The 72,089-nt window shown below is 35.8% G+C and overlaps 2 protein-coding genes and 1 pseudogene across 2 annotated transcripts; all 3 read left to right on the forward strand.

Annotated features, from left to right (window-relative positions):
- Positions 1 to 3,732: 3,732 nt before the first annotated feature.
- Positions 3,733 to 43,337, forward strand: LOC131604473 (uncharacterized acetyltransferase At3g50280-like; annotated as a pseudogene).
- Positions 43,338 to 45,263: 1,926 nt separating this feature from the next.
- LOC131606477 (uncharacterized acetyltransferase At3g50280-like) lies at positions 45,264 to 47,004 on the forward strand. The gene has a single exon (XM_058878698.1). The coding sequence runs from the start codon at positions 45,423 to 45,425 to the stop codon at positions 46,773 to 46,775; it is 1,353 nt and encodes a 450-aa protein (XP_058734681.1). The 5' UTR covers positions 45,264 to 45,422; the 3' UTR covers positions 46,776 to 47,004.
- A 12,782-nt stretch (positions 47,005 to 59,786) lies between these two features.
- On the forward strand, positions 59,787 to 61,097 carry LOC131604475 (protein ENHANCED PSEUDOMONAS SUSCEPTIBILITY 1-like). The gene has a single exon (XM_058876910.1). The coding sequence runs from the start codon at positions 59,787 to 59,789 to the stop codon at positions 61,095 to 61,097; it is 1,311 nt and encodes a 436-aa protein (XP_058732893.1).
- Positions 61,098 to 72,089: the final 10,992 nt, after the last annotated feature.

Here is a 72,089-nt window from a genome sequence, read left to right on the forward strand (position 1 = left end):
ACTATGTTGACGATGTACAGGAATTGTTTCAATTCCCAAACAGTGGAGATATAAGGATGTTAATCCCTCGTCAACCCCTTTTGAGCCTAAGAAGTAGAAGTTTCTTTCTCATACAGATTAAACCCTTAATCACAACCTGGGGCAGGGTAGTTACTCAGTTAACTCAATTGTACTAGCTGTCGTTTATACAAATAATGATGGGTTCCCACAACCAGTAAGTCATGCAGTCAATATCCACCAAAAAGAAAAGTTGGTAAGTCAAAACCTATGAAGGAGACTTATCGAAAAGTCGAAACATCCCGCTGACTATAATCACAAAATAAGCAGTTCAGGCAAAAGTTAGGGATAACAAAAATCAAAGAAAAAAAGAGGTCACTACAAATCCTCGACCAAAGCAAAAAGAATTACAAAGATGGGTGACTGACTGTCCAAATAAACTTCTGGTGCTTCAACCACCATCAAATATCAATGTTAACACTTCAAGCTTTGCTAAAGCTGAAACGCAAAGTTAACTGAGCATAGGATCGAAGAAGATCACGAAGATGGGGATGGGTATAAATAAAATTTTGAGCCATTATCCTATGTTTCTTAAACCGTGAACCAAGCCACGTTACAACCCTTGAAAGTCCTAACTGAAGCGTGGTTAGTTCGAAAGCATACTGTCACCAAAAAGGTATCCTGACTCCTTAAAGGTTTACCAAAAATGCTGAGTTGATATTCCGTTTTTACAAATATCACGCTTTTACATCTCCTGTTTTAATGTTTTTCAAAAACTCACAACAGATGTATGCATTGCATCTCATGAATTCATTATTAAACATATTCTGCTACATAATTTCAAATGTTAGCATCAGAAAGAATTTGCATAGGGTATGACTAATGACTCAAAGTTATCCCGACCAACAAAGATTACTCCAAGAAGCAATGTCTCCTACGTATACAAGGGGCATGGCATGTTTTGCCCAATCAATTTGGGGCAATCAAGTCAAGATTCCAAGAATCTCTTAAAATGCCAAACAGTCAAAGGCATACATCCCAAGTGGGTTTCAAACTATTTCCCGATCAATCTGGGGCAATCAAGTCAAGATTCCGAGAATCTCTCAAGGATGTCGGAACAATCAGGGGCATGCATCCAAGTAGATGTGAAGCTACTTCTCAATCAACAGAGGACATTGTCCTGGGCCTATGATTACTAAGGGCATGTCGCCCATAGTGCACATCTCATAAAGTCCTCGCGAGGCGAATCTTTCCAAAGGCCCTACTAGCAGGGGCAAATCTATGCAAGTCCAGTTTGACATCTTGATCAATACTCAGTGGTGTGTCCTAATCAATATGAGTCCAGGAAAAGCAAGAGTTATAAATCACTAGGGGAAATATTCAAAGCATCCATGCCTTCCCACAAAGCCGGTTTCACAGGATCATATCCCCACAGAGTAATCATTAAAGAAGACATCTTCAAATGTTCTCGTCCCAACAAAGACTTAGTTCCCCAACAGAGCTTACAAATTCGACACCGTCGGTTCCCCGACGCTTTTCTATTCTCCAAACAGGGTTATTCATCTCTCTTATCCCCGGTCAGGGTACATCAAGATCAATCATTCAAATCACTTTCATCTCCAAGCAGAAATCATAAATCCCTAGCTGAGCATCTTCAAGACAAGATCAAACATCAAAATCACAATGATAGTGAGATCTATTTTCTCGATCAAGACAGCATAAATCATGTTCATACATCGTATATCATAAACATATTCCTACATTGCATACATTACCTCATAATAAATTCATACATAACATGCAAGTTTCTCATTTTAAACATGCATCATGACATTGCATAAAGACTAACTTTACTTTTTCAGGATACAAGAACAAGAAGATGAACAAAATCTCCAATTTTCAAAGATCTAATTCAGTTACTACGAACAGTACTGACACGGTCAACTCTCAAAGATCTAATTCCATCATCACGAACGGTGTAGACACGATCATCCTTCCAAGATCTAATTTAGTTACTACGAACGGTACTGACACGGTCGAAAATCCAAGATCTAATTCTATCATCACGAACGGTGTAGACACGATCATCTCTCCGAGATCTAATCCAATTACTACGAACGGTGCTGACGCGATCAAACTCCAAAAATAGATGGCATCTACAAGCCCATCTCCAACAAATACTTCTCAATACAAAGGATCCAATCTAGCGTACGACTCATCCTAGGATACGACCTGACGTACGGTATACTCTGACAACTATCAACACAGAGGACTTGGTCTAACGTACAACCCCTCCTTCAGCCTAACGAACGGCTTTCCAGACATTTATCAAATGCAAATTGGATCCGGTCTAACGCATGAACCATCCTCCAGCCTAACGCACGGCTTTTCCAGACATTCATCAATGCAAATTGGATCCGATCTAACGCACGACCCATACTTCAGCCTAACGCACGGCTTTCCAGACATTTATCAAATGCAAATTGGATATGGTCCAACACACGAACCATCCTTCTGCCTAACGCACGACTTTCCAGACATTTATCAAATGCAAATTGAATCCGGTCTAACGCACGAACCATCCTTCAGCCTAACGCACGGCTTTCCAGACATTTATCAAATGCAAATTGGATCCGGTCTAACGTAGGACCCATCCTTCAGCCTAACGCACGGTTTTCCAGACATTTATCAAATGCAAATTAGATCCGGTCTAACGTACGACTCGTCCTAAAAAGTATAGCCTAACGTACGACTTACTTTGACACTTATCAATACGGTTGATTCAGTCTAACGTACGACTCATCCTAAATATATCCTTCAGATACAGTCTAACGTACAACGTATTCTAATTCTCAAGTCTATCAAGCTGGATGGCATCTTTTAAGCCCATCTCAATCAATTCACTTATATGATCCTGACTCTCAGGACAATCGAGCCAATAATATTTCTGACAGCACAGATACAATCTAATGTACGACTCAGTCTGACACACGTCAATACATCAACTGATGGCATCTGTAAGCCCATCTCCGATAACTTTCTGTCAACATCCAGATGGCATCTTTAAGCCCATCTCTAACAACACTTTGCCTAGATGGCATCTTTAAGCTCATCTCCAGAAAAAGTCCCTACATCAGAAAGGGCAAATTTCTTGGTATTCTAGTGTTCAATCCTCTTCCACCTTCAGATTCTTATTGGCATACAAACCACTCTACATCTTCAGGTTTAAGAAGATTGAACAGGGGAAGCTGTCATACCCCAAAATTTGCCCTCATATATTTATGAATGCCACTTTATTACGAATAAAAGTGATGGTGCATTTGGTGAGAGTGTAAGGTTTGCGAGTGCGAGGTCCCGAGTTCGAAGCCCACTTACTAACATTTTTCCATTTTATTTGATTTCTAACTTTAGTATTAATTTTATTTTCATTAGAAAAAATCAAAACAAATATTTACATTGTTAATTTGGTCATTTAATTGTGATTTTGTTTTGATTAATTTCCTATTTAGTTTAACCTATTTTTCCTATATAAATAGTACCTAACCCTTCACGTACAGACAACAGCTTTTCTCAAATAAACCCTTATTTTTTTCTTTTCTGACAGTACACAAAGACTAACCAATTCCATTCACAAAAAAAAAAGCTCTCACGTTCATAATAATAGCTGCAACAGAAGAAGGCATTTGCAGAAGAAGAAGGTGTTCTTTATGGAGACAGCAGCACTCGATGCTACCAATGTCTAAAAAGGCTTTTGAGATTGTCAACCGTGAAATTGACAACAATATCAACCGCCTATCGCCGACGCATCCAGAACAACCGTCGGACCCCGCTACATACAGTTTTCTAATGTATTCTCTAAACCTTTATCATCCACCTTCAAAAATTCCAAAACATTCCACAACCAAATTCCTAACTACATAAGTACAAACCAAAGCTAAAATTATACCAATTCTGAACAGCAAACAAACTTGTCCTGTATTTTTTGTTTTATACTAACAACATGCAGGTAATAATTTGGTTCGATTCAAACAATCAGAACTCAAAGAAAAGAAGGATCTCGCCGCCACATAGCGAACTTACACGTAGCCCAACGGCTGTCCGCGAAGACGCTCAGCCACGACGTAACATGATCGGAGCAGTTGCGAGAAGCTTGTCTCCGTCTTCGACTGGTAACCGGCATACACGTCTCCAATGCACGCCGGATCTCTTCCAATCCCGACGAGAAAACAACCTGACGCCCTCACCGCAAACAGATACGAAGCCGACCTCCAGGCAAATATGCCGCTGCTGCCTCCACGTCGGCGAGGACTTCCTCCACCGTCAAGGCCCGCGGATCAAATTCCTCCGACGAGCAGCCCTCTCCTTCCGTATCCACCTCCGTTTCACACGAAAACGGACCATCACCACCATTCCAATCGGTAACTGAAGGATAGAAAAACACTTAGAAAGGGGGGGTTTGAATAAGTGTAGCTTTAAAAACTTGACAGATAAAAATAAATTGCACAGTTATTTTTATCCTGGTTCGTTGTTAACTAAACTACTCCAGTCCACCCCCGCAGAGATGATTTACCTCAACTGAGGATTTAATCCACTAATCGCACGGATTACAATGGTTCTCCACTTAGTCAGCAACTAAGTCTTCCAGAGTCTACTGATCACACACTGATCACTCCAGGAACAACTGCTTAGATACCCTCTAAGACTTTTCTAGAGTATACTGATCCACACGATCACTCTAGTTACAACCTGCTTAGTTCACTCCTAAGACTTCCTAGAGTATTCTGATCCACACGATCACTCTAGTTCCTTACAACTTAATGTAATCAATCTAAGAGTATTACAAATGCTTCTTAAAAGCGATAATCACAAACTGTGATATTTCTCTTAATCGTTTAAGCTTAATCTCACTAAAATATTACAACAGCAATGTAGTGAGCTTTTATGAAGATGAAGATTCTGAGTTTAGATTTGAACAGCGTTTCAGCAAGTTTGATATGAGTTGTTTTGGTGCAGAATCGTTAAAATCGTCAACCTTGCTTCTCATCAGAACTTCATATTTATAGGCGTTGGAGAAGATGACCGTTGAATGCATTTAATGCTTTGCGTGTTCCGTACAGCATCGCATTTAATGTTATACGCTTTTGTCAACTACCTCGAGCCTTGTTCACGCTGTGTCTACTGACGTAGCCTTTAGTAGCTTTTAACGTTCCTTTTGTCAGTCAGCGTAGCCTGCCACTTGTACTTCCTTCTGATCTGATGTTTGTGAATACAACGTTTGAATATCATCAGAGTCAAACAGCTTGGTGCATAGCATCTTCTGATCTTCTGACCTTGAAGTGCTTCTGAGCGTGATACCATCAGAACTTCAGTGCTTCTGTTCTCTTATTCTTCTGATGCTTCCATAGACCCATGTTCTGATTCTGCTTCGACCATCTTCTGATGTCTTGCCAGACCATGTTCTGATGTTGCATGCTGAACCATTTGAGACAAAGCTTCTGAGCGCTGAATTATGCGTACTTTTTATATATTTCCTGAAAGGGAAATTGCATTGGATTAGAGTACCATATTATCTTAAGTAAAATTCATATTATTGTTATCATCAAAACTAAGATAATTGATCAGAACAAATCTTGTTCTAACAATCTCCCCCTTTTTGATGATGACAAAAACATATATAAATGATATGAATTTGCGATCAGAAAGAACAGACGGCAAAAGACAAATTACACAGCTATAGCATAAGCATATGAATATGTCTCCCCCTGAGATTAACAATCTCCCCCTGAGATAAATAATCTCCCCCTGAAATAAATACTCGAAGAACTTTAATAAAAGACTTCCCTGATTATTTCGGTAGAGACGATCATATAAGCTTCTGTCTTTAGAGAATTCATAGCTTCTGACTTCTGCTTCCATAGGACAGCTTCAGAACTAGAATTTCCTTAGATCCCTAGAACACTCACAGCTTCTGATTCCTGCTTCCATCTAGGACAGCTTCAGAACTTGAATTTCTTTGATCTTCTGAACATTCACAGCTTCTGATTTCTGCTTCCATTCAGGACAGCTTCAGAACTTGAATTTCTTTGATCTTCTGAACATTCACAGCTTCTGATTTCTGCTTCCATTTAGGACAGCTTCAGAACTTGAGTTTTCTGGATCTTTAGATCATTCACAGCTTTGAATTTCTGCTTCCTTCTGATAGCTTCAGAGCTTGAATTTCTACCAACATCACTTCATGCTAGATTTGTATCAGAACATTGTTGAATGTACCAGAGCATCATCAGAGCATCTCTACATCCTGAAATGTTACAGAACAAAAACTAAACGACAAAAGTCAGCATGAACGAGTTAGAACATAGAATATATGTTTGAACACATTATATGTATCAGAGCCATAACATTATATGTATCAGAGCAAATAGAATTTTGTCAGAACAAATAGACAAATATGGATCAAATTCTATTATCAGTGCTTCTGATTCATTCTTCTTTCTTGCTTCTGATCTCTGAAGCTTGACAGCACTCAGCTTGCTTCAGATTCCATGGTTTTGCTTCTTGTGTTTGCTTTGAAGATTCTCTTCACTTCTTTATACCTGCAAAACACTTAAACCATATAGAACTTGCAGTTCTTGTTAGTGAATGTGTGGGAGCTTTACCCAGCAACTGATAGATTAATCAAATCATTTATCATTTATCTTTCTCCCCCTTTTTGTCAGATCATCAAAAAGCAAAAAAGATTCAGAGAAAAACAAAACGAAACACACGGAGGAAGAAGTTGATTTCATTGAAGTTCAAACAGCAAGTACAGAAGTACATGAAGATAAGAAAGATCAGATGCACAAAGACAGATGCAACGAAAAGAAAGAAACAACACAGACTCAATCTAAGATGGCCCTAGTCTTGATAAGATCTTGGTCAGCATCTCTTGAACCATATTGTTGTGTCCTTCTTGCCTCACCATGAAAGCACTATACTCAGCATTGAGTGAGCTTTGCTCATCCTGTCTCTTCTGAATTTCTTCTAGAGTCTTTGCAAGACGAGAAGATTCATCAGAAGAAGCTTCACCGCTTTCAACCACAGGACTGGCATGTTGATCTGCCGCCTCCATAGATAGATCATTTGCAGGGATTTCCTCAACAGGAACAGTTTTAGCAACATGATCTTCAGCATCTGCTTCTTGCATAGAAGCATCTCCATATTCTGCAGCAGGAATTTCCGAGTCTCCATTCTCAAGTGCCTGAAGAATGGCAGCTAGATTCCTTGGAGCAGAAGGGCCTTCAACTTCTGGTGGGTCAACAACTTCTGGAATGACCAAGCTTGGGTCTTTCACAGACGGGTTTTCCCTCAGATAGTCAAAGAGAGTCTTGAAATCTCCGAGCAGAACAGGATATTGAGGAATAAAGATAACAATATCCCTGCAAGGATTTGCTTCCATTTCAGCAGCCAATCTTAATTGTTCCATCTCATCCAAAAAGGGCTTCTCTTCCAACAGATGTCTTCCTTTGAGACTAGCAAACCAGAAGTCTTCATAATTCCTCAGAATTCCACGAGGCCGTGGGGCAGCAGCTACACAGGCTTCCTGAAGTTCTAAAAACAGAGCATCTGATTCTCTGCGAAAGATCCTCCAGAAGTTCCGCATAGCAACATCATTCAATCCAGAACTTTCAGCAATTCTGAGAGTATCAAAGGTACTTCTGAGATTCCTCTTTATGTTTTCAAAAACTACACCAATAGGATATACAGGGCGGAATTTTATTTGGGTTTTTGAAAAGGCAGGGTTGGAAGTGAAGTAAGGATGAGGTTCTCTATCCAACCTATAAGAAGATTCTGCTTCAGTATCAGAATCTAACACTACCACTTCAGCTTCTGGACGAGGCTTGGGAGTGTAGTTGCAATCACGGAGCAGCTGCTCATGTGATGCAGAGGTTGGAAAAGGAGAATCACAAGGATTGTTTTGAGAGGTGGAGGGAGTATGTTCAAGAGTGGCATTGAGAGGAGGTTGAGATGGAAAGAGAGTTTGAAGGGGTGGTATATCCAGAACAGGATTTATGGTAGGTGAAGAGGAAGGAATGGTTATAGGAGAAGATGGAGGTGTAAGAACATGGACAAAGACAGGTGACTCTGATGAGGCTTTTTCTGGTTCAGGTGTAGGGACAACCTCTATTGGTGCAGCTTCTGAACAAACAGCAGGAACAGAATTAGGTTCAGAAATGCATATACCTTTGGAACCTCTCAGAAAAGCTTTGGCCACATCCTCAGTCTTCTTCTGCTTCTTACTCTTCGGCTCTTCAAAGATCTTTGTTTTGCCGCTAGCGATTTCTTTCCTTCTGACATATGCCAGAACTTCTGGTTGATTCTCAGCCTCTTGAGAGATATTTTCTTCATCAGATTCTTGAAGAATCATCTTTCTTTTTCCGATTTTCTTCTTTTCAACAACTTCAACAATCTCAGCATTGTTATTAGACTTCTTCTTCTTTTTCTCAGCTTCCTTCTTTTTCTTCTCAAAATCAGCAGAGACAGCCTTAGCAACCTTTGCAATGACTTCTTCTGGGACCACTTCTTTATTGGTGGTAGCAGCAGGATGATCAAACTTTCTTTTGGTCCTTTCTTCCTTCTTACGATTCACTTTAATAGGAGCACCTTTGTCTTGATCTTTAAGACTCTTATCCTCTTTTTGTGACTTCAGATACTTAGTTCTGACTTCAGGTACCTCACTATTGAAGAAGGTTTCAAAGTCAGCTAGTACTGGTTTTCTTCTGATTCTTGTTCCAGCTAGAGGTTGAGGAACTTTGAGGATAGTGTCAATAATTTCCATCTTCTTCAAAGAAAAAGCATTCAGACAGGCTCCAGAGGTGACAGCAAGGTTTTTGATAATACCTTCAGACTCCAGACTCTCAACAATCTTGGAATGCACCAGAAGGTTTGTAATAATTCTACCAAAAGGAATGATTGTTCCACCATTTTCTTTTCTGAAAGCGTTTCTGGAATCCTTTACTGCTTTCCACATATGGTTGAAGATAATGTAAATCGCATCAACCTTTTTCTGAGTGGCAATGCAATAAAGAATATACCTTTGATCATTACTGATGAAATCCGAGGCATGTGTTGATTTCCTATGGTAGAAACACCCAAGAAGGATCTTTGTCCAGATTCTGTAGACATCTCTCAATTCCTTGACGTATTTTGTTTTCTTGACATTTGGATAAAGAGTGGATAGGACATCTCCCATATCTGCCCTTTGATCAAACTCATAAACCCCTTCAGGGTTTTTCAGGTCAAACATCATTCTTAGGATGTTTTCAGTAATAACGACAAACTTTCCATGAACGAAAGAAATTATAGATTTTGGAGCAACCACAGCATGTACCCAGAACTCCTTGACAAGATCCGGATAGACTGGACCAACAAACTCAGCGAACAACGAGGTCCATCCTTGAAAGATGATGTCTTCTTTAAGGTGAAATTGGTTTTCTTCAATGTTGTCAAAGTCAACCATGAGTTCACACAGAACTTCCAATTCATCTTTAGGAATGGAGCATGCAACAACAGGAGTGAGTTGCAAAGTTTCTTCTTGGAGATGATGAGGAACAGATGACTCAGCATTTTGGGATGAGAAGGCAGCCATGGATGCAGAATGAACAAAAACGAACAAGAAAAGCGAACTGGGTTTTCGATTAGGGTTTTTAGAAAACGGCTAAGAACTTTTCAAACGAGAGAATGCAAGGAGAGAGAGAGAGAGACAAGGGAGCGAAAAAGATGTAAGATATGATTTGAAAAGAATATATAGAGACGGATTTGAAAAGGAAAATAATAAGAAATATAAATTGAACAGTTCCAGAATCAAAGGAAATCAATTTTATTAAATGATGAGTGACGTGAGGAGAGAGAACGTGGTAAATGAAATGATTTAAAACAGTTACCTAGGTCGGCGTCTTTTCAACTGCACGCTTTGTACAAACCGTACAGACACGTGTTCACCATCAGATAATAGATGACAGTTGTAAATTTCAGAATAGACTTTACGCCTTCAGATTCTGATCACTGCTTCTGATCTGATCAAGTTTCTCTTCTGGAAACACTCCTTCTGAAGTGTGCTGATATAAATCTGAATGATCTTCTGATCCATTACTTCTGATATACACAGCTTCTGGAGGTTCACTTCTTTGTTCTGCAGCTTCTGATACGACAAAATTGTATCTGCAGAAATTCTTAAGCTGCTTCGTTTCATCAGAAACAAGTTTATCATCAAACCAGATATTTATTGATTCGTCCACAATCAATGTTTCAATATTGTATACTCTGTAGCCTTTTGAGCGTTCAGAATATCCAAGAAGGAAACATTATTGCTTGAGAAACAGACAAGACAAATGATTTCAAGACTGATAAACTATCTTTTCTGATCTCCTTCAGACAAAGTTTCTTCAACAGATTTAAGTACCAGAACTTGGAAGACAGTCTTTCTTCCCTTCAAGTGTTGAGATCAACTTGAGTCCAGGAGACATGTCATGTTGACTTTTATCTTCTTTGTCACCAAGAGAATCTGCAAAAGAAATAGTCTTTTTCTTTGGTACCCACATTTTCTTGGGTCCTTTCTTGTTAGTTCTCCTCAAGTTCCGATTGAACTTGGGTTTAACATTGTAAGCAATAGGAGGAACAGCATGATAATTTTTAATGTGAGTTTCATGATATTTCCTAGGTTGTGTCACATGCTTTTTGGTGTGTGTTATGTGAAAACTTTGAGCATGTGAAGTGTGCCTAATATCATGGGAGTGGCCATACTTGAACTGATCATACAATGGCTTGTATGTGAGTTTCATTTCATCAACAGGTTCAAGTTTGTATGGGGTTTCACCCTCAAAACCAATGCCAACTCTTTTGTTTCCAGACACAGCATATATCATAGAAGCTAGCTGACTTCTGCCAATACTTCTAGATAAGAACTTCCTGAAACTTAAATCATATTCTTTCAGAATATGGTTTAGACTAGGAGTGGATTTTTCTGAATCAGAAGGAGATCCAACATTATTGGATAATTTTAAAAGTTTTTCTTTTAATTCAGAATTCTCCAACTCAAGCTTCTTTGTTTCAAATTCAAATAGCTTTTTCAGCTTTTTGTATTTGAGACTAATCTGAGACTTGAGTTCCAGAAGTTCAGTTAGACCGGAAACTAACTCATCTCTAGTAAGTTCAGAAAATACCTCTTCAGAATCAGATTCTGATGTAGATTCTGATTCGTCATCTTCTGTCGCCATCAGCGCACAGTTAGCCTGCTCGTCTTCAGAGTCTGAATCACCTTCTGACTCATCCCAGGTTGCCATAAGACTTTTCTTCTTATGAAACTTCTTCTTGGGATTTTCCTTCTGAAGATTTGGACATTCATTCTTGAAGTGTCCAGGCTCATTGCATTCATAGCACATGACCTTCTTCTTGTCAAATCTTCTGTCATCAGAAGATTCTCCACGTTCAAATCTCTTTGAACTTCTGAAGCCTCTGAACTTCCTTTGCTTGGTCTTCCAGAGTTGATTTAGCCTTCTGGAGATTAAGGACAGTTCATCTTCTTCTTCAGATTCTGATTCTTCAGGATCTTCTTCTCTAGCCTGAAAAGCGTTAGTGCATTTCTTGATATTGGATTTTAATGCAATAGACTTACCTTTCTTTTGAGGCTCATTTGCGTCCAGCTCTATTTCATGACTTCTCAAGGCACTGATAAGCTCTTCCAGAGAAACTTCATTCAGATTCTTTGCAATCTTGAATGCATTCACCATAGGACCCCATCTTCTGGGTAAGCTTCTGATGATCTTCTTTACGTGATCAGCCTTGGTGTATCCCTTGTCAAGAACTCTCAATCCAGCAGTAAGAGTTTGAAATCTTGAAAACATCTTTTCAATGTCTTCATCATCCTCCATCTTGAAGGCTTCATACTTCTGGATTAAAGCTAGAGCTTTAGTCTCCTTGACTTGAGCATTTCCTTCATGAGTCATTTTCAAGGACTCATATATGTCATAGGCCGTTTCCCTGTTAGATATCTTCTCATACTCAGCATGAGAGATAGCATTCAGCAAAACAGTTCTGCATTTATGATGATTCCTGAAAAGCTTTTTCTGATCATCATCCATTTCTTGCCTTGTCAGCTTTACGCCTCTGGCATTTACTGGATGTTTGTAACCATCCATCAGAAGATCCCATAGATCACCATCTAGACCAAGAAAGTAACTTTCCAGTTTATCTTTCCAGTATTCAAAGTTTTCACCATCAAATACCGGCGGTCTAGTATAACCATTGTTACCGTTGCATTGCTCAGCAGAGCCAGATGTAGATGCAGGTGTAGACTTTTCACTTTCATCAACCATCTTTTACTGAAGCGTTTTTCTCTTCCTGAATCTTTTCTAAACACGGTTAAGTGCTTGCACCTTAGAACCGGCGCTCTGATGCCAATTGAAGGATAGAAAAACACTTAGAAAGGGGGGGTTTGAATAAGTGTAGCTTTAAAAAATTGACAGATAAAAATAAATTGCACAGTTATTTTTATCCTGGTTCGTTGTTAACTAAACTACTCCAGTCCACCCCCGCAGAGATGATTTACCTCAACTGAGGATTTAATCCACTAATCGCACGGATTACAGTGGTTCTCCACTTAGTCAGCAACTAAGTCTTCCAGAGTCTACTGATCACACACTGATCACTCCAGGAACAACTGCTTAGATACCCTCTAAGACTTTTCTAGAGTATACTGATCCACACGATCACTCTAGTTACAACCTGCTTAGTTCACTCCTAAGACTTCCTAGAGTATTCTGATCCACACGATCACTCTAGTTCCTTACAACTTAATGTAATCAATCTAAGAGTATTACAAATGCTTCTTAAAAGCGATAATCACAAACTGTGATATTTCTCTTAATCATTTAAGCTTAATCTCACTAAAATATTACAACAGCAATGTAGTGAGCTTTGATGAAGATGAAGATTCTGAGTTTAGATTTGAACAGCGTTTCAGCAAGTTTGATATGAGTTGTTTTGGTGCAGAATCGTTAAAATCGTCAACCTTGCTTCTCATCAGAACTTCATATTTATAGGCGTTGGAGAAGATGACCGTTGAATGCATTTAATGCTTTGCGTGTTCCGTACAGCATCGCATTTAATGTTATACGCTTTTGTCAACTACCTCGAGCCTTGTTCACGCTGTGTCTACTGACGTAGCCTTTAGTAGCTTTTAACGTTCCTTTTGTCAGTCAGCGTAGCCTGCCACTTGTACTTCCTTCTGATCTGATGTTTGTGAATACAACGTTTGAATATCATCAGAGTCAAACAGCTTGGTGCATAGCATCTTCTGATCTTCTGACCTTGAAGTGCTTCTGAGCGTGATACCATCAGAACTTCAGTGCTTCTGTTCTCTTGTTCTTCTGATGCTTCCATAGACCCATGTTCTGATTCTGCTTCGACCATCTTCTGATGTCTTGCCAGACCATGTTCTGATGTTGCATGCTGAACCATTTGAGACAAAGCTTCTGAGCGCTGAATTATGCGTACTTTTTATATATTTCCTGAAAGGGAAATTGCATTGGATTAGAGTACCATATTATCTTAAGCAAAATTCATATTATTGTTATCATCAAAACTAAGATAATTGATCAGAACAAATATTGTTCTAACAGTAACATCTCCCCTCTTTAGTACTCATAACTTCTAATTGATGTTTGTAGTGTTGTGACAGTGATGATAAAAAAAGGGGAAGTTTCATACTGTTAGAATTTTGACAGGAAGGAAGGTAAAGTTTCTTTTAGAACATTTTGATTTGGTTTGCGAAGAATAAATTATTTTCGTCTCAGTGCTATTTCCCTTCCACGTGAGAGAGAAGAAAGTTCTCTTATGCTGACTGAAAGATATCACGTGGTCCCTTTCTAATAAATAAATAAATAAAAATGGTCATAGAAGCATATAGGTACCGTCCAAGCTTGCTGCAGGTGTTGTTGTAAATTTAGCTTTGGCTTTTTTATTCTAGTATTAGGTCTTATTAATTTTGATATAAACTTGTTTAACATTTGTAAATAATTAAGATTTTTAACTACTTTTTTTTTACAAAACTTAATTAGAAAAATCATAAAATATTGGATTAAAGTTTAATTAAATAAATTAACTTTGTTTCAACTAAATTAATTAATCTAATTAGGAATAGGACTTTTCGTTAATTTAAGATTCATTGCAAATACAAAAAAAAACATTTAGTAATTAGTTATTTATTTTCTTACTAAAAAAATATATATTTGTTTTTTTTTCTTACTCTTTAAGTTTTAGATTTGTTTATCAATACTTGTTCATTATCTTTCACCATTCTCTCGTCCATTTTTTTTGCAGTATTATTAACGTTGTTTTTATTGCGAGGTACATTCGAGCGGTTTATCTATTCGTAAATTCATCCTCAATCTCCTCCACTAGATCTCGCTAATTTCAAACCTAAAGGACCAGAACGCGCTGCTCCACCACGTTGAATCAGGTTTTTTTCATTTTCGCGCTCATTTCTTCCTCTGACATGTAACTGTCCTAAAGCCTTGTAATAGCTGCTTGCAGGTGTTTATTGTAATAAGTTTAGGTTTTCTTTTTTTACCTTTATTTTTCCGCCCACAGGTGTTTATTGTAATAGCGTAGGACTTTATATTTTCTGCCTTTTAATTTCCGTATATTAACTGCATGGTTAGTAATCTTAGGGAGTGCAAGCCTTGAACTGAATTAGATCACTAATTATAAGATAAATATCTGAATTAACCACCTGATTGTGCCACACACACACCTTTAGGGTAATCCCTCTGGTTGCCTTGTTGTCTTATTACTGTTGCCTTATTAATTATGCCTTAAAATAGTCAAGTCCCTCGAATCCGAGGATACCTAAAGCAAATGTTGCCTTTAAAGTTATTGAAACTCCCTCGAGGTTGCCTTGGAAATAAGATGATTGTCCCATTGCTAAGGTATCCTCGCATGATGCCTAAAAAATTTTAATGACTATTTTATCCTTCCCTTAGACTACCTGCCCTCTTTATGGTAGGGACAGTCTTATGGCGAACGATACTTCTTCGATGACCCTTCAATATCCAAGTGAAAGACTTCCTGCCCTTTTATGGTATGGATAGACCCTTTCGCCTGAAAAGCTAAAAGAGTGAATTTTAAAACTTAGGGTAGTTGCTATTAATTGCTTGCTCTTTTTCAAATTCAAATTTAAAATCTTTTTCCCACTCTTTTCAAAATCAAATTCAAAAAGACTACGCTTATTTACAAGCTAAAGTTCTTCTTCGAAATCTTTTCTTATTCACACATGACAAACAATTCAAAAGTGAGCTAAGCAATTAAGAGCCCATGGATAACCATGGATGCAAAGGGTGCCTTACACCTTCCCTTTGTATAACTTACCCCCCGAACTCAAAATCTTTTTTAAAGGTCTTTCCTGTTCTTTTAGCCTTTCCTAATTGGATAAAATAAAAGTCGGTGGCAACTCTTGCTATCCGCACATTTCAATAAAAGTCAGTTCACCGTATTACAATGAGTTACTTGAAGTACTCGATCGACAAGTGACACAATCGTCACTTTCTCATCATATCCCTCCTGCTTCCTGGATCATCGATCAGCTCACGTCAGAGAACGCTCAGCTCAAGAAACAGAAGAAAATGTTAGAACGTGAAGTCGGCTCTTTGTCAAAGTTTTAGAGTCCTTTGTCTCTGTTTCTCTGTATTTCCCTTTTCAAAGTATGTAAAAAATGGCGTTTTCGCTTAATTAATAAAAAGTTTGATGTTTCATAAAGTAATTATGGTGTTTCCTTGAAAAATATTAACTTAATTACACATCATGCATCGCTTTAGTCGTACGCACTGACACGAGAATTGTCGCGGATCTAATCGTCACTTTCCTTTCTCCAGAAAGAGAGGAGGAGAAGGAGGTGAACAAAGGCATTCAAGCTGTCTCATTCATACAACAATCGTTCAAGTCGCAAGAAAAGAATGGAAGACTTAGAGAAATAGAATGGAGAACTCAGAGAAGAGGTTACTAATCTCAAAGATGTTGTTAAAAGGCTCAATAGTATGGTAGAAGCCCTGGTGGTTGCACAGAATCAACCAACGCCAGAAGAACCACAAAGGACTGTGGTTTCCGAGATTGTTTCTACTCCTATTCCTCAGTATACCATGCCGCCCAACCGACCTTGGGGCATGCCGTATAACTTTATTCTAGATGGGTACATACCCCTAGTTTATGAAGTTCCAAGAGTTACAATGGATATGCATCCACCGGAGGGTTACAGACCTCTGGAAATTGAAGTTCCAAGAGCAATGGCAATGGGTTTCACGCGACAGAACGCTGAGATTCCAAGATCTTCTGTCATGGCTTCTCCACGACCATTTGTGCATACTTTTCCTCCACCGGGTGGACAAGTATATCATCACGCTCCTAGCGAGGATGCTGGCGTGTATGAAAGATTGGACGATTTTAAAGAACAGTTTCTGCAAATGTAGAAGGAACTCAAGACTCTCCGATGACAAGATCTATTTGGAAAGAATGCTGCAGACCTCTGTCTGGTTCCAAATGTTAAGATTCCTCACAAATTCAAAGTACCAGATTTCGAGAAGTACAAAGGGAATTCATGCCCACAAAGTCACCTCGTGATGTACGCTCGAAGGATGTCAACTCAGATGATAATCAACAATTGCTCATTCATTATTTTCAAGACAGCCTGACTGGTGCTGCACTTAAATGGTACATGAACTTGGACAGTTCAGAGATTCGTACTTTTCGAGACCTCGAAGAGGCCTTTGTCAAACAGTATAAGTACAATTTGGATATGGCTCCCGACAGAGATCAACTCCGGGCCATGACTCAAAAGGATAAGGAAAGCTTCAAGGAATACGCTCAGAGATGGCGTGAAATTGCTGATCAAATTTGTCCTCCACTTGAAGAGAAAGAAATGACCAAAATCTATCTCAAGACTTTGAGTCCATTTTACTACGGACGAATGGTCGCCAGTGCTCTAAGTGACTTTACCGAGATGGTAAACATGGATGTACGTTTGGAAGAAGCAGTTCGAGAAGGGCGCTTGAACAAAGAACCAGAATCTTCTATTGGTCCAAGGAAGTATGGAAGTTCTTTCTAGAAGAAAAAGGATCAAGATGTCAGCAATGTCTTGCACAAAGCAAAAAAGAAGTTTTCACCTCAAGTTGCTACAATAACTCTGGTTGTTAACTCAGCACCAGCTTATCAACCTCAGGTTTCGCAACAACCATTTCAACCAAGGTCACAACAACCTCAGCAGCAGGTTCAACTTCCAAATTACAACAATCGGGCACAAAGTTATACTCCCTTTGATCCCATACCAATGCCGTATGCGGAACTATTTCCAACACTACTGGCGAAAGTACTCGTTCAGACAAGGAGTCCTCCAAATCCAGCGTATGAATCATCACCTTGGTTCAAGGCTGACCAATCTTGTCCCTATCATCAGGGGGCACCAGGTCATAGAATTGAGAACTGTTTCAGTTTCAAGGCCGACGTTCAAAGATTAGTGAAGAGCGGAATGCTATCCTTCAAAGATACTAATCCTAACGTTCAAGCAAATCCTTTGCCGCAGCATAAATAAGCTTCAGTGAATCTGATAGATCAGCACCCCAATGTCATTCAAATCTACGACATTCATCAGATAGGGGAAAACCTTGTCAAAATGAACGGAAGACAAGCTGGGTACGGCCATGTGCTATTGTGGGGTGTCGTTTTCTTTACCTCCCCGTTTCACTTGGGAGGACGGCACGCTAGACCCTTCACGCGAAATTTGGAAGGAGAATGCGCCCGTGGCGGGATGAATTTTGTTTCAGTTCTTCCTACCATATCACACGAACTTTTTAATTATCCTACGAGTAGGAGAGGGGAAAAAGATCTCAAATAAACCCTAGGAGTTTGCTAAGTGTGGGACTTCACCTAGACTAGAAATTCTGGAGTCCGGGAGGTCGGTTATACATAAGGAAGAGTTTAAGCACCCTACATATCCATAGTACTCTACGGGAACCTTCTCTGTGTCTATGTGTTTGTGTTTGTTGCTGATTATTGGGAAAGTTTCTCCTTTGTGTTAGAAGAGAGAATTGAATTGAATTAAAAGAAAGACAGACTAACTGACTATTTTTGTTTTTTATTAGCTCGCTGAGATTCCTTGTGAACCTCATGCCTACATATCCCTAATGGAAGTCAGAGCTTATTGTAGTTCGGAGAACTAATTAGGGAAATTAATTATTTTTTGTGCCTTTCTTGAAGCTCAAGGTTGAAGCTTGAATTAAATCTCTGTTTACAGTAAAGATACATGAAATTATCTTTACAGAGAGGTATTTCTACTATTCCACCACAAACATTAAAAGAGTGACAGAATAACTGAATTCATTTCATTCAAGAGGGGGACCTTACTTGTGTATGTGCAAGTATACCAGTCAACTGCGTCTTGAATGAAAGAAAGGTGCTCATCCAAATTAGGGAAAGTTACCACATGCCTGGGTTTTACTGCCAGAGCATGCCTTTCAAAATCCTAAATGGGAGACTTGATAAAAATGAAAATGTAATGTAATGTTTGTTTGTTTGAATGTGGTGAGATAGGAGAAAGATCTCTCTATAGAGATAAGCTATGTCCATCTACTGTATAAAAGATTTTATTTTTAGCTGGCTTGTATGAGGCCCAAGCTTGAGGCTTTTGATTGATTTATTATTTTATTGACTATGGGAGATAATTCTACTAGGGATTGACTTAAACTAAGAAGTATTTATGTTCTGTACAAAGCCCAGAATTGAGGCTGACTCTAGCTGGAGAGCATTTATTTGATGTATTTTATTTGGTGTTCTGTACAAAGCCCAGAATAGTGGCTAACTCTTAACTGGGGAAGTCATTATTTCATGCCTTGTATGAGGCCCAAGGTTGAGGCTGACACTGACCAAGGATAAACAAATATGGATCCTAGACTCTTCTAAGGAAGATTAATAAAGATAAGGGTGACAGAGACTATCCATGTCTCTCATTCCAAAAGGTGTACTCAATGTGAGATTGAGACAAATCTTAGCTTGTTTAAAGTCTGGTTTAAAGAATGGAAGAAACTCACCAGGATAGGCTAAAAGGTAACTAAAGACCTGTTCCTATGTTTATAAGAAACTTGATGGGTCCTTGTATACAAGCTCAAGAGGAAGCTGGAAATGCTTTTAAGAAGCCTGTGGGTCCTTGTACAAAGCCCAAGAGGAGGCTAATCGAGGGTCATCGAGGGTCCTTGTTATAGCACAAGAGAAAGCTATGTGGTTTTGAACTTATTTTGGCTCTAAGCAAATGGGTAAGAGGTTTCACCGGGAATAAATCCTCTTGGGTGGATGTATCTTATTTGGGTTCTAAGGCTTTTTCAAGATGTTTCACCGGGAATAATTCATCTTGAGGGTTTGAACTAAAGATCTCTAATTAGGAAAGAGCCTTCACCGGGAAGACATTCTCAATCCTAGGCCATAGTCCTATAATATATATATATATATATATATATATATATATATATAGTTTAATTGTCCTAAGGTTTAAACTCAGACGTAGTTCTAAACAATATATATAAACAGTTTATATTTGACAGTAATTTAAATAAAGACTGTAAATTGAAAGCTATAAAGCCTAACCTGGATGGAGTGGAGGCCTTTGAAGATGTATGTACAAAGCCTTACCAGCAATTTTATTGATAACAGTTGAATATTTATAATAAACAGTTAAAGGTTTTTGAAAATAGAAGAAGTGAAGATGGACAAATGTCACATAGGTATCTGAAGAGTTTCACCGGGAATAATGCCCTTCAAATACCAGAAGAATATTTTGAAAACAGAGAGAAGATTTTGTAAATACAGTTTTGAAAACAAACTAAGAAAAGAAAAAGGTGATGGGACTTACACTATATTAGAGGCCCATTGGAATATTTACTGTTTATGAGAAACAATTGGATAATGATTTGAAATGATTACTGTTTTGTTGTCTGAAAACCTTGATCGTCTGGCTAATCGGAGATTTGAAAACAATTTAAATTCTTGACAACAGTCAACTTAAATAGGGTAATGGCAAAGTCCATACCCTATTAAGACCTAAATGATTAGGGTTTTAACTTAAAAATATTTACAGGAGATTAGGTTTTGAAAATCAAGTGATGATTATATTTTTTAAAGTATTAAAACATACTTAAAATATGTGATTTTAAACCTAATTAAAACATGTTAAAATAAAATATTTTATATGATTTTTTGGTATATTCTCAAAATAGATATATTAAATGAGAAGTGTGTGAAAAATCAAGAGAAAATGATTTAAATTGATGGGTGATTTAATTATGTGAAGTTGTAAAATAAAATGAAAGAAAATAGTGTTAAAAAAAAGGGGTTTGTTCTTGCCAAGGGTTGAACCCACGCCCTATAGGTTACCAAACAAAACAAATACCAATTGGACCACGCGCGTGGCCTGTTTAGGAAAGGAGCCCATGTAATTATATGTAAAAGCAAAGCATTAAAATGAATTGGAAAATAAAATGAACAAAAGGTCTGAGGGGGGGATCAAACCCCAGACCTAAGGCAAGGCAAGGCTTTTGGACGCGCGCTGTAACCAATGGGACACTACGATGAATTCGTAGGTTAAACACAAACCATTCAAAATATAATAAACTAAAACCTGGGAAATTTGAAAAATGGCGCCACCATCTTCATCTTCAACCTCAAGCTCCAAACATTTGAAATTGCTATCTCCTTCGTTTCTCAACCAAACTCAAAGATGTAAACATGGATTTCGCTCGTTTTTGAACAAGGATTATGATGGTATCCTTTGATTTCATTTATTTTCAGTGTAATTCAAAATTCGCACGCATGAACACTAAGAGCCCTAAAACTGGAAATTAACATGAAATACTTTATATGCATGATATGATGCAATTGATTGAGGGTTAATGATCCTTAAAGGTGCAGAAACCAACTGGTAACTTCATTTTTAATTTATCATGCGTGAATTATGGAGTTTGAAGTTCATGAAACTTACCTCAGAAATGGAGGTTGAGATCTGATCAAAGTGTGCTACAGAGTTGTTGCAATGATCCAGATAGCTTCAGTGATCCCTTAGGAAGGTGTTGAGATGCTTGGCTTGGATTGAAACTGCCCAGAACTCCTTGCTCGACCCCAACTGATACAGCTCCAAGTGAGAGGTGAAGATGATGATTCTCCACGTACAGAAGTGTTCTAGAGGTTTGGATCACCTCTAAATACTTCCCTTGATGTGTTTGAATACTTACTTTCAAAGGAAGAGCTTTGGTTTGAAGAATCCGAGTCTTCTTGCCAAAGAACCTTTGAAAAACCTAAGTATGAGAAGAGAAGAGAGAAAGCAAGATTTCTGTTGCTTTGGTGTGTTTAATTACTGAGGTATGCTCTCTTATTTATAGGCAAAGAGTTTAGTGTGTTTGCAGAGAGTGAGCTTTGCTTAATGAGGTTAACTTGGTTTCTTGGCTATGAAGAAATGTGAGAAAGATCCATATGCAATGATGAGTTCTTTGATACCACTCCCTAGCCATCGGTTTTGCTTGATCTTAGTGGACAAATTTGATGCAGAAATGAGCTCTAATTGGTTGGGATAAGATTCCTTTGATGAATCACCACCTGGCCATAAATTCTCAAAATGCAATCATTACATAATCACATGTTTTGGTTTTGGAATATTCCCTTCAAATATTTGTGCAATGATGCAAACGATTCTCTCCTATCCTTGCAATGTTTCTGAAGTTTAGAGGCATCATTTAGTGTAAGCACTTGCATAAAATTGCAAATTTCACACTTAGGCATGACCTATAATTTCACTTCAAATGCCTAACTTTGATCAATCATATCTCTTAGCTCAAAATGAATTTGGAGAAGGTTGAGCACAATTTGGAAAGCCCTTAACATGTACTTTAATTCATTAGTTTGGAGTTTCTTCAAAATCAATTGGGAAATTTGTGAAAAATGAGCTTGAAGTTTGAAGAAAACTAGGGTTTTTTGCTTGTTTTCATGAAGGCAACAACTTTGGAGCTCCATATCTCTTCAATGGTTGATTTCTAGCCAAAAAATCATGTGTGACAAAGTTGTTCATTGGATCAAAATCTACAACTTTGATGTTGGAAGTTTTTTTCAGTTTGTACTTGAAATTTTGAGATATTCCCTTCCAAAGTTTTGAAAAAAAGACTCTTAAACACTTAGAAAAATTTCTAAGTATGAAAAGTCAATCTTTGACTTTTTGATTCTTGATTGATTTTCTTGATTTTCTTTGGTCAAATGAGTTCATTAATCATATATTGATGATATTGATCCTTAAAAGTCATGTTTTGACTCAAAACCCTAAAAGTCAAAGGTGACCCTGTATAGTTGACTTTTCCAGATGAAGTGAAATCTTGGACTTTTGTGATGAATCAAACTCTCATCCTCAAATGAATGATGTGAATCGATTATATTGAGGTAAAAGAAGGTCTTGAGTCATGTTTTGAGTTTTGGATCCATGTCCTGATTAAAAGTCAATTATCTTGGTGAATTAGGTCAAAAACCCTAATTGTCGACCAGATGAAATTGATGACTGTAGATCTTGAATTGAAGTGTAATGACTTATGGATATTGTCACATGGATTATTTGAATATGATTGAACCAATTGATAGGTGTCCTGGAGCTTTTTAGGGTTTCCCAAATGTGGTCCCTGATTTCAGTCCTTGAGGGGTTGAAAACCTTAGCTGAGCAAACCTGAGTTCTGATAACTGTTGTCTAATCAACATAGGTGAATAAATGAATCATTTGAATCCTATGATTGCATTAGAGGTTATTCTTATTTGATTGATTCTTTGCCTGAACTCTTCTGTCCTTGAGCACCCTCGACTGGGTATCAGACAAGCAAGTGACTGCTCTGAGTACCTGTTCTGAGTTTGATGAGGTACTTGGATGTATGACATCTCAGGGGGGTTCAAAATTAGGGTATGACAGCTACCTCACAACTACTTCACATGTGAAATTTGTCCAAAGAATAATCAAGGATGTGTTGTAGTTCAAGCTACATTACAAGAACAAATGGACTTAGGATGGATTCAACACATCCGAGTCAAAACTGAAGGCGACATCAACATGGTTCAAGGATGTCCAGGAGAGTACAAGATCTACAAAGTTGAAGATCTCGAAGGATCGGTAGTCAGGTTCCATAAGACTTTAAATGGACTTGCCTACTTTGGAACGGATTTCCATCCTTATAGTAGATGCAGAATCTGTCGAAGAAATTCACGAGGATGTTTGCGCGTCCGCAATGACATTCAGAAACTAATGGATGATAATACCATTACAGTTCTTGCCAACAGAGAAGATGATAAAGTCTTTACCGTATCTCCTCAGATTAATCAAGATGAACCAATGCAAGTCAAGTATGACAGCAGGAAGACAGCAATTGCTCTGTTAGTCATCTACTTACCAGGTCCTGTACCGTATGAGTCCAGCAAGGCTATACCATACAAGTACAACGCTACATTCATTGAGAATGGTAAGGAAATACCATTACTGTATGTTGTCAACATTGCTGATGTTAGTCGAGTCACTCGAAGTAGACGAGTCTTCAACAGAACAACAGAAAATATGGAGAAGCCTTCGAAAGAAGCACCACATAAGCAAGACAATCATCCGACCAATGCTGTTCAAGCGAAAGAAAATGATGAGATTTTGAAATTAATCCATAGGAGTGAATACAACATTGTAGATCAATTGCTACATACTCTGACTAGGATATCTGTCCTTTCCCTACTATTGAGTTCTGAAGCTCATAGGAAAGCTCTACAGAAAGTTTTGGAACAAGCTTTCGTAGAACCTGGCGTTACTGTAGGAAAATTCAACAACATCATTGCCAACATCTCCGCAGGAACTAACCTGAATTTCTGTGACGAAGATCTTCCTGAAGAAGGAATGGACCATAATCTGCCACTTCACGTCTCAGTTAGCTGCATGGGTGATGTTCTCACAGGAGTCCTGATAGATAATGGATCCTCTCTCAATGTCATGCCCAAATCAACATTGTCAAGATTATCCTTCAAAGATTACCTGCTAAGGGACAGTCACGTCATTGTAAAAGCATTCGATGGATCGAGGAAGTCAGTTTTTAGAGAGGTAGATCTTCCCATAACTATTGGATCTCATACCTTCAAAATCACTTTCCAAGTTATGGATATCCCGACACAATACAGTTGTTTGCTAGGTCGCCCATGGATCCATGAGGCTGGGGAAATCACCTCAACACTTCATCAGAAACTGAAGTTCATAAGAGATGACAAATTGGTAACCGTATGTGGAGAACGAGCTTTGATCGTCAGTAACCTGTCATTATTCTCTGACATAGAACCAAAAGAAGCCACTGGAACTAAGTTCCAAGCACTTTCCTTGGATAAGGAAAAAGGAAAGGAGAGAGCAGCATCTATTTCTTCCTACAAAGATGCAATCCAAGTTGTAAAGGATGGCACTTGTCATACCCCAAAATTTGCCCATACTATTTCTCCTATTCAAATTCAAATCAAGGTTTAAAGCTCAAAGACACTCTCTCCTAAACAAGGCTCAGAGAACTAGGGTTTTGTTATTCTAAAGGAAGATCAATAAATCAATGGCTCTAAGGCATCCCATATGGCCTATGACACTCCACACTATCCCCATAACAAAATTCAGGGCTCAATACAAAAGATTGGTCACTAAATTGCTCAGAAAGTCAACAGTCGACTAGTTTGACCTAAAAGTCAACTGTGGTCAAAGTACAGTCAAAACTCCTGAAATAGGAAAAAGCTTCCAAAGTGGATTGTAGAGGACATCTTGAGGTTTCCAAAAAGTCCTAGAACTCCTCCATATCTTAAAAATTGAGGGAGATATGCCTTGTTAAAGTTGGTCGATTTTAAGAGAGAAAATGTGAAGAAAAAGGCTTCAAAATGATTTTTGTTGCAAAGGAGCCCAATATCTTTTGATCCAATCTTATTCTACAAGTTACCAATGGGGTCCATATCCAATGCCACGAATTATTGATGATTATTTGATTTTATATGAATTTTTATTCATTAAAAAATCAATTTAATCAAATGTTTTGAAAGAAAATGCAATAGATTTGTTTTGGATTTATTTTGCAATCAATTTCAATCATTTAAATGACAAATATTTGAGCCAATTTCGTTGCAATACAGATTGGAAAGAGAGGGATTGAGATTTGGCCAAATTAGAAACTTTCACAACAAAATTTTCAATCAAATTTTTCTTAATGGCAATCAAAGATTCACAAAGATTTAATCCAGATTTGTTAAACCTAATTATTTCCCTTATAAAATCACAACATTCCCAGAGGCAAGGAGGAGAAAAAAATCTGCAGTCAAAAGTAACCATCGAGCTCTCAAAAACTCAACAAAATTTCAAATTCGGTTCTTGATTTAAGAGGGATTTCCAAGAGATTTAAGGATTCTAACAGGTTCTCAGAGCATCATTGGTTGATTCTCAATCATAAACGAAGTCTCAAACACCAAGAACGCGCGCTCAGAGGCCACGGTTTGTGCAAATTTTCTTGCTTTCGATTACGATTTTGCATGCATCATGGAGGTGTTTTGAACCTATATTTGTGATTTGTATAACGTTGTGAATGTTTCTGGAGATTTAATTGCATTTTTACGCTTTTTTTATCATTACACCATTATTAGGGTTTCGTAGCTCCGTTTAGGGTTTTCAGGTATAGACCGAATTGACTCAAATTAAGGCCATCAATGGACTGGGGAGGATGAAACGAATCCATTCGTGTTTTTAGAAACTATTTTTCGTGCGTGTATGCTATTTCGTATATATGCAGGTGTATAGCTACGAAGCTCAGTCCGTAGGTAAAAGTCCAGATAAAAAACGACGGCCTGTTGAAGAAGACGAAGTCGTGGCAAACGGGTATTGGCTAGTTTGAAACTAGCGCGCGCTTTTCCCATCAATTGAATTTGTTTCTATGTATTTGTTTGAATGCATCTATTTATCACAAACGCATCATTGGTTGGATGGCAAGGCGCTTAAGGGTAACCCAAAGGTCCACGGTTCGATCCCTGGCCTTTGTTATATTTTTTTCTCTTTCTTTCAACAAGTTGCAAATGCAGATCCTGTGCACCAGAGTTAGGGACATTATCATGGGTACTCGGAATCACCACCGTTGGGTGGCCACCATCAGGGATTTTCACGCACCAGATTGAAGGGTGTATACTATGTATTGCAGCCTCGCTACACTGGATAAGAGCTGAGTTTTCTAATGTTCTTATTATTTTTATTTATTCAACAATAATTATAGCTATTTTATCTTTTATATAAAACTTCTTTTTTCTTTCTAATTTTCTTTTTTTTTCTAAAAAAACATAATAAATAATAATAATATATTATTTGTTTTAATTGTTTTTTTAATTAATTTAAATTGGTTAGAATTATTTATTTGATTATTAATTTTTTATTCATTGATTAAAAATACGCACTAGGGTTAGAATATTTAATTGAAACCCTATTTTTCATCGATTTAATTAATTAGGTTGAAAACCAATAATTAATTAAATTGATTATTTATTCTGATATTTTATTCGTACCCAAATCAGGGATTACGGAGATCACACATACACTGAAAAAATATTTCTTTGTGCAATTTTTTTTCAGGGTTAGCGACAGGGTTTCTCCCGACTACGCGCCACGCCTTTTACCAAGCTAAGTCCCGACTTTTATTTTCCTTTATTTTCCTTTAAGTAATTATTTGCCTTATAAAATTATTATTAGGGTTAAAACCCTCGAAAGTCAATGAACTATTTTACACTCATGCATTTTACTTCTTTTGCCAATTTTTCAGGGTTAACCTCGAGGCTACCTTCGACTACAAACCATATCAGATTAAATCAAAAGCTAAGTTCAAGTTTATTTCTGTTTTGATTCTATTTTATTTTGCTTTCTTATCAAATTAGGGTTAACCCTAATTATCATTTGAATTGATAGTACACTCACCCATTCGTGTGTTTATTTTCCTTTTCCAATTTTTCAGGGTTTGCCAACCGTCAAAGCTCAATAGTCGGTAACCCTAAATTTAAACTTGTTTATTTATTCTGCCTTAATTATTACTTGAGTCAGATCCGCTGGTTTCTTTTTCCCTTCCCCATATTATTTGTAACTGTTCTGAGGATATATTGCGTGGTTAGTAATCTTAGGGAGTGTAAGCCTTGAACTGAATTAGCATCACTAATTATAAGATAATTGTTGAATTAATCACGTGAATGTTGCACCCACGCACCCTTTTTTGGTAACCTCTCCTGTTGCCTGTGGCCTTGTTGCCTTGTGTTTTTTTTGCAGAATAGCCATGTCCCTCGAATACGAGGATGCCTTAGTCATGTTGCCTCAAATAATGCAAAGATCATAAGTCCCTAATGATGCTGCCTTTGATACACTATACATGATCTCGTCCCTCGAAAGTTGCCTACGAAAGGCTGAGGTATCCTCTGGCTGCCTAAACGAAAGTCTAATCTGATCCTTCCCTTAGCCTACCTGCCTCTCTATGGCATGGGACAGTCTTATGGCGAACGAACTCTCGATGACCCTTTAATCTCCAAATCAAAGGACTTCCTTGCCCTCCTATGGCAGGGATAGCCCTGAAAGGCTAAAAGAATTCTTCTACAAAAATATTAAGGTAATTGCCCCTAAATGCCTTGCTCTGGCTAAAAACCTTTTTCTACCCTTTTCTCAAATACTTTCAAAAAGCTACGCTTATTTACAAGCTAAAGTCTTATTTCATTTCTAAACTATTTCTTCAAAAGAGCAAAGCAATTAAGAGCCCATGGAAAACCATGGATGCAAAGGGTGCCTTACACCTTCCCTTTGCATAATTACCCCCCGAACTCAAAATTTCTTTAAAAGGTTTTTTTCTGTTCTTTTAGCCTTTCTAATATTTGGATAAAATAAAAGTCGGTGGCGACTCATGCTTAACCGCGACATTTCGATAAAGTCAGTTCACCGTATTACAGCACTACCAGTGGTTGGGGGCACATTGAGATTCCTACCAACAACAAGAACAGAACAGGAGTTGGATTCTTTCCAACATCATCAAAGGCTATTTCAGGAATTGAGGTAGTTCTTCCAATTCAAGAAACTTTCCACAGTGGAGGTTTTCTTCAACCTGTTCAACAAACAGTCAATACCATCAGTACGGAAAACACCGATGAAGAGGAATGGCTATCCTATCTTCACAGAACAGGATACGTCTCCCTACCAGAGTCTGATTCACCTTGCTGTTATCCGACTAAAGGATCTGAAAGTAAGACTCAATCAAGCAGTGATGAAGTTACTAACAGCTTCACCACCAGAAGTCATGTTTCATCAGAAGAATTTCCTCTTATCCCCGAAGAAACCTGGGATTCATTAGGAGAACCAAGCGGAAAATTCGACTACATGGTGAAATACTCCGCTCCTGAAAGTTCAAAAATCTCTCTTGAAGACATTGTTCCAACTGGATGGAACATTGATTATGAGTACCTCACTCAGCCAGAAGAGATATATAACCCTTGCTATTCATCATCAGCATCTGGTGAAGTCATCATTGAGGATTATATCCCCAAGTCACCTTCCGAGACTACAGATTTAGAGTTTACATACCTAGTCAATGCCATCTTGGGAGAAGAGCAAGACTAAAATACAAAAGAGGATGATCTCGAAAGTGTCTCCGACAACGAGTCTCTCCATTCAGAAGATTGGAAGTTTCCTCTAAAGAAAGTCCGACATACTCCACTTGGAAATGGGTATGCTCACACCGCTCACTCTGCTGAAGTAGAAGAAGATCATCTGAGTGTTGCAAAGACAGTGGTTGGTAAATCAAGACCTACCACGGGCCAACTTAAGCCTAAGGTGCCAGATTACCTAGTGCACAATGGGATTCGCCACTATTGGACAGCTGTTGAAGTTTCGACTGTTGTTCGCACTCCTAAGTAGGAACTTTCACCGTTATTTTGTCCTCTCACCATAGCCCAGGGTGAAGAGATGTTTCATAGGGCTTTGCATTTTACTTTTTCTTAGGAAAATGTCCCTCTTTGCTTCGCCCAAAGCAATAGAGTTTTGTTTTATAGGGTCTTTGATTCAAGAAATGACTGTCGATAAATAAAAATGTCATTTTGTTCCTTCGTTTGTTTTTCCTTTTCTTTTTTCGGAAATTGGTAATCCTAAAAAACACACTTAAAAACATCAAAACATTCCATTAACTGCATACACCGAGTCTTCCCTCGTTGTCTAAATAAAACTCATCACACTTATGCAGATTAATCATAAAACACCCCATTGAAACGTACGATCGTATGACTTCTCCAAGCTTTGGGTTTCCTGTATTCGAGGCAGAGGAAGAAGAAGACGAAGAAATATCAAAGGAAATTTCACGGTTACTTCAACAAAGGGAAGAGGCCATTCAGCCATGCAATGAGCCTCTAGAGATCATTAACCTTGGTTCCGATGGAAACAAAAAATAGGTTAAGATTGGAGCTTCGCTCAGTTCAGAGATCAGAGAGAGTTTGATACAACTTCTCAGAGAATTCTCAGATGTCTTCGCTTGGTCCTATCAGGATATGCCAGGGTTGGATACCAGTATAGTGGAGCATCACTTGCCATTGAAACCAGAATGCCCTCCGGTCAAGCAAAAATTGAGAAGAACTCATTCGGAGATGGCCATGAAAATCAAAGAGGAAGTTCAAAAGCAAATCAACGCTGGTTTCCTCGTCACTTCAGAATACCCTCAGTGGTTAGCTAACATTGTTCTCGTTCCTAAGAAAGACGGAAAAGTCCGCATGTGCATCGACTACAGAGATTTGAACAAAGCTAGCCCTAAGAATGATTTTCCTTTACCACATATTGACATGTTGGTTGACAGTACAGCAAAATCCAAAGTTTTCTCATTCATGGACGGATTTTCAGGATACAACCAAATCAAGATGGCACCTGAAGACATGGAGAAAACAGCTTTCATCATCCCCTGGGGCACGTTCTGCTACCGTGTTATGCCTTTTGGACTAAAGAACGCAGGGGCAACTTATCAAAGAGCCATGACTATACTTTTCCACGACATGATGCATAAGGAAGTGGAAGTCTATGTGGATGACATGATTGCCAGATCAGAAAATGGGGAAGATCACATACAGAATTTGACAAAGTTATTTCAACGCTTACGGAAGTTTCAGCTTCGCCTGAATCCCAATAAGTGTACCTTTGGTGTCTACTCAAGAAAACTCCTTGGTTTCATCATCGGCAAACGAGGAATTGAAGTGGATCCAGACAAAGTCAAGGCAATTCAAGAAATGCCTTCGCCCAGAACCGAGAAACAAGTTAGAGGATTTCTTGGACGTCTGAATTACATCTCGAGATTCATATATCTCATGACTGCAACTTGTGCTCCAATTTTCAAACTTCTACAGAAAAATCAGAGTTGCGTCTGGACAGACGATTGTCAGAAAGCGTTCGACAGCATTAAGGAATATCTGCTCGAACCACCCATTTTGTCTCCTCCAGTGGAAGGAAGACCTTTGATAATGTACTTAACCGTCTTAGAAGATTCCATGGGTTGTGTCCTTGGACAGCAAGACGAGACAAAAAGAAAAGAGCATGCCATCTACTACCTAAGCAAGAAATTCACTGATTGTGAATCCCGCTACTCTATGCTCGAGAAGACCTGTTGTGCTTTGGCCTGGGCTGCCAAGCGTCTCCGCCAGTACATGATCCGACATACCACTTGGTTGATCTCCCATATGGATCCAATCAAGTACATCTTTGAGAAGCCTGCCTTAACTGGGAGAATTGCCCGTTGGCAGATGTTGTTATCAGAATATGACATTGAGTATCACGCACAGAAAGCTGTGAAAGGAAGCATCCTAGCTAAGCACTTGGTTCACCATCCACTCAATGGTCATGAATCAACCAGTTTTGACTTTCCGAACGAGGACATCATGTACCTCAAGATGAAAGATTACGACGAGCCACTACCAGACGAAGGACCTGAGATAGGATCCCAATGGGGCTTGATCTTTGATGGAGCTGTCAATACTTATGGACGAGGAATTGGGGCAATCATTGTTACCCCTCGAGGTACCCATATTCCATTTACCGCCAGATTAACTTTCAAATGCACAAACAATGAGGCCGAATATGAAGCTTGCATCATGGGTCTCGAAGAAGCCGTGGATCTAAGAATCAAACACTTGGATGTATACGGAGATTCTACTTTGGTCATCAATCAAATTAAAGGAGAATGGGAAACACGCCAACCAGGGCTAATCCCTTACAAAGACTACACGAGAAGATTATTACCATTCTTCGACAGGGTAGATTTCCATCACATTCCTCGTGAAGAAAATAACTTGGCTGATGCATTAGCCACACTCTCTTCCATGATTAGGATAAATCATTGGAATGACATTCCTCGGATCGATGTCATGCGCCTGGATAGGCCCGCTCATGTTTTCACAGTAGAACCAATCATCGACGACAAACCGTGGTATCACGACATCAAAAACTTTCTTCAAAGGCAAGAGTACCCTCTTGGGGCATCAAAGAAAGATATAAAGACTTTGATAAAATTAGCTGGCAGATTCTTCCTGAATGAAGATGTTCTGTACAAGAGAAATTTCGACATGGTTCTGCTCAGATGCGTTGACAAGAAAAAAGCAGAAACACTCATGAGAGAAATACATGAAGGTTCCTTTGGTACTCACACCAATGGACACACCATGAGAAGGAAAATACTGAGAGCAGGATATTATTGGCTGACAATGGAGTCAGATTGCTACCAGTATGCAAAGAGGTGTCACAAGGGCCAAATCTACGCCGATAGAATTCACGTGCCACCATCTCTTCTCAACATACTTTCTTCCCCTTGGCCTTTCTCCATGTGGGGAATCGACATGATTGGAATGATCGAGCCAAAAGCGTCAAACGGACATCGCTTCATATTGGTAGCCATAGACTATTTCACCAAATGGGTCGAAGCAGCTTCGTATGCAAACGTCACAAGACAAGTTGTCGTCAAGTTTATCAAGAATCACATCATCTGTCGCTACGACATTCCTAGCAGGATAATCACTGGCAATGGTTAAAATTTGAATAACAAAATGATGAAGGAGCTTTGTGAAGAATTCAAGATTGAACATCACAACTCATCTCCTTACAGACCAAAGATGAATGGGGCTGTAGAAGCAGCTAACAAAAACATCAAGAAAATTATTCAGAAAATGGTCATCACTCACAAAGATTGGCATGAAATGCTCCCGTTTGCTCTTCATGGTTACCGTACATCCGTACGTACTTCGACTGGAGCAACTCCTTTCTCCCTTGTATATGGCATGGAGGCAGTCCTACCCATAGAGGTTGAGATCCCATCAATAAGAGTCTTGATGGAGGCAAAATTAATAGAAGCCGAGTGGTGTCAAAGCAGATTCGATGAGTTGAACTTAATCGAAGAAAAGCGCATGACAGCTTTATGCCACAGACAGCTATATCAACAAAGAATGAAGAAAGCTTTCGACAAAAAGGTTCGACCTCGCACATCAAAGAAGGCGACCTTGTACTAAAAAAGATTCAATCATTTCTCACAGATTCTAGGGGAAAATAGACTCCCAATTATGACGGCCCATACGTGGTCAAGAGAGCTTTCTCAGGAGGAGCCTTAATACTCACGACTATGGATGGAGAAGAATTCACCCGTCCTGTGAACGTCGACGCAGTCAAGAAATACTTCGCCTAAATAAACAAAAGAACAGCTCGCTAAGTTGAAAACTCGCAAAGAGCGACTTAGGCAAAAAAGAGCGTCTCGGTGAATCGAAAACCCGAAAGGGCGATTCAGGAAAAAGTTAGAGACATAAAAAATATATATATAATCAATCACGGTAGACTTAAAACCCGAAAGGGGTAGTTTACGCAAAAGTTAGGGATATATGGCAAGTAACTGTGTTCAGTACAAACTTGATCATTCGAAGTCCATAGCGGAGTATTCATCATCAGTAGGTCATCTTCTACGAAGCACGAATACAGCGCAACTCAGAGTGGAAGGGAAAGACAACGGTCGTCACATTTCAACGTAGTCCTTTTCCCAAAAATTACCAGTTTCCAACTTTGTAAATACTCCATGGAATCAAGCATTTGGCTGATTACCATTCCATAAATAATAATTTGAGCCTTGTGCCTTTTCTTTGAAATCGAGTCTTATTCAGTCTCTTAAAATGCATTTTTTAGGTCTGATAGTCATTTTCTTGAAACAGACGTTTTCAAAAAAAATAAAATGAATTTACTTGCAAAATAAAGGTGAAATTTCTTTCTAAGGTCTACAAACAATAGGAAGAATGCAAACAGTTGCTCCGAAAACGGTTGAGACTCCGGGAACAAAATTCCCCCATGAGGTCGCTTTGCGAACATCTCCCGATGACGGATCTTCAATTTAAAATCATTTCACTCACTTCAAATAGCGGACGACTGATAACCTGATATCCCCAATGGAGTGCAAATCTGCAAGAAGAAGACACCTTCTGATCAACAAAATTCAAGTCGTATCACAGGATTTCACATTCGTGACAATTCTATTCGCATTCACTTTATAATCATCATAACACTCATGCATGCTTCACGCATCATATCATATGTCTGCATAAACAATATTGTCTAGTTAGGCATTGATCATGCTATTACCCAAGTCACGTGGACTTCAACTCGAGTTTCCCCTGCAAATCATGAAAGGAGAGCCTTTTCCTTAAAGACAACTCATACGCCAGGATCTCCCCAAACAGGTTAACAAATAGTAGTCTTCCTCAGGAAGATAGTTTGTTTACTTTTGGTAATCTCCAGCAAACCGACAGATGGCAATCTTCCTCCAGAAGATAGTTTGTTCACTTTTGGGATTTCCAACTATGATTCTCCAGCAGTCGACAAATGGTATTCTTCCTCCGGAAGATAGTTTGTCTACTTTTGGGTCTCCTCAGCAAGTCGACACTCGGCAATCTTCTACAAGGATACAGTTTATCCAATTTCGAATGTCCCTACGGAGTCGGCAAATGGAAATCTTCCTCCAGAAGATAGTTTGTTCACCTCCAAGGAATTCTTCAGGAAGAGTCAATAGATACCACTTTTCCTCAAAAGACGGGTTGTATGTGGTTTAATCCCCTAAAAAGTCAGCAAATGGCAGTCTCTTTCAGCAGAAGACAGTTTGCTCACTTTCTCCCAAGCGGAGATAACGGATGGCAGTCTTCTTCACGAAGATAGTTCGTTTAAGGATTCCTTATTTAAAGTTAGCGAATGGCAGTCTCTTTCAGCAGAAGACAGTTTGCTCACTTTCTCCCAAGCGGAGATAACGGATGGCAGTCTTCTTCACGAAGACAGTTTGTTTAAGGATCCTTATCAAAAGTCAGCAAATGGCAGTCTCTTTCAGCAGAAGACAGTTTGCTCACTTTCCCCCAAGCGGAGATAACGGATGGCAGTCTTCTTCACGAAGACAGTTCGTTTAAGGATTCCTTATTTAAAGTCAGCAAATGGCAGTCTCTTTCAGCAGAAGACAGTTTGCTCACTTTCTCCCAAGCGGAGATAACAGATGGCAGTCTTCTTCACGAAGACAGTTCATTTAAGGATTCCTTATTTAAAGTCAGCAAATGGCAGTCTCTTTCAGCAGAAGACACTTTGCTCACTTTCTCCCAAGCGGAGATAACGGATGGCAGTCTTCTTCACGAAGACAGTTCGTTCAAGGATCCTTATCCAAAGTCAGCAAATGGCAGTCTCTTTCAGCAGAAGACAGTTTGCTCACTTTCTCCCAAGCGGAGATAACGGATGGCAGTCTTCTTCACGAAGACAGTTTGTTTAAGGATTCCTTATTTAAAGTCAGCAAATGGAAGTCTCTTTCAGCAAAAGACAGTTTGCTCACTTTCTCCCAAGCGGAGATAACGGATGGCAGTCTTCTTCACGAAGACAGTTCGTTTCAGAATCCTTATCAAAAGTCAGCAAATGGCAGTCTCTTTCAGCAGAAGACAGTTTGCTCACTTTCTCCCAAGCGGAGATAACGGATGGTAGTCTTCTTCACGAAGACAGTTCGTTTAAGGATTCCTTATTTAAAGTTAGCAAGTGGCAGTCTCTTTCAGCAGAAGACAGTTTTCTCACTTTTTTTCCTAAGCCGGGTCAACGAATGGTAGTCTCTTTCACAGAATACAGTTCGTTCCGCTTAAGGATTCCTCGGCGGGGTTGACAAATGGCAGTCTCTTTTAGCAGAAGACAGTTTGTTCCCCTAGAGATTGGCAAATGGCAGTCCTTCCCAAGGAAGACAGTTTGTCTGTTTAATACCCAAGGAATCAACAAATGACAGTTTCTTTGCAAGAAACAGTTTGTCTGCTTCTGAGATGTTTCATCCCCATCAGGGTCGACAAATGGCAGTTTTCCTCCTAGGAAAACAATTTGTTAATTTCCCAGCGGAGTCAATGAATGGCAGTCTTCTTCAAAAAGATAGTTCAGATTCCTCAGTAGAATTGATAAATGGCAGTTTTCCTACTAGAAAGCAGTTTGTTAATTCCCCAGTATAAGTCGATGAATGGCAGTTTTCGTCCCGAAAACAGTTCGTCCACTTTCAAGCAAAGTCATTAGCTCCTCAAAAGGATGCACGATCATATGGCATTCCTTCAAAGACGTCACATTGAAGAAAAGTATGATAAAGTTTCTTGCCATCCATCAATGGCATCTCTCCAACGGATGCTGGTGAGAAGCTTGATGAGGAAACAAACCCTTGGAGATTTTTCTCTTTATCTGAGATATCGTCCAAAATCACAACTGAGACCAATTTCGCGATCGGACATCCGAAACAAGGGGAGTGGTTTACCTTTTTCTAAGTATTAACAGTTAGTTAAAGAAGATGGATCACGCATTCTACGTTGCCATCCATTCACCAGAATTTACATAAGCAAATTTCTACAGGAATTTGTCTCCCTATCCCCCGCAGAGTGAGACAACGGGATCAAGTCATGCACAAGGATTTTATTATCGATGCAACATCTCAAGGACGCCCAAAATTCGGGCATTCTTTGGTATTTAAGTTTCTTTAACTCAAGAGAGATCAAGATGTCAATATTTCTCCCTCCAAATGAAAGAAACTTAAATAGGGGCATCTGTCATACCCTAATTTTTACCCCCCCTTGAGATGTCACACCTCCAAATACCTCATCAAACTCAAGACAGGTACTCAGAGTAGTCACTTGTTTGTCTGATACCCAATCGAGGGTGCTCAAGGACAAAGGAGTTCAGGCAAAGGATCAATCAATATGAGAATAAACTCTAATACAATAATAGGATTCAAATGATTCATTTATTCACCTATGTTGATTAGACAACAGTCATCAGGGCTCAGGTTTGCTCAGCTAGGGTTTTGAACCCATCATGGACTAAAATCAGGGACCACATTTGGGAAACCCTAAAAATCCCCAGGGCATCACTCAAAGGATTCAATCGTCTTCAAATGATCCATATGACAATATCCATAGGGCATTACACTTCAATTCAAGATCTACAGTCATCAATTTCATCTGGTCGACAATTAGGGTTTCCGACCTAATTCACTAGCATAGTTGACTTTTAATCAGGACATGGATCCAAAACTCAAAGCATGACTCAAGAACTTCTATTACCTCAATATAATCCATTCATATCACTCATTTGAGGAGGAGAACTTGATTCGTTACCAAAGTCCAAGATTTCACTTCATCTGGAAAAAGTCAACTATACAAGATCACCTTTGACTTTTAAGATTATTGGTCAAACCATGACTTTTAAGGATCAATATCATCAACATATGATTATTGAAGTCATTTTACCAAAGAAAATCAATCAAGAATCAAAAAGTCAAAGATTGACTTTTTATACTTAGAAATTTTTCTAAGTGTTTAAAGGTCTTTTTTGCAAAACTTTGGAAGGGAATATCTCAAAATTTCAAGTACAAACTGAAAAAAACTTCCAACATCAAAGTTGTAGATTTTGATCCAATGAAAAAATTTGTCACATATGATTTTTTGGCTAGAAATCAACCATTGAAGAGATATGGAGCTTCAAAGTTGCTGCCTTCATAAAACTAGCAAAGAAACCCTAGTTTTCTTCAAACTTCAAGCCCATTTTTCACAATTTTCCCAAGAGATTTTGAAGAAACTCCAAACTAATGAATTGAAGTACATGTTAATGACTTTCCAAATTGTGCTCAGCCTTCTCCAAATTCATTTTGAGCTAAGAGATATGCTTGTTCAAAGTAGGGCTCATGAAGTGAAATTATAGGTCATGTACCATTTTGAAACTTTGCAATTTTGTGCAAATGGCTTCACTAATGGATGCTACACGACCCATAATACATCAGTAAACATACCATGCATTCACTTTCACCATGGCATAAGGATTAGAGAATATTCCCAAAACAAGAACATGTGATTATGTAATGATTACATTTGGGAAATTTATGGCAAATGGTGATTCACCAATTGGAATCTTTCTTGAGCCAATTAGAGAGCTCAACACCTCAAGTCTATCCCCTAAGATCATAAAATATCAATGGATGGGGAGCTAGCTCGAAAACACCATCATTGCATTTTGAAGATTCCTTGAATTCCTTCATGGCCAAGAAATCAAAACTACTTCACTAAGCAAGCTCACTCTCTCAAACTACTCTGAGCTTTTTGCCTATAAATATAAGTGCTATCCTCCATATAATTCATACCAAAGCAACTCTAATTCTTGCTTTCTCTTTCTCTCCCCCATGCTTATGGTTTTCAAAAGTTCTTTGGAAAGAAGAATCGAATTCTTCAAACCAGAGCTCTTCTTTTGAAAGTAAGCACTCTAACATCTCAAGGAGGTTCATTAGAAGTGATCCAAGCACCTGGATCACTTTTGTAAGTGCAAGAACACCATCTTCACTTTCACTTTGGAGCAGAGTCAGTTGGAGGTCTGTAGATCAATTCAGGAGGTGTCAAGCAAGTCTAAGCATTCAGACACATTCCTTATGGTGTAGTGAAGCTATCCAGATGGTCGCAGCTCATCTGTAAGTTCAGAATCACCATCTTCCATTTCTACTTGAAGCTCAAGCAAGAGGGGTCGGGTAGATCATTTCAGAGGTTTTCAAAGCAATCCAAGTGCCCAGATAGCATCAACAAGGTCCAAGGAAGCTTTTGTGATCATTCATTCAAAGTCAGGAGCTTCCTATCATTCACACGACCTTCAGTTTCAGAGGTAAGTTTTTGAACTCCACCTCTTTAATTTAAGCACTCTTTGTGATAAAACTCGATACCATTTCATTCAGCATCATCAGAGGATGAAAAATCCTCTTTCATCATTTGTTTATCTTTCAGTATAGTCATTTAATTTGATTTTTAAGTTCTAGGGTTCTTCATGTTTTTCAGTTAATTCATTAGATGTAGTTAATATAAATCTGTGTTAGCTATATATTTAGAATCGTGAGTGAATTTAGAACAAGTTTCATGTTTACACCTTGGCCATTGGTTGAGAATTGAGAGATCTGGAAATTCAAAAATCCAAGAGCTAGAAGTTGAAGACGAAGATGGCAGTTGGCGCGCCATTTTCAAACATTCTTGGTTAAGTTTAAAATATATTTAGTGCAAGGTATTCATGTAACGAATACATTGTTATAGCCCAGTGGTAAAGAGAGTTTGTGTGTTGCGCGTGCCCAAGGTCTGGGGTTCGAATCCCCCTCGCCCCAGACCTTTTGATTTTATTTTCTTTTTTGCTCTATGCACTTAAACAACATATGTATTGCATTGGAGTCACCACTATGACACCAAGCGCGCGTTGGCTGGTTGGTGTGTGTTTTGAGTACTGGCTTCAAGGGCGTGGGTTCAAACCATGGTGAGGCCAAAACCAATTTTTTACTACTTTTCTTCTTCATTTTCTTTACAACTTCACACAACAAATTAACCAATCAAATTAAATCATTTCTTTTTGATTTTTCACACACTTGTCACTTAACATATCTATTTTATGAATAATAAAAAAAATCACAAAAATATTATTTATTTGATATATTTTTATTAGGTTTAAAATAACATATTTTTAAGTATTTTAAAATGCTTTAAATATAGTTTTCTCTTGATTTTCAAAACCTAATCTCTTGTAAATACTTTTGTGATAAAACCCTAATCATGTAGATCTTAATTAGGTATAGACTTTGTCTTTACTCTAATTAAGTTGACTTTTGTCAATTTTCAAAACTGTTTTTTCAAACTTTAATTAAACAGACGACCAAGGTTTTCAGACAACAAAACCTTGTATCATTGCAAATCATTTTCAACTGTTTCTTATAAACAGTAAATCAATCCATGGGCCTCTAATAGAGTGTAAGTCCCAGCACCTTTTAATTTTCATAGTTTGTTTTTTTCAAAACTGTATTTACAAAATCTTCTTTATGTTTTCAAAACATTCTTCTGGTATTTGAAGGGCATTATTCCCGGTGAAACTCTTCAGATACCTATGTGACCTATGTCCATCTTCACTTCTTCTGTTTTCAAAAACCTTTAACTGTTTATCATAAATATTCAATTGTTATCAATAAAACATCAATTGCTAGCGAGGCTTTGTACATACATCTTCAAAGGCCTCCACTCCATCCAGGTTAGGCTTTACAAGCTTTCGATTTACAGTTTTCATTTAAATTACTGTCAAGTATAAACTGTTTATATATTGTTTAGAACTACGTCTGAGTGTAAACCTTAGGACAGTTAAACTATATATATATATATATATATATATATATATATATATATATATATATATATATTATACGATTATGGCCTAGGATTGAGAATGTCTTCCCGGTGAAGGCTATTTCCTAATTAGAGATCTTTAGTTCAAACCCTCAAGATGAATTATTCTCGGTGAAACATCTTGAAAAAAAACCTTAGAACCCAAAATAGGATACATCCACCCAAGAGGAATTATTCCCGGTGAAACCTCTTACCCATTTGCTTAGAGCCAAAATAAGTTCAAAACCACATAGCTTTCTCTTGTGCTATAACAAGGACCCTCGATTAGCCTCCTCTTGGGCTTTGTTCAAGGACCCACAGGCTTCTTAAAAGCATTCCCAGCTTCCTCTTGAGCTTGTATACAAGGACCCGTCAGGTTTCTTATAAACATAGGAACAGGTCTTTAGTCACCTTTTAGCCTATCCTGGTGAGTTTCTTCCACTCTTCAAACCAAACTTTAAACAAGCTAAGAATGTATCAATCTCACATTGAGTACACCTTTTGGAATGAGAGACATGGACGGTCTCTGTCACCCTTATCTTCATTAATTATCCTTAGCAGAGTCTACGATCCATAATTGTCTATCTTTAGTCAGTGTCAGCCTTAATCTTGGGCTTTAAACAAGAAGTCTCAATTAGTTAATCCTTCTGCCATCAGTCAAAAACCCCTGGAAAGGGTTAGCCTCCATTCATTCTTTCATTTTTAACAAAATTCCCTAGAAAGGGTTAGCTTCCAAAAATTAAACTTTCAAAAGATAAAACACTCCAGTAGAGTAAAACCCCTGGAAAGGGTTAGCCTCCAAAATCAGTCCTCTAAAGTCATAATTTCCTGGAAAGGGTTAGCTTCCAAAAATTCAACTTTTAAAAGATAAATCTCACTTAAAGTCAGTCTCAGTCAATAAAAACCAATTCCCCGGTAGAGTCTACTTTAGGTCAACCATTCAAACAAATTCCCCAGTAAGAGTCAATCTTCCAACCTGGGTCTTTCATTCAACAAAAGCACAATCCTCAGTAGAGTCAACCCTTAGGATAACCCTCAACAAAAATCCCCTCTGAGTCAAAGGATCCCACAATGACAGATCTCTCTTCATTAAAAAATCAGCCTCAACCTTGGGCTTTATACAAGGCGTATACTCCTCTTAGAGTCAAAACCCTACTTATAGGTACTCCCCTAGAGAGTCAGCCACAACCTTGGGCTTCGTACAAGGCAGATAATAGAGTCTCCCCAGTGAGTCCTTCACCATCAAGTAGTCACAACCTTGGGCTTTGTACAAGGCAGATAAACCACATTTCCTGTGTCAAAGATTCCTAACCTCTAGGATCTTTTCCCCATAGAGTCATCCATACTCAGTTTCCTCCATAGTCAGCCACAACCTTGGGCTTCATACAAGGCACAAAATAATGACTTCCCCATCTAAGAGTCAGCCACAACCTTGGGCTTCATACAAGGCACAAAAAAGAGTCTCCCTAGGTAGAGTCAGCCACAATTCTGGGCCTTGTACAGAACACTAAAAACCTTTCAATCATAAAACAAATAAACACTCTCCAACTAGAGTCAGCCTCAATTATGGGCTTTGTACAGAATACAATACCTTTTAGCTTAAGTTAATTTCCAGTGGAGTCATCTTCTAGAGTCAATAAAAAAATTAAAAAGCCTCAAGCTTGGGCCTCATACAAGCCAGCTAAAAATCAAATCTTTCAAACAGTAGATAGACATAGATTATCTCTATAGAGAGACATTTCTCCTATCTCACCACATTCAAACAAACAAACATTTCAACTTCAATTTCAATTTCAATTTCAATTTCAAACATTCTCCCATTTAGGACTTTGAAAGGCATGCTCTGAGGAAAACAAACCCAGACTTGTACACTTTCCCTAATTTGGATGAGAATCCTTCTTTCATTCAAGAGACACGCGACTGGCATACTTGCAAACATACAAGTAAGGTCCCTCTCTTAATGAAATGAATTCAGCTTTTCTGTCACTCTTTTAAATGTTTGTGGTGGAATAGTAGAAATACCTCTCTGTAAAGATAATTTCATGTCTCTTTACTGTAAACAGAGATTAAATTCAAGCTTCAACCTCGAGCTTTAAGCAAGGCATCAAAAACAATTAATTTCCCTAATTAGTTCTCCGAACTACAAAAAGCTCTGACTTCCATTAGGGATATGTAGGCATGAGGTTCACAAGGAATCTTAGCGAGCTAATAAAATACCAAAAATAGTCTGTCTGCCTTTCTTTTAAATCAATTCAATTTTCCCTCCTAACACAAAGGAGAAACTTTCCCAATAATAAGCAACAAACACAAACACATAGACACAGAGAAGGTTCCCGTTGAGTACTACGGATATGTAGGGTGCTTAAACTCTTCCCTATGTATAACCGACCTCCCGGACTCCAGAATTTCTAGTCTAGGTGAATCCCCACACTTAGCAAACTCCTAGGGTTTATTTGAGATCTTTTTCCCCTTTCCTACTCGTAGGATAATTAAAAATTTCGTGTGATATCGTAGGAAGAACTGAAACAAAATCCATCCCGCCACGGGCGCATTCTCCTTCCAAATTTCGCGTGAAGGGTCTAGCGTGCCGTCCTCCCAAGTGAAACGGGGAGGTAAAAAAACGACACCACAGATGGCATGTTCATTGCTTGCACAATCAATCATGTGGTTGCTGACGGAAATTCCTTGTGGCATTTCATTAATTCATGGGCTGAGATTTCTCGTAGTTCTGGTCATCATCAAATATCCAAACTCCCAACATTGGAACGTTGGTTTCCAGATGGTACTCAACTTCCCATACGTTTTCCTTTTACGCTGGATTTACAAAAGAATCACTCTGATGGGACGAGTTCTTCAACATCTGATGAAGAACTCCATATATCAGAGAGGTTATTCCATTTCACAAAGGAAAAAATTTCCAACTAAAATCAAAAGTCAATGCAGAAATTGATAGTACCTTCTAAATATCTTCTCTACAAGCGCTTTTTAGTCACGTTTGGTGCTCCATTATTCGTTCCAAACAAATTAATCCACAAGAACAAGTCCATAGTATATTAATGATAGGGGTTAGACCAAGATTTGTTCCACCATTGCCGGAAGGTTATTTTGGAAATGCATTTAAAGGTGGCATGGTTGCGATGAAAGCTGAGGAGTTGGTGAAGGAAGATGGTGTTCGTAACACCTCCCTAGAGATAAACAAGTTAATTGCATCACACTCTAATGAGAAGATAAAGAATCACTTTGACTTTTGGTTGAAAAATCCAAATGTTTTTATACCTAAGAGCATGCCGAATAATTTATTAATCATGAGTAGTTCTCCACGATTTGATGTTTATGGTAATAATTTTAGATGGGAAAAGCCGGTTGCAGTTCGTAGTTTAAATTAAATAAATGGAATTATTAGTGTGTTTGGTGGAATAGAAGAAGATAGTATTGAACTACAAATTCGTCTCCCTTATAATATTTTGGAGGCATTGGGAAATGACATTGAGTTCACGAATGTTGTGTCCAACTAATGCAACTTCAAGATTTATAATTCATGAATAATTTATGATATTTAATTCTTAGTTTTTTCTTTCATAAAAAATATGTTTTTTGTTTTGATTAATTTCGCATTGACATGGTGCATGTGGTTACTTGTGTCGTGCACGAAGTTGTACTTGTATTATTCTAATGTGTGGTAATAATCGGTAAGGGGTCAGGTTAATGTGCATAAGGTATATCCTTATGCACGGTGCATAAGTCTCGTACGAGTAATATTTAAATTGTTCCGAGTAATATTTTAGTTAGAAACGAGTAATCATATCATAATTCATGAATAATATATGCATTATTTGTACACATCTATTAATTATGAATAATTATTAATTGTGAGTAATGAGTACACTATTCTGAGTAATATTTACATCATTCTGAATAATATCGAATTTTAACTATTTTGAGTAATATATTCATTGTTCTGAGTAATATTTATACTATTTTGAATAATCTGTATATTATTTTGAATAATAAATATAATACTTTGAGTAATATAAACAATATTTGAGTATTTATCTACCGTGCATAAGGATATACCTTATGCACATCAACACATCTCACTCGTAAGTACTCAATTCTATTGGAGAGAAATTTTAATAAAAAATTTAATATTTATTTAAATTTTAATTTATAATAAATATTGTTTAATTTTTTTTTAACTTAAATGCATTTGTGATCTCTATTTTAGTGTTTTTTTTTTTTTTATCTTTTAGTCTTATTTTAAAAAAATAGTCTTGATCCCGTATTTAATATTTTTAAGTTTTTAGTCTCCTTTCAAATTTAAAGAGATAACAATGACGTGACAAGAATAAAAGATATTTTAAAAAATAGTATTAATTAATTTATAGCGTAATGATAAGGATAAAAAAAAAAGGTGAATATTTTATAATTAAAAAGATACAAAGTATCTTTCCATGTGATATAACTCCATTTTAGAATATAATTACAGCAAAGTGTGTTTGAACGTTTTGCATGCACTTTTAAAAAACAAAGTCAACATTTAACAGAGTGTTTGTTTACTATTTTATTACTCCACTCAATTTAATTTTATAGAATTTTACTACTATTTTATGCAATTTTGTACTAACTTTAAAATTCAGCAATTATTATTGCTGTTAAATATATTTTTGGTTTCTATAAATATTTTAATTTTGGTTTTTAATCCCTATAAAAAATATATTGACTTTTAGTCTCTATAAAATTATTTTTGCACTCACTTTTGGTCCCTATACAGGGACTAAAACTCAGTGTAAAAGTAATTTTATAGGAACTAAAAGTCAATATTTTTGAAAGATACACATTACTCTCTTACTTGGATGACATAAATACATTTCACAAAAAAAACCAACAAGGTCCATATCATATATTAAATACTTGCCAATTGAGTTAAAGATGATCCTGAATCATAATAAATAAAACTTATTCTTATATAAAACTTTCAATATTTTTTTTTGCTTTCACATCGGTTCTGATCTACATAGTAGATCGGCTAAACCGACTTGTGCTACGGAGACACGTACACTGATCAAGCTTTGTTTCTATCAAAAATCGAACATGATATTCTCTGATTACCGTCCTTTGCATGGACTCGTTTGCAACTCGAGCCCAAACGCTTGGTTAAATTTTTAATATTTTCATCAAACAAAAAGTTATAAAATAATTTTTTTTAATTAAATCTTTAATCAACATTCATCCATTTTTGAATCGTCTCATTCAAAGAAAATCTAAAAAACTCAAATAAAAAAAAATCCTAGAAAATAGTTGTAAGTTCTAAAAGATGGAAATTCAAGAATGATTAATTCAATGAAGAATTTATGGATTTCATTTCTTGATAACAGTATGGAGTTTCAATAAAGAGACAGAAACTTAAGTTTACGTAAACAACTTTTTATATTCTAAACTTGAGTTTACGTAAACATCTTTTATATTCTATATAAACTTGACTTAAAATTTTATTGAATAAATATTTGTTTACTTGCATAAATTTTATTGAATAATGGTTCTATGAATTATTCAAAGTTTTCTATATATAGAATGTGTTCATCCAAGCACTAACATAGTCTAGTCCAGCCTGAAACAAATACATGGGTGATATCCGAGTCCTCTCTACGGATACAATCAAGGCAGCAAAATCCAGTGATACAAGAATCAATTTGACTCCATGGGATCTCCAACATCTACATGCTCCATCTAACAAAAAAGGCCTTCTTTATCACCATCCATTAGTAGCAAATCAAATCCAACATCTAAAACACTCTCTATCCTATGTCCTTGAATTTTTCCAACCTCTTGCAGGTCGTCTCAACATAACAGAACACAAAGACAATATTATCTCGTGTTCTGTTATTTGCAACAATGCAGGTGTACTCTTTAATCATGCCGCGGTGGAAAATATTTGTGTTGCTGACATCCTAGAGCCCATCTACGTTCCTTCAATTGTCAGTTTATTTTTTCCTTTTATCGGAGTTAGTAACCATGAAGGCACATCACAACCATTGTTGGCTATTCAAGTTACGGAGCTAGTTGATGGCATCTTTATTGGTTGCACAGTCAACCATGTGGTTGTTGATGGAAATTCCTTATGGCATTTCATTAATTCATGGGCTGAAATTTCACGTGGTTCTTGTCATCGTCGTATATCCAAACTTCCAATACTAGAACGTTGGTTTCCTAATGATATCCAACATCCCATACAATTTCCTTTTACTATAGAGCCACAAAAGAATCACTCTGATGGACGGAGTTCTTCACCATCTAATGATGAAGAACTCAATATATCAGAGAGATTATTTCATTTCAAAAAGGAGAAAATCTTGCAACTAAAATCAAAAGTCAATACACATATCGATAATACCATCAAAATATCCTCCTTACAAGCGCTTTTAACTCATGTTTGGTGCTCCTTCGTTCGTTCCAAACAATTTGATTCACAGGAAGAAATTCATAACATGTTTTTGATAGGGGTTAGACCAAGATTACTTCCACCATTGGAAGAAGGTTATTTTGGAAATGCAATTATAGGTTGCATGGTTACCATGAAAGCTGGAGAGTTGTTAAAAGAAGGTGGTGTTTGTAATGGTGCTTGGGAGATGAACAAGTTAATTGCTTCACACTCTAATGAGAAGATAAAGAATCACTACGAATCTTGGTTGAAAAGTCCAATTATTTTTAGGTTTAACAGTAGACCGAATAATAATTTCTTAATCATGAGCAGTTCTCCTCGGTTTGATGTTTATGGTAATGATTTTGGATGGGGAAAGCCAGTGGCAGTTCGGAGTTCAAATAAATCAAATGGAATTGTTAGTGTGTTTCCAGGAATAGAAGAAGGAAGTATTGATCTTCAAATCCGTCTTCCTTACAATATTTTAGAGGCAATGGAAAATGACCTCACTTCATGTGAAGGTTGTGTCCAATTGATGCAAAGTTATGATTTATAACTTTTATGAATATAAGTTTTAGATATTTTTAAGAAAAAGAAATAAAGGAAAGTGTGTTTCACATTTTGTTAATTTGGTGAGTTTGGTTACTATTATTCTGTGCACGAAGTTGTACTTGAATTATTCTAAAGCATGGTAAGTGCTCAATTATTGGTATAAGTTGGTATGTACTGAACTAGCATATGATGGTATGTGTTAAACTAAACCAAACATGTTGTGTTGATATGAAGTGAACTGAACTTGTAACGTCATAAAATCTCGTCTCTTAATTTAAAAGAGAACAACAAATATACATGAATAAACATAACCATTATGGTGTCACACATACTTTTCAATCAAACATTCTTTTCAAAATTTAAGAAATATCGCAGCGAAATTTAAACATTTAAGCAATAAAAACATCTCATGTTCTCAAAAGGAATTAACTTTGAAATAATTGAAAATAAAATTAAAAATAAATCGCTAAGATAGACATAACAAACCTCATTCCAATGTTACACTATCAGAGAATTATTCGCATAAACTAAATAAACACATAAATAAAGAAGTGAAGATAACCATCTCAACCATCCTCTAACACGCATGACAGAAAGGCTCCTTTGCCTAAGTATCTGAAAAAACGGCATAAAAGCCACACAATAACAAACAAGGGTGAGAATGTATTCAAATCATGCTAGTAGTGTATAATACAACAAGGATAGATACAAAACATAATTCAACCAATCATCAATAATTCACCATGTAATATCATGTATGTAATAGACACCTCGACTCTACTACGATGCATGTGGTACCAAGGTTTGGAAATTTCATAGTTATGTTACTAAATTCATCCACAGGTTCCATCTCTAAATCCCGAGCTCACAAATGGTTACACCTCTAAACCATGAGCTCCTCACTAATTCAATCTTTGAAATATGACTCATCACTGATTACAACTCTAGCTCAGGACTCGTCAACAGACCGAAGCCCCCACCTATCACCTCTCTACATGATGCATGAATGCTACACACGCAATACATGAAGGCTCACGACTACCTCTATCTCCTAAACTCAACATCAGTTTCATCTCTGAACCGAACTCAACATGATAAAATTATTATCAATATAAGGTCACACTAACGGTTCCATCTTTGAACCGAACACCTCAAACATGATCAATTATTAAAGGGTTAAATATTTTTTTGTCCCTATTAAATTACCAATTTTTTTTTGTCCTTATTAAAAAAATGACATGTTTTAGTCCCCACAAAATTATTATGCACGTAGTTTTAGTCCATATGTTAAACCGATGTGTATTTTTGAATGATTATTTTACAAACATGTTTAGAACGTTATAAAATATTCCTAAAAAAACTAAAAATTTAATTTCTAAGTCGAGATTTGCATTACTTTTATCATTATCTTTTGAAATTTAAAAAATTCATTTTTAATTCTTTTTATTTTAAAAAATTATATAATTTGATAAAGATATATTTTATAGTATTCTAAATACATATGGAAAAATTATTCCAAAATTTAAAAGTTTAAAGGTAATTAAACAATTTTCAAAATTTTAAAAAATAGTAGTGACTAAAACTGCATGCATAAATTTTTTGTAGGAACTAAAATATATCATTTTTTATAAGGATTAAATTTGAGATATTTATAGGGACCAAAAACATACTTAAACCATTATTAAATATCAATATAAAAATCAAGGTTACATAATTTCTAATCTTTAATCATCTCAACATCAACACCCCCTCATGGGGTAATCATTAATTCAATCAATCACAACAATACAAACAAAATGTTTTCATCGTCAATAACCCTCAATTAGCATTACACAAAAAGTAACAAGATATAATCATGTCCTCACATACACTATTAAACTCTTAGGAAATTACCATGAGGTAATGCTACGTGTTAGCTTTCAAACTCTTCGAACAGCGCCTCAATTGGAGTCACAAAACACAAGTTATGATGAAAACAATATCTGAACAAAATCAATGTGATCGATGACGGTTGGGCCGTCACCCAGTTGACTCATGTCAGCTCGTTCGATGCAATGATAGTTGGACCGTCATAAAGGTGACGTCCATCACCGCAGTAGAATGCAGAATTCTGTGTTTTTCACCATATGAGGACTTCTGGACCTTCGATTTCAATTCCGTTATATCTAGTATGCTCACAATTTGACATACAATCATCATTAGAAATTATAGCAACATAAAACACATATATTACAGTACCTAAGGTTTTACTAGTGGATATTTTCTAGGAATTTACTTACAAATTTACCTACTGAAATAGTTACTTTCGAAGATTTTTACTAGGAACGAATATCAACAAGAAAATTTGTAAGAAATCAGCAAGGAAAAAGGACTAGTCCATGATGGGAAGTCGGAAAAGCCTATCCTCAAATTCTAGAATAGTGGAAAGGTGGGCAGAATCCCAAACGAGAATTTTCTCTTGGTGGTAACGCAAACAATGACCAATTTTGATGTATCTAGGATCCTCATTGATGGGGGAGCCCTTGAACCATTATGTATGTGAAGCTTTTTGAAAAGTTTAGACTAAGAAGAGAGAACATTCACTACTACGGAAAAGTGATACCACAACGGTTGGAGAAGTCTTACCACAACGACTGATTAACCGTTGTGAGGTAAGGTGTGATTGTATGTACGATGCTTTCCATTACGGTTGCGCGACCATTGTGATAAACTATGTAGCTCGCTACCTATCACAACAGTTATCTTAAACAACCGTTGTCATAAATGTAAGGTCATGGTTTCAATACTCAGATGCAACCAAAATCAAAACGCTTAAAATAATTACATTTCACTATGAGTATATATCATAACCGTTGTGGTATATATATATATATATATATATATATATATATATATATATATATATATATATATATATATATATATATATATATATATATATAAGTTTATTATAAAATATGGGATTGGTTATTTTTCCTTGCCCCTCATTAATCATATACAAAAATTCAAATAGATTTTTGAATTTCATGCATATTTTAATTCATGATTTTCTCATTAACTCATAGAATTTGATTCAATCTCAAATTCTTCAAAATATGTTGATGAATGGATGTCTTCTGAGTCTTTCACACAAGATTTGATTTCCTCTTCTTTTCTAGTTTATTTTTCAAACATCAAGATTTGTGTGAAAGACTCATACTGACATCCATTTATCAATATTGTTTTGAAGAATTTGTGGCATTGAATAAAATTCTATAGACTAAAGAGGAAATTATGATTTACAAGATGGATGCAATTCGGAAAAAAAACATTGGATCGTCAAAGTTGTTTTTCAAGAATAATTTAATTTTTCTGATTATTAACTCAAAAATATATTTAAATGAATGCACGTTCAATGAGTGGTTAATGAAACAAGCAATCACATATGATATAACAAACTCACTAACAAAAAATAAAATAATTAAGATAGATTGGGAGAACTTGATAAGTAATAATTCATGTAAGTTATGAAGAGTTGAAAACATGTGTTCTCTATGAAAATATTATATGAAAGACTCATATAATATTTCCGCAGCAAACACAAGTTCGCAACTGTCTTAGATTCATGTCCATTGATAAGTATTTCCAGCTGCATCACTGATAATTAAAGACCCTTAACCACTTGCTAGCTGCACAAGAAATACCATTTATTAATAAACAACACAAACAACATACAAATAAACATTTATAATTCCAAAAAAAAAATAGTTGTGAGTGAATAACCTTAGAAGTTATAACTTACAGTAAATTACGACGAATAAAGAATATAAAATACTTGTTATTTTTTTTCCATATTCCTTGTGGATGTTCTTCATATGAAGTAGGCACAAGAATCTACGCATAGAATATAAAAAAAGATATAAGAGAGAATCTAGTAAAAACATAAATAGATGTTTGGAGAAACAAAAACAGAGAGAATCTAAGCATAGTCTTCAAGATAGTCAAAGTCAGATTCTTGATGCATAGTCTTCAGGACCGAGTTCTTCTTATAAAAATGGGTAAACATAAACATCCAGATCACATTACAGTTAAAATGAGTAAACGTAAACAGTATAAGGCTGAAAAGAGAGATTTTAAGAAGGAGATTACCAAGTTGGTGAATAAACAAGTAAAGTAAGAGAAGCAGAAGTCTGAGGAAGCTTCAAAGGTTTAGAAGTTTGAAGGAGTAGGCACATCTGTTGGGGCCTCCAAAGTGGAAAAAGAGAGGGATGAAGAATAAAATGATCTAATGTAGGCATATCTGTTGAGGATCCAAAATGTAATGCCTTCTTAATGAATAAAAGAATTCCATTCTCTTAGTGTTTGTTGTCATTTACTCCCTTTAACAACACTAAAACCTGAAGCATATCAACAACCTAATAATTAGTTTGTAACTACACAAAGTTATTGTCACAAAATCAAAATAAAATATGAACAATACTGTAACTCGGTGGGAGAACTGACTTTTTGAAATGTCGCGGATAGCAACAGTCGCCACCGACTTTTATTTTATCCAATATATAGAAAGGCTAAAAGAACAGGAAAAAACCTTTTAAAAGACTTTGAGTTCGGGGGATAAGTTATACAAAGGGAAGGTGTAAGCACCCTTTGTATCCATGGTTATCCATGGGCTCTTAATTGCTTAGCTCACTTTTATTTTCAAAATGTTTGAAGTGTAGTGTGTGAATAGTAAAAAGAATTTGAATAAGAACTTTAGCTTGTAAATAAGCGTAGTCTTTTTGAAAAGATTCATTGAAAAGAAGTGGGAAAAGATTTTGAATTTTGAATTTGAATTTGAATAGAGCAGCAATCATGAGCACCTACCCTAAGTTAAAAAAATTGTTCTTTTAGCTTTTCAGTTTGAAAAGGCTATCCATACCATAAGAGGGTAGGAAGTCCTTTCATTGGATGTTGAAGGGTCATCGAGGAACATCGTTTGCCATAAAACTGTCCCTACCATGTAGAGGTAGGTAGTCTTTAGGGAAGGATATAATAGTCATTAATCTTTTTTAGGCAACAGGCGAGGATACCTTAGCAATTGGGACAATCACCATTTACCGAGGCAAATTCGAGGGACAAGATCATTTACTATTAAGGCAACTTCGAAGGGACTATGATCTTATGATGATGAACTGAGAGTAACATTTGTTTTGCTTAGGTATCCTCAGAATCGAGGGACTTGACTATTTCAGAATCATAATAAAAAGGCAACAGGCAACAAAAGAGGTTACCCCAAAGGTGTGTGTGTGGCACAATCAAGTGATTCAGTTCGAATATTTATCTTGTAATTAGGCAAACTAAATTTATTAGCAGGCTTGTCACTCCCTATTATTACTAACCACGCAGTTATATAAGGCAGAATTAAAAGTTCCTACACTATTACAATAAACACATGTGGGCAGAAAAATAAAGGCGGAAAAGAAAGGCAGAAAAATAAAACTAAACTATTACAAAAACCTTACAAGCCTATACACATTTTCTAGAATTTAAAATAAATAGTAAAGGCGAAACTTAAAAGTAAATAATTAAAGTTAAAGGCAAGAAATTTAATAAAGTCAGAAATTTAAATAAAGGCAAAAATTAAATAAATAAACAAGTTTTACCCCAAGGCTGAGAACAAGCATACGACAATCATAGAATATGAAGTGAGAAGAGAATGCACGTTTGAAGAAATTTAATGTTTAATTACAAAAGGGTAAACCTAAACCTTTAAAGGTTAATGACTAAAAAAACCTATGGGTAAAATAAATCTACAGACTTTTGCCTAGGTTAATTTAATAAAGGTTTTCCTTAGTTATCTTATGATTTTTGAAGTTGAGGTTAATTATTAATTAAATTACAAAACCTAATTACTAAGTTAATTCTAAAACTAAAATTAAATTAAAAAAACCTAAATTAAAACCTAATTATAAGTTAATTATAAACCTAATATTAAAATTATTTAACCTAAAATTAACATTTTAACAAATTAATCCTAATTCAACTAATTATTAGTTAATCCTAATTATTATTAAAAAAGTATTAACTAATCCTAATAATTAGTGGTTGCTAATTGTCAAAAGAGTAGAAAATAAAACAATAAACATAAAAAAAAACTGAAAAGAACAAGAAAGAAGAACCTGGGGCGCCGGATCTGATATATGTATGTCCCGAAGGTCTACGGTGGAACGTTGTTCCCGAGCCTTCATATTGGTCGTCACGTGAATCCAATGGCTGGTATGCGCAAGCGTACCATGGTCATGCATAGGATGGGCATAGTGAATTTGCAAGCAACTCAAAACAATTAAAATGAATTGACACTGGCAGGGCTCGAACCCAGGATGCTAGTGTTGCAAGGGAACACTTTGCCATTTATACTGTATATGTTCGCTGTAAACAATTCACAAACCAAATAATAAGAATGAAAACGTGCACTAAATGGTCAATTTCCACAAACGAGGTCAAGGTGGGTCCAGCATTGGAATCATGAGCGAATCAGAGCGTGAGAGAGAAAGTGGAAAGTTTGACTGGCCGCTTGTAATGCTCCAAGCGTGTTGGATAAAGGGAGAGAGAGAGAGAGAGAGAGAGATGAGCGCTGACTAGCCATACAAACAGCTACACGCGTGATCCTGTCTGCCACGCTAGACTTCATCTTCTTCCTCCATATTTCCTGCGAATTTACCTAGGATTTTTGCTGCGGTTTTAGCTGCGAAAAAACCTTTGAATCGTGAAACCTGCACAAACAACGTTAAATCAGAAAACCAAACGCCCAGATTTACTAATTGGGATGCTGCGAATCTCATGGTGGTATTTATATTGTCTGAAAACGCCTGTACATGGTGGTCTGAAGCATAGGACCTCGAAAGCCCTAACAATGGTGGACAAGATTTTACACGTTCAAGCTTCCATCTAAAGATTCAGATCCCCTCTAGAACATGTCAGGAACTTAACTATATCAATAGATTTCATTAGCATGCGATAATACATAGGAAACGAAGATCAACCATGGTAAAGTATGAAAAAACATGAAGAACGAATTCTGAAAAGCGTGGAACCTGATTATTGGTATACTCTCACCCTTTGTCACCTTAGGAACTGATTATGATGGTTGGAAGGACTTGAGGATGGCTACAAGTAGAAGTTCAAATTTGTAAGCTTTTTGAAAGAATTTTGAGTGAAAACCCTAGTGTGGTGGCCTCCTTTTTTGTCTCCCTCATGGATGCATATGTTGGTGTTTATAAGGAGTGAATTAGGTTATGGATGGGCTTGGACCTTGCTTTTCATGTCATCTTTGAATTTTAAGAAAAATATAAGTTTAATCCTTCTATTTTTGAATATTTCCTTACAACACCATGATAGCACAAATTTGGATCTTTATGGGGCTTCTCTTGGGCCTTTGGATGATTAAAAATAAAACCATATGATTTAATTCACTTATCTCACATTTTATTTAATTTATTTTGTCTTTAATTGAATAAAATTCAAATAAATGTAAATAAAAGTGAGAGAAATGTGAACATGGGTTTAAGGGTCATTATTTAGGACATTGATGATTTTGAAGTCCAAGTCTTAGGCCCATAAGTTCAAAACATCAAGCTTCTTCATTTTGCACTTCATGCATTTCTTCAAAATCGCCCAACTTGTGCAAGCCATAACTCCCTCAATTTTTATGATATGAAAGAGTTCTAAGACTTTTTGGAAAGATCAATATGTCCTCTACAAGCCACTTTGGAACCTTTTTCCTATTTGAGGATTTTATCTTGATGATATAGCTTCTGGGAAAAAACTGCTTTTTGCGAGCTTCTAGAAGGACCTGTAATGTATTTGCTCATATCTCTCAAATGGTGCATTTCCTGACTTTGGGCCCAACATCAAAGTTGTACATAATCAAATTTACTTGAGAATGAGCTTTGGTTGGGGAATTTCTGAGAAATCATGAGAGAAATATGATTGGTCAAAGTTGGGTTGACTTTCTCCTTAAAACCCTAATTTAGCAACTTGTACTTTTGTTAATTTCTGATATTTCCTTGATGAATCATGATCAACTCTTGATCAAATGATGAATCTAACATTAAAATGTTGATGTTGACCAAAAATCAGGAATTTTGACTGTATTTTGACCACAGTTGACTTTTTCAGGTCAAACTAGTCGACTGTTGACTATTTGAGCAGTTGATTGACCAATCTTGTGAATCACAGCTTGAAACTTGAGGTGAGGATCCTTTGAACCATATGAGAGTCCATGGGGTTCATTTGAGGCATTATAAGTTGATTTCTCCTTGAGAAAAACAAAACCCTAGTTGGAGGGTTGTTGTTTAGGAGAATGTGCAGTCAGTCAAGTCTTGAGCTTTTGACATCTTGAATAAAATATGGTGGGCAAATTTTGAGGTATGACAAATACACATCACAATGTCACTATGTTAAAAAAGAAACCCTAGCGAAGAACATAAACTTTTTGAAAGAAGTACCATTACCTCAACGAGATAGAGATAGATAGAGAGAGAGAGAGAGAGAGAGAGAGAGAGAGAGAGAGAACAAGAAATGAACAACAAACAAGGTGAAGACTTAAGAAATTTGTTTCCAGAAATTAATGAAGATGGTGAAGATTTCGATATCGTCATCGCCTTGTTTGCTAGGGCATCCTTATATGTTATGAACGAAATAAATTGTTTGTTATGTTTATATTAAGTGAAAAGAATTTCACAACGGTTTCAAGAAACAACCGTAATGAAATATGAAATATATAATCATGGTTTAATGAAACATCCATGGTTTTTATACTTTTAATTTTTAAATAACAAAAACTATTAAGGCTCACGCACTTATTTTTCTTGAAAAAATGGAAAAATGTTGATGTTGGGATTCAAAGCTTATGACCAAATTTCTATGACAACTATTAGATATAAAAACCGTGATAAAATGTTTATTCATAAAAAAAATAATGCGTGTAAAAAATAAGATATTATTACGGTGAATAAATGGTTGTGGTAATATATCTTCACTGTAAGTATGTTTTATAGTAGTGATATAGTCGTACAAGGGATCTGACTAACATGCCTCTAACGATACAATAACTTGCCCCTGGGGGTATATTGAGTTAATGGTCACCTAGGGATAAAGAAGATATACTAGGGTGTCCGGCCTATAATTCCTAATAATTCTATGCAAAAGCATCTATAATGCATCCCATGAAAACCTTTCATGGAAATGTTGGACGCGGTGGCCTCTCTAATTCACCTCAAATTGAAGTATTACACTGATCATGACAAGTCGATAACTATTTCAGCTAACATGTCTAGAGCACGAAGGATACATAAAGCCTTACAGCTCGGCTAAAAGGGGAAAACAAAGAGGAAGAAATGGAAATTAATGTGGCCTCCACCACCTTGGATTTAGAAGAAATTGGAATCAAATTCCAAAATAAAAGACCAGAGATCCTGATCGGTATGATGAAAATTATTTTGGGTTGATAGATACAGGGGACAACTTCAAATAAAAATCAAGGTCAGTAAAGGAATGTTGTATTAATACACGCGAAGGAGAATAAGCAATGACCACAATGCTTGGTTAAAGTTTTATTTATCGCAACACCATAACATGTAAAAACAATGGTAAGTAAACAAAATGAGAAAATATCACGAAGCTACAATTATGAAATACATTTACATCAAATATTACACCAGATAGATTCTTCCTGGAGAAACTAAAGCACTATGTGGTATGCTCATCCCAATGAAGACCGATTTCCATTCCACCATCTCCTAGTTAGGACAAACTTTCTCTTGCGAAATATGAACCATGGAATGAAAGAATTCCACTTGTTGCAGGACATTTTCAAAAGATACTTGTAGAACTAAGAAATGGTCTTCCACTAACCTCTCAGACTCTTTCGATAAGGTTTTCATAATGCATCTCCTAAAGAATGTTCTCATCTTTCTTCTAACCTTCCCGAGTCTCATTTAGGGGACAACTCTAAATCATTCACCATCTTGTGGGAAAATATTGGTTCTTGGTTCGCCTCTATAAGAGAGGTCTCAGTTGTGGATAAATTCACATATTTCTTCTTTATCTCTTGTAAAAGGTATTTCACACTCTTAGTCAATAAGTGAGGGTATCCAAAATTTTACACAATAGTCCCTATCTCTCTTAGGAAACCAATAGTCATGGTGAGCTCATCTAGATACCGGTCCCATTCGATAGTAAGAGTATTGATACATTCTTGAAACACATATTTTTCCTTCTAAAGACAGAAAAACAAGAAAACATCGCCCCTTTTGGAAGCACCAAAGTCCAAAATAATCTACACTCGGCGATTTTGGTATGCTAGTTCAATCAAATCCTCATGACAAACTACTTCAACTTTTCCTGAAAAACATGAACAATCCCCCTTAGAAGAAGACTTAAACTCCTCAACATCTGCGGACCAGGGCGAGATAAAAATGAATTTGGTAATGAAGCTGTTGTTGACGTCGAGCACATGTCAGAGTATGAATTCATCTAACCGGAAGGCCTTCCCCATAGGGGGCCCAACAACAAACATGTTAATGGGAAACTCCCAGGCTACGAACGGTGACGAGTATATGGCACTATCTACCGTGACTCAGCCCAGAGAATCCCAGACTTCTACTTGGATAAGCAAACCCCATAGACGAGACACCTTGAGTAGCTTTCCCAACATCAATGATAATAGAAAAGGGAAACCCTAGGTGTCCTCTTCATATGAAGCATCATGTTGTAACATTTAATCTTATCTACAAGTCATATATTAATGAAGATAAGGAAATAAAAACCATCTAAGTAGTTCCAAAGAAAATAGGGTGTTGCCTGTATTATTCACCAAAGATAATATGCCTATCCTCCTTTAAAGTAGTTTCCACAAACAAGTGTGTCTCTATGAACCGTTTCTTTTGTTTCATTGATACCTCCCCCAAAGGAGTAACACTGTTGACATAACTTAAATCTTCAAAGAAGGCTACCAAGTTCCTTTTCATATATGTTTCTTCTTGAGACAAGTTATCTAATTTATAGACATAACACCCATCATTCATAAAGAAATGGCTTTAGAAGCACAACTTGGAGAATTTTTTTGAACATTGATAAGGTTCCTCGAAATCTATGTCATAGATGTTAGAATGAACCACCTCGAGAAAGAGGCTAACCAGGTAGTACTAGTCCTTAAAGTTCTTCAAGCTCTCTAAATAAACCTCAAACATCTTAGAACTCTTCCTAAGGAGATTAGACCCTGACTTCGGGTTGAATCAATAGAAATCTATGGGGATTTAAAGAGGTGAAATAGGAGTGTTGGAAACAACATAATTTCTTGTATTGACACCAATATTGGAAGACTTTGATATATGTCTAGCTCATCGGGTGTAGTTATGAAGGAAAAATTACTTAATGGTTTAGAACGTCTAATTCAAAGTCGTTGAAGGGGAATATCCTATCAAAGAAAACAAGCATTTATGGAGAGGGATGACTCACCCATATATATACTTGTTGCAAATTCTCTTATCACCTTCGGGAGGAAGCACTCCCCATCTTGAAGGGGGCCCACTTTAGTAAAGGCGCGGTCTATGCTGTCTTCACCAACAAAGGTGGAAAAGGTGTGCAACATCTCTTGATCCACTCACACGATAGTGTTGTCTCTTCTAGCCTTTCATATTTTGAGTATAGAGTTATCCATGTCAAAAGAGGTTGTCAAAGCATGAAAAAAATGATCGTAAGAAAAAACACAGGGTTAATATAAAGGAAAACTTTTCTCCTCCACCAAAATTCATTTATAGCAAGAGAATTCACCAAAGTATGAAACAACAAATACTAAAAATCCATATATCTCATCTCTAAAAACCCTAATAAAGTAAGAAAGTATGAAAAGAAGAGAAAGTTCATGCTGATGCATTACCTTGAAATGATGAACTCAATGACCCACATATTGTATACTCTACCAGAAGTGGTGGCACAAATACGTCAAAATTAATGGCTGATGAAAGGAGATTAGCGAAGATAAAGGAGGCTGCAGACGCGGGAGAAATGCTCTCAAAGAATTACAGATGGAAAAAATGGTAACATGGTATCCCTAGAACTCCTTATGTAACCCCTAGGGAAGATGAACGATGAAATCCTTCGGCGTTAGTAAGCATGAGCCGCGTGACCAATAATCGAGATCTCAATGTACTTTGTTAAAGAAGACTCAAATGCCCTAGTACTAGAAATAATCATTACCTCCAGACATAGGGACACATGAAGAGATGCACATGTGAAGCATTGTTAAACACGCGGGAGATATTTAATGCACTTGTTTCCAAATACATCAATTTCCTGTCAAGGCTCTTCTATTTTTGTTTACTAGAGTTCGGACTAAAGAAGACCCCCAACAAAGCCCTCGTTTTAAAACGCATGAAAAAAGGGTTTGCAGACAATTGTTATGGGTTGTCTGAACACGTAGAAGGCCCAATAAAAAGTGTTGAAGAAGAAGATGCACCAAACAGGTGGACGCTCGATCTTGTTGAGGACATGCGATCATGCCTTACGTCACATCTCACATTGTTGGATATAATCGACCGAAAACCCATATAAGGTAATTCCACCTGATTTATTACCTCTATTTATAAATAATTCTACTTACTTCTATTTATCGATAACTCTATATAACTTATTACTTTATTTATTAATAATTTTGCCTATTTTATTACCATTTTTATGGATAATTATATTTACTTCTATTTATTAATAATTATACCTAGTTTATTGCCTCTATTAATAGATAATTATACTTACTTCTACTAATGGATAATTCTTCCTAGTTTATTACCTCTTTTATGGATAATTCAACTTATTACTATTCATAGATAATTCTATCTAATTTTTTATCTTTATAAATATATATATATATATATATATATATATATATATATATATATATATATATATATATATATATATATATATATATATATATATATATATTCGTGTGTTTGTGTTCATGCAACCATAGTATAATACGATCTAAAACAAATATATGGATGTTGTCAAAATCCTCTCAACTGATACAATCAAGGCATTAAAATTCAGTGATAAAGAAATCGATTTGACTCCATGGGATCTCCAGTATTTTTCTGGTACACCCAACAAAAAAGGCCTTCTTTATCACCACCCAGTAGTATCAAACCAAATTCAACAGTTAAAACACTCTTTATCATATGCACTTGAATTTTTTCAACCTCTTGCAGGTCGTCTCAAAATAACGGAACACAAAGACGATATTATCTCGTGTTCCGTTATTTGCAACAATGCAGGTGTGCTCTTTACTCATGCATCTGTAGAAAATACTTGTGTTGCAGATATCTTAGAACCTACCTACGTTCCTTCAATCATCGGTTCATTTTTCCCTTTTGTCGGGGTTAAGAACTATGAAGGAACGTCACAGCCGTTGTTGGCTGTTCAAGTCACGGAGCTAGTCGATGGCATCTTCATTGGTTGCACATTTAACCATGTGGTTGTTGATGGAAATTCCATTTGGCATTTCATTAATTCATGGGCTGAAATTTCACGTGGTTCTTGTCATCATCAAATATCCAAACTTCCAATATTGGATCGTTGGTTTCCAGATGGTGTTCAATGTCCCATACAATTTCCTTTTACGATAGAGCCACAAAAAAATCACTCTGATGGGTCGAGTTCTTCACCATTTGATGAAGAACCCAATCTATCAGAGAGAATATTTCATTTCTCAAAGGAGAAAATCTTGCAAATGAAATCAAATATCAATAAACAAATTGATAATACTATCAAAATATCTTCCTTACAAGCGATTTTAACTCATGTTTGGTGCTCTTTCGTTCGTTCCAAACAATTTAATCCACAAGAAGAAACCCATAACATATGTTTGATAGGGGTTGGACCACGAATTGTTCCACCATTGCCAGAAGGTTATTTTGGAAATGCAATTATAGGTTGTATAACTACAATGAAAGCCGAAGATTTGTTGAAGGAAGATGGTGTATGCAACGGCGCGAGTGAGATGAACAAGTTAATTGCTTCACACTCTAATGAGAAGATAAAGAATCACTACAAATCTTGGTTGAAAAATCCAAATATTATTAAGCGTAGTAGCAAGCCGAAAGATAATTTCTTACTCATAAGCAGTTCTCCTCGTTTTGATGTTTATGGTAATGACTTCGGATGGGGAAAGCCAGTGGCAGTTCGGAGTTCAAATAAATTAAATGGAGTTGTTAGTGTGTTTGCTGGAATAGAAGAAGGAAGTATTGATTTGCAAATCCGTCTTCCTTTCAATATTTTAGAAGCAATGGGAAATGACTTTAGTTCATAAATGTTGTGTCCAACTAATGCAGATTTGAGATGTATAAGTTTTATGAATTTAAGTTTTAGAGTTTTTTAAATAAAAAGTGTGTTTTACCGTGTGCGGTGCATTTGGTAACTTGTCTTGTGCATAATATTTTTAATAAAAATTTTGGTATCCGACCTTACAATTAATTTATATTTGAATTATTATAATATTTGATAAGTATCAAAAGAACTTATATAAATTATTTTTATTTTTTTAATTTTAAATAAATAATAAACTTTACATACCTTTTTTTTATTGGAAAACACTACAATTATATCTTCACCTTGACACAATATAAAAAATGTTTAATTTTACATTTTTGGTATTATAATAACTTTATCACCACAAAAGATTTTCTGTGAATTAAATAAATTTATGGAAAACTTAGAGCTAAGTTTTCTGGTAGTAAAAAATTTGTAAGAAACTATTTCAAAATTTTATTGAGATTTAACTGTATCATATTATAATTTTTCGATGGTAAAAATTGTACATTAAAAGTGTTTTGAGAACATTTATTTCTAATTTATTCAAAATGAAATTCTTTGAAATAACCATCCAAAGTCTACCTATGTCACGAAGTTTTCAAGACATCTAACCATAGTAATAACATGATTAAGTGGTAAGTATATTAAATTTAAAATTAATTAAGCTCATATGTAAGATTATTGTTTACAATAAATAGTTGCTTACCAATGATAAATAAAGGGAGGGACTATTGAGAAATGGAAGAAACAGAATATTGAGCAATGGAAGAAATATAAAGTAGGCTATATGTTAGATCAGTTAGTCCAATTGATTTAAATGTTTCATTTGTCAGATCTAATGGTATAAATTTAGCTTCAAATTAAACAAAAACACTATAATTTATATGATATTTGAACAAAAAACTACAAAGAGAATCAAAGGTGAATGCTATATGTTTTTTTTTTTAATTTTGGTATCCGTCCTTGCGACCGACTAATTCAAAAGGATCAATCTTACTGTTCACTAACGAGACCCCGTTTCAAAATCAAATGTTTTCTATTGAACTTGGTGTGTTTTCTCTATAGGGCACATGGTATTTTTGAGGATGTTTTTCGTTGCTAAAGACTTACCTTGTGAAGGACCGGTTTTTTTTCCTTCTTTACAAATATTTTGGATGCTTCATGAATTTATTTAAGGAATCAAGTTCTTTGATATAGTTTGTCTTCTTCGTCTCCTTGAAACCTTGGATGTTAGAACTGGTGTTAACCCGAAAGGTGGTGTGACTCCAATCCATTGGAGTTTAGACTCATGTTTAGGGAAGGATAATTTTCTTAGCCTTGGCAATATGTTTGTTTTCTATCTTTGTGCGTTGATAAACCTACTCTTAATGGCCAAAGATTAGACATGGGGAGTGTGAGGATGCTCATTAATAATCAAGTCAAGATTTCTGAAGAGGTTAAATTATATGAGGGACACAATGTATTCTCGATTTGGGTATGAATTATATGAGGTTAATGAATATATTATGCTTATGTTGTTGTTAATGATGTTTAGTTCCTAAATCCTAGAGGTTTTTTTTTTTTGGAGCAAATATTGATTATATATAATCCAAAAAAACAGTTATGTACAAGCTGATCCGAAGATCCAAGCAACGAGCTGACAAGCAATACTCAAGGCCTAACTATAAATCATTATAATAAGCCCTAAGTTTCCTATCCAATATAACCCTTCCACAAACCATATCCAGTATTTCAGCTAGGTTCAAATCTATGGTAACATTCCTTTGGAAAACCTTCTTATTTCTAATAGTCCATATATGATAGATTGTTTCTGCCGTGCACACTTTCAGCAGTTTATCCCGTTGACTTTTGCCCTTAACATTGTTGATAATCCAGCTTAATTCACTATCGCATTCTTGTGGGGAGTGAACCATACGCATCCAATCCAACATGTGAAGCCAGATACACCTAGTGACCATGCAAGCGAAGAATAAGTGAGCTATAGATTCAGATTCTCCATAAAACACACATTTACCATCCGTAACAGTTCCAAATCCTAGAGGTTTATTTGTGATTATTGGTGAGAAAGCTTTTTTATGTTGTTGCATGAAAGTTTGAGGATAAGATATGTCGTTGTATGTTGTTGTTAAGATTAGTTTAATGTTATGGTGTTGTTTTTTGTTTTTTGAACATAGATGGACTATTCATCTAGTGACGAAACTCATACAAATGAAACTTAAACTATAGGGGAAAAAGAAAAAAGAAAACAAAGAGGTCTTACAATGATGGCTAAATTAACAAAAGTCCGCAAATCAGGTGACAGATTTTGGTTAAATGTGAGTTGAATTTAAAATTGATCTTTGCACAAATCCTTCATTTCTTTCACATGTTCTTTCTTCTTCCCTATCATCAAACCTTATGCATCTATCATCATCAGTGTTATCATCATCATTGCCTTCATTGAATTGATCAACTTGAGGCTTCAACATCTTGCTTAGCATGTTTTCAGCATCATGTTCAATCCAGATATGACCATCAACATTACTGTCAAGATTATGACTAGCAATTTCTCCAGCTTGTACATCATCAATGAAATGAATAAACCCTTCATCAAGTGATGGTATCTTTCTCCAAATTCCAAATCCATCATAACCCCAAGTTTTAATTAAGTTAACTACCTCGAATAAATTCCATTTATCAGGGTCTTGCCCTTGTACAATGGTTTCACTCTCTCCCTTGTAAAACATGTGCTTGTCAAGAACAAAGTTTCCTCCATGATAAAATATCACACTGAATAAGCCCATGTCTGCAATTACAGATATGCCCATTAGTTAAAATACGATTAAAATGTTTAACATTCAAAGTTTAAGGAAGCAAAACACAACTTACCCACTCAGTGAAAACCTAACTTTGAAAAACTAAATTTTATTGATCAATTGCATTAAGACCACTACAAATTAGAAAACGTTATTACAATTGTATCTTTTTTATACCACCAATGCTCGTCTTTATAACACTACAAGACAAAACGAAATCAGCAAACACATGAACGAAATGCTTGATGTTGAACGTTCAAGGATTCAATGTGTCTAAGCTTTTCTAGGGCTCAAATCGATGAAAAAGAATGAGATGATAGAGAATCTAAGATTCTAGGGTTCAAAATGATGAAGATTAAAGGGAGGGTTAAGAATCTGATATTTTAGGGTTTCTTAAAATGAATGATTTCAGTAATCACGTTTTAATTTTTAAGTGGGGGCATTTCGATTATTTCAATAAGTGAAGTAGACATGTGAAATAAACATTAAATAAAAAATTAAAAAAAAACAGCGTCACATCAATTTTTCCGACGCTTATGTCTAATGAAAGTGCAAAACAAGAGAATCTTTACATGTTAGGAACAAACTCTTTTTTACACGAGAATTTTTTTAAATGGATTATGTATTAACCCTAAATTTAATTATATTTATCATTATGATTATTTCTCTTCTAAAATATAAAACAAAACAAAAATCTCTTTTAATAGAAACTCAAAAAAAAAAAAAAAAGCAAAACAAATTTAAAAGTTAATTACTATTATCAGTATTTTTATTTTTATTATTACAACTATTATATTTTACGCACATGCTTCCATCTCTTTTCCCCACAACCAATGATCTAAATTCTTAATAAATAAAAAATCAAAATTCACAAGAGGACAAAAAACAAGAAATATCATAACAACGTCTCTTTCTTCTTTAGAATAACTCTCCAACTTTCTTTTTCACTTGCTTTTTAATTATTTCCATTTTTGTGTAACCAACAACACTGCACCATCTGCTTTGCCTGTGACATACCTCCCATCGCCATCTGCCAGCCTTGCAATTAACACATTTCGATTTTTTACCAACATGTCATATTATTAAAAATAATGAGAAAATCTCAATCTAACCATTGAAATTTTTAAATATTTGGCGAAATTTCAATTATACCTCCTACTTTCTTAGATGTATCTCTGAAAGTAATTTTTTTTTAAAATTTAATTTTTTCCGTATGTGCATCTACGGGAGCGTTAAAACATAATGAAACTTGCCAAGATCCCAAATTAATTGGGAGAAAATCCCAAATTAAATGAAATATCCGTAGTAGCTATGGAAGGTTTTGAAAATAGAGTATTCCGTAATATATCTACGGAATATTGTGTTATATTTTAAATCAATACATTTCATTTCAAAATTCGATTTTTATAAGAAAAATGGAACATCAAATTATAGTAAATTAAAGTAGTGCAATTGAAGTTTTCCAATTATTTTGATTTACTATAATTTGATGTTCCATTTTTGTTTAAAAAATTGGAGTTTAAGAGTGAAATGTAATTGATTTGAAAATATAACAGAATGCTTCGCAGATACTTCTACGTAACACTCTATTTTCAGAACCTTCCGTAGATGTAGTTACAAAAGATTTCATGAAAATTAATTTGAGATTTTTCTAATTTTCACTATGTTTTAACGCTTCTGTAGATGCACCTACGAAAAAAATCAAATTTAAAAAAAAAAAGTGCTTTAGAAGATACAACTACAAAAGCAGAGAGACAATTTTGACAACTCGCATGATAGATGAGAGATTAAAGGTTGGGGTTAGAAATTCTCAAAATAATACATCAAAATGCCATACTTAAAAAAAAAATCCAAAATGTCATTTTTCTTTCATAGGTTCGTTCGTTATTAATTGAGTGAACCAATGTTAAAAAAATTTCTTTCATAGGTTCGTCTAATACATGAACGAATCTATAAAGAGAAAAAAATTTACTATTAGTTCACCGAATTTATGAAAAAAAAAGTGACATTTTAAAAAAAAAAATTCTTCAAAATGTTGCATTTTAGTGTATTATTTTTAATAGTGTGGCATATTGGTAAAAAAATTACGCATTTTATTTTGTTGTCTCAACGGACATTTGCTCATGTGTGGTAAAATCTATTGTTAAGCCTTTGAATGATATAAATGTTGGTTGCATGTAACTAATACATCTACCATAAAGACTATTTTCAACCCAAGTTAGTGTTAGCTACATACATATGATTCAAAGTTACTCAATCTCTTGAGCTCTACATCTAGGAAGCAAGATGTTATCACTAAGGTTAACCAAGGGGTCAATTAACTTTTTTTTTTTTTTTCTCATTCCAACTCCCAATTAGAAATGTCATGGATTATTTATGAATGTCGAGTGTCTATCTCTGTCACTTATAAAATTAAATTCAAACAAATTTATTAAAAAATGTGATAAACTACTTTGATTAGGTTTACTAAATAATATTGAAAAGTTTATCCTTATAAATAAATTCAAATAAATTAGTTTAAAGAGACTCTAAATCAACTTTTTTTTAGGTTTGATTTAGGGTCTGTTTGATAAAAATAGCGGTTGACTGATAAATTAGTTGATAGCTTATAGCTTATGACTGATGGCTGATAGCTTATAGCGGATGATTGAGACTGATAGCTTATAAGTTAATTGAAGTGTTTGGTAAAATTAACGGTTCAATTAACTTATAAATGTAAAATGACATAAAAGATATTTAATATATATTTATTTTATTTTAAATTAAAACAAATTATAAGGGTTTAAAATGGATATTAATGAAAATAATAAGGATAAAAAAGGAAGAAAAAAATAATAAGCTATAAGGCATAAGCTAAAACGCTATTTGAAATAGCGTCTGAAAAATAAGCTACAAGCTAGTAAAATAAGCTATAAGCTCGTGATGAAAAAACCGTTACCAAACGGGTCTAAATTATCATATGAGCTTATAAGACATACACTACAAAAAAACTCATCTCCAGCGACATAATTAGCGACGTGGACAACACGTGGCTTAAAAATGCTAGTTGCGACGTGAGTCTAACGTCGCCACCTATATTTTAATAATAAATTACTTTACAGCCTTAAAGTGGTTGGGAGTCAGACATGGGGTAGTGTGAAAAACATTTGCGACGTGGTATACACCTCGCCACATTAATTACATAAATTAATTCATCACACCCCATAACGTTCAAATGGGGGAATATTCAAAATTTTGAAAAATTTTGTGGTGACGTTATTATCACGTCGCTACATTTAAATGGGGGGAAAATTCAAAAGCACCGTTCTGTTGATGTGACACAGTGGCAGCTTTGCAGGCGTGTATGTGACCGTTGCCTTGTTGCGACGTGGATGTCACGTGGCAAATAGAGATGTGCATTCCACGTCGCTACATTATGTATTAATCCAGCCATTTCGCTTCCCCCCACCACCATTCACGACTCTGCAAGCTCATTCCCTTCCTCCCCTTTCTCTGCAAGCCCAAACCCTTTCTCTCCCAAAATCATCTCCTCCTAAAATCCAACCCTTCTCTCCCAAATTACTTCAATCCCAATTCAATCCCAAAGGTAGTTAAGATTATTTTGATATTTTGTTATATATTTTGTTGTTAATTTTTGATTTTTTTTTTGGTATAGGTTTAGTAGATTGAAGAAGGTGGAGTAGATTGAAGAAGGAGGAGTAGATTGAAGAAGAGGTAAGTAAATAAAATTGATTTTTAATGTGATTTATAATGAGTTTTGGTATAGATTTATAGTATAAAATAAAATTTATTTGTATAGGTTTTTGTTTTTAATAGGATTTTGTTTATATTCTGTTTTCTGTTTTCAATAGGTTTTTGTTTATTTTGTATAGATTAATAGATTTATTATAGTAAATAAAATTTTTAAACAAAATATATTAAAACTAAAAACGAAATATTAAAACTATAGATTTATTATAGATTTAAAAAGAATATAGGTTTTTAAATAGAATATAGATTTATTATAGATTTAAACAGAATATAGGTTTTTAAATAGATTTATAATATATTTAAACAGAATATAGATTTAAATAGATTTATTATATATTAAAATTATTATATATTAAAACTATAGGTTTTTATTATAGATATAAATAGAATATAGTAAATAAAATAAAAACGAAAATTAAATATATTTTTTATTAATTTTTTTAAAACTATTAGAAAAAAATTGATATATTAAAACTATTATTAAAATTATTATATATTATTATTATTATTATTAAAACGAATTTTTTGTTTAATATTTTACAATATATAAAATAGATTATTATAAATATTAATATAATTTTAAAAAGAATATAATAGTTATATATATTATAAAGTTTTCATTTTTAAGAATATAATATAGATATATATTATAAAGTTCTCACTCTAAAAAATAGATTATTATAACTTAAACAAATTTTATATATTCAAAACTAAATAATAGTTATAAATTATAAAGTTTTCATTTTTAATTTTTATTATATATATTATTTATTAAAATGAGTAATATTATACTATATTTAAAATAGATTATTATAACTTAAACAAATTTTATATATTCAAAACTAATATAATAGTTATATATTATAAAGTTTTCATTTTTAATTTTTATTATATATATTATTTATTATAATGAGTAATATTATACTATATTTAAAATAGATTATTATAACTTAAACAAATTTTATATATTCAAAACTAATATAATAGTTATATATTATAAAGTTTTCATTTTTAATTTTTATTATATATATTATTTATTATAATGAGTAATATTATACTATATTTAAAAACATATTTTATATAAATATATTTTTTTAAAACAAATTGTAGATGATGCTGTAGGTGCTTGTATATATGTTATAAAAACATAATACGTATGTGTTTGTATATTTCCAAATATAATAGTAATATTTCTTATTTTTTATTTTTATTACTATATATGTAACAAAAACATAATAGTAGTATTTTTATTAAAGAATATTTTCAATATGTGTAGCTTAAAATGTGTAGTTAATAAAATAGTAACTTTATGGTTAACATAGGTTCAATATAACATGTGTAGTTAAAAATATTAGTAGTATTGTTATTAAATAATATTTTTAAGAATAGTAAATATTAACTAGTATACGTCTAAGAATAATATTAAGTTGATTAGTATTCTAACTCAAAATGACAATGATTGTATAAATGTGCAGTATGGAATATTATCGGTATTATCGTAGTTGGATGTACGATAGAACATTTCCAGGAAGAATGGGACTTAAACCCAATTTTGTAGTAGGAGTTGAATGGTTTATCAGTTGGGCGTTTGCTCAGGAATTATGTCGAAGTGAAGGAGGAGTTAGGTGTCCCTGTCTTAAATGTGAATGTAGACCAATAATTAGTGACCCACAGGAAATAACAGCTCATTTGCATAAAAGGGGTTTCATTGCAAATTATTGGGTTTGGACGTTTAACGGTGAAGAACTGCCTAGTAACGTACCAGAGACTAGCAACTCTCATGCTTCAAGTAGTCGGCCGCCTGTGGAATATGAGGAAAACTTTAATCTGATTGGTGACATGGTTGAGGATGCTTTTGGTGTGAACGTGACCTATGATGAGCCTGAAGATTTTGGTGGGGAAGAGTTGCCGAATGAGGAAGCGCAAAAATTTTATCAGTTGTTGAATGAGATGAATACGCCGTTGTTTGATGGATCGTCTGACTCAAAGTTATCAATGTGTGTGAGATTGTTGGCCGCCAAGGCAAATTGGAATGTTCCTGATCAGTGTTTGGAATTCTTCGTAAAGATGATGTTGGACTCAACTGCAATGAAAGACAACTTGCCTACAACATTTTATGAAGCAAAGAAGTTGGTGTCGAAGTTGGGCTTAAGACTAAGAAAGATTGATTGTTGCATTAATGGCTGTATGTTGTTCTACGACAATGAGTTTGGTACTCAAGATGGGTTGTTGGAGGGATGTAAGTTTTGTAAGAGTCCAAGATATAAAGTTCCCAGTAGAGCCGTTAACACTAATCAAGACCGTGTAGCAGTAAAGTCCATGTTTTATCTTCCGATAATACCAAGGTTAAAAAGAATGTTTGCTTCAATGCACAGTGCAAGTCAAATGACATGGCATCACACAAATAACACAAGTCCAGGCACTATGCGGCATCCATCTGATGGCGAGGCATGGAAGCATTTTGATCGAATGCATCCTGATTTTGCCGCAGAACCTAGAAATGTCAGGCTTGGATTATGCTCAGATGGTTTTACTCCTTATGTTCAAGCGCCGGGAAGTATGTATTGTTGTTGGCCAGTTATTGTAACCCCTTACAACCTCCCTCCTGAGATGTGCATGACAAAACCATACATGTTTTTGACGTGCGTCATTCCAGGACCTTCGAGTCCAAAAGCAGGAATTGATGTGTATTTACAACCTTTAATTGATGATTTGAAGAGATTGTGGATTGGAGAATGGACTTATGATATATCACGTAAAGAAAACTTTATAATGCGAGCTTCATTGATGTGGACCATCAACGACTTTCCAGCATATGGCATGTTGTCTGGTTGGGGTACGCATGGCAAAATGGGTTGTCCGCATTGCATGGGAAACAACAAAGGGTTCACGTTGGATAAAGGTGGGAAAAGCTCGTGGTTTGACTGTCACCGAAGATTCCTACCACGAAATCACTCCTATAGAAGAAACATGACAAACTTTAAAAAAGATGTACGAGTGAAAGATTCGCCTCCGCCTCGATTGTCACCATGGGCTATATGGGAACAAGTTAGTGAGCTACCAAAATTTACAAATACTGGCAAAGAATGTCGAATTGAAGGATACGGAGTCACGCACAATTGGACAAAAAGAAGTATATTTTGGGACCTCCCGTATTGGAAAGATAACTTGTTGCGCCATAATCTAGATGTTATGCATATTGAGAAGAATTTTTTTGATAATGTATTTAACACAGTGATGGATGTGAAAGGCAAAACGAAAGATAATGAAAAGGCCAGACAAGACATGGAAAAATGGTGTAACAGAAGAGAGTTGGAGTTGAAGCCTCTACCGAATGGAAAGTTATTAGAACCCAAGGCTTGTTTCACTTTGACTTCCCAAGAAGCTAAAGCTGTTTGTCGATGGCTAAAAGATTTGAGAATGCCCGATGGGTATTCATCAAATTTATCAAGGTGTGCTGACCCTAACACTGGGAAGTTGCATGGAATGAAAAGTCACGATTGTCACATTTTCATGGAACAATTGTTACCAATTGCATTTGGCTCGCTACCCAAACATGTTCTTGATCCACTAACTGAAATTAGTCAGTTTTTTTAGAGATATTTGTGCGTCAGCTTTAAAAGTGGAAGACATCATGAAGTTGGACCAAAACATTGCAATCATTCTTTGTAAGTTGGAACAAGTATTTCCGCCTGGTTTCTTCGACTCCATGGAACATTTACCTGTGCATCTTGCATATGAAGCTTTTCTTGGTGGACCAGTTCAATATAGGTGGATGTATCCGTTTGAAAGGTTCATGGGTGATTCAAAGCGATCAGTGAAGAATAAAGCAAGAGTTGAAGGTTCTATATGTGCACATTACCTGCATCGAGAAACATCACATTTTTGCAGTCATTATTTTAATCACTTGATGTTAACTCCTAGAACCATACGGAATCCGGTAAATGTCAACCAGAGGAGTCAATTCACCTTATCAGTATTCGGTCTTCCAGGTCGACCTTCTGGAAAGAAGAGTGTGCATTGGTTGACCCAGAAAGAAATGCAATCCGCACATGTCCATGTCTTGATCAACTGCGTTGAAGTTAAACAATACCTTGAGTAAGTTTACCCAATAGTTTTTTTTACCTTTGTTGACAATGTCTGTATACCAAACTTATTTAACTTATGGTGTATATTTTGTAGGGAATTTAACAATGCCTATTTTCATAGTACCGGTGTACAGTCAACATCCGGCGTCATTCATGCTCAATTTCCCTTATGGTTCAAGCAAAGCTTGTCTACCGTGTTTCCACCAACTCCAGAAATACTCCATTTGAGAAACTTGGCAGAAGGCCCTATCCAAAGCGCAAATGAATGGCACACATACTTCGTGAACGGATATAAGTTTCACACTGAGGCATGGACCGAAGGGAAAAAAACCATAAACAGTGGTGTATTTGTAAAAG

The sequence above is a fragment of the Vicia villosa genome, linkage group LG5 (genome assembly GCF_029867415.1).
Source record: "Vicia villosa cultivar HV-30 ecotype Madison, WI linkage group LG5, Vvil1.0, whole genome shotgun sequence".
In the NCBI taxonomy this organism is placed as follows: Eukaryota; Viridiplantae; Streptophyta; class Magnoliopsida; order Fabales; family Fabaceae; genus Vicia; species Vicia villosa.

Coding starts and splice junctions, on each gene's coding strand:
- LOC131606477 (XM_058878698.1), top strand. CDS start 45,423: ATGGGTGATATCCGAGTCCTCTCTACGGATACAATCAAGGCAGCAAAA.
- LOC131604475 (XM_058876910.1), top strand. CDS start 59,787: ATGGATGTTGTCAAAATCCTCTCAACTGATACAATCAAGGCATTAAAA.